The sequence below is a fragment of the Cupressus sempervirens genome, chromosome 3, assembly GCF_028749045.1.
Source record: "Cupressus sempervirens isolate cs-2001-9-10 chromosome 3, ASM2874904v1, whole genome shotgun sequence".
Classification (NCBI taxonomy): Eukaryota; Viridiplantae; Streptophyta; class Pinopsida; order Cupressales; family Cupressaceae; genus Cupressus; species Cupressus sempervirens.
In genome coordinates, this window is record NC_143120.1 from 368,706,464 (window position 1) to 368,778,552 (window position 72,089).

Below are 72,089 nucleotides of genomic sequence, written 5' to 3' on the forward strand. Positions count from 1 at the left end.
AGTTGAACTTGCTCGACTTCAACTAGGAATCTATTCGGCACTAACTAGCTTGCTCAGCTCCCTCTCTAATAGACTTAGTTAGGCTTCACAAATGACTTAGCTAAAATCTTACATCTTTGATATGTTTCAGTGTGCCCATTCTCTGTGTCTTAGAGTATGTCATCAATACACTTTTTCATCAATGGCTTAGCTAATCCTTGTACTTCATTACAACAACATAACTTCAACCTTTCTCTAAGTGTTCTAGTTACATTTTATTGATTGCCTCCTCCTTGTCAATCAACTAATTGATAGTATTTGGATCACTAAAGCAATTGTCATTCCTGCAAGTAGCAAATTTGACATCAATGAAAAAACAATGATTGAGAACATTCTTTACTATTTCCATTACTTTTTATGTATGATCTTTTCAATCATTTCCAACACATGCTTAACTTCATAGTCATTTAGCATGTCAATAAATTTTCTCAAATATTCTTCACTGGTGACATCATTATTACCTAAGAATTTGATGACTTAACTCTAAGGTCAAATGATATTGGATGTGGGAAACTAGGAATACCTAAGAATGAAATTTGTTTATACTTTTACATGTATATAGGTTTCTTTTGAAAACCAACAACATTTGATGTGCATGATGCTGCCTAATTTTGGGTAGGGATCTAAAGCTATTGGGTTTTTTGTACAACAACGATCTAATTACTAGTAGTAGAAGATGATGTAAGATCTAACTAAGATATATTTTGGCTTGGAATTGTTGGTCCACAAGTGGGAATAGAGGTTGTAACTAGAGTGGGCATATTTGGCCATGAAGTCAAAATAGAATTAGATTTTGTGAACTGAATTTTCCTTCTAGTTTTAGCTAGTTGTGCTTCATTTTCCACTTTCTCAAGTTCTTTGGTTAGATCTTCCTTCTCCTTCCTAGCCTATTCTAATTTGAGATCAAGTTTTGACTTGGATATGGAAATATTTGGAGGCTTGTTAAGGAAAGCTTGAGGCTCACTGATCTGGATTACCACAACCTTTTGTTTACTCTTATCAACTAGTTTAACAGTCAGATCTATGATTTTTGGATAAATAGGCTTGTAGGATTTAATCTAAGCTTTTATAGGTTTCTCCCTCTCCTTTAGAAGGTTTTCTTGCTCCTGAACTTTAGACCTTAAAGTTTCAACATCTCCAAATACATCTACATGTATTTTGAAAGATCATTCTTCTAATCTTTTATTTTTTTCTTCAAGAACAACCATTCTTCAAATCAAATGATCTCTTTCAATAAGAGTGTTCATTGTTATCTACTCTTTCTCCTTTTCTAGACATATGTAACTGGCTTCTTCCTCAGCAACTCTCCTTCTAAAGACCTCAACCTCAGAAAGTAAATCATCATGATCTATTGTAGTTGCTTCAGATTCAACAAGGTCATCCAAATCTATTAGGTTTCTTTCTATATAAGGAACTGTCTCAAGATTTGGTCTATTTGACTACATACTAGATTGGGTATGAGATGTTGGTTCATCTCTCCTATAACCTTGGTTCTAAAAATAGTATCTCCTACAAATGACACCATTTTATCCTAATAAAACCCAGCTTCATCATAAGGTATTGTGAAAAAAGTACCTAAAAGTCTGGTGGTTTCTGGTTCAAAACTATGAGATGAAACTTGTTTCTCAACTAGGAAGTGGTATGATGGAAAATCTCTGGATTTACAAGTATGACTAGACTCCCCTTTCTTCTTAAGCCAATTTTTTCTACCACCCTTTGGTAGCTCAGTTTACAAGGGAATGTTTGGGTTCTCTTTCACATAAGCTCTTGAATTCTTCCTATTTTCAGCCATCTTTCACTTTTTCAAATATAAGCACTAGTACTAAAACCTAAGACCGAGTTGCCACTCACTAAGGGGAAAAATATTTGTTTATCTAAAAGACAAGGAAATTTTTAGGAGGGAAAATTTTCCTTGGAAAAGATGAGACACAAGAGGACCCAACCCTAATTCTCCATATTGTACACTATTTAGAAAACTACTCTATGCAACTAATAAAGCACTTTACAAACTCACTTTATGTCACAACTCCCATGATTTTGGCTACTGCATTAAATTCTCAAGGTTTTTTGCTCAATAGTAGCTAATATCCAAACATATATGGGATTTGAACATAGGTCATAGAACTTCAAATTTCTTTACTTAAATGGACTCCCCATTAGAGTTGCCATTTTTTTGGTGTTTTTAGACTACAATGTAGAAAAGGCTTGATACTAGTATTCAGAAGATTTTTCTTAGTCTAAGGACTTAGCTACTTCCTATTTTTAACTAAGAAAACTTCAGATCTAGTACCAACTTCAACAAAATTACCAAGATTCTCTACTCTTCAAGCTCTACAAAGCTTAGGTGGATGCACCTTAGGGATACAACAGTTATATAATTAATTATTTGGAAATTCTAATACAATTCATTCAAATAATACTTATCTTTTCTAGATCTATCCCTTTAAAGTAGACAATGGTCATATATCTTCTATATTATGAAATTAGTCCTTGAGAGTAGTAGCTAACAATGTCACTCAAGAGATTACTACAGATAAGTATTGACCAACGGTTTAATTATTCATACAGTAAAGTAAAATTAATTTGATTTTATGTTTTATGCCTAATACAACCCTATGACTTCTTCAACATGTAATTAAATGTATGATCAATGACCTATCCATTTGGACTCAGATTCTACCTAGCAAAACATTTTGAACTAATTAAATGCATTACAATTAATCTTATCACAATTGTCCCTGAACCCATTCTTATAAATATCCTTGCTATAAAACTGGAAACCCTATCAATTTATTTGAGCATTTAATTAATTCCTTGCATTAAAAGTAATAGAAAATTGACATACAACCTATCCTAGTTGCATTAAACTACATAAAACTTTCTTACATAATCCCAAGATAACCAATACACAATAATGGAGATAGAATTCAAAGACAAAAATATGGTAGAAGTTCCTCTTTTGCATTGATTTTCACTGAAAATTGCAAAAATGCTAGTAAAACTACAAAGACCTTCCAAATAAAATAGTAGAGCCTTCCAATATTCACTTATATTCTCAAACTTATAGGAAAATACATCATAAAGTTTACGAGAGACTCAATAGACTGACAACAATAGCATAATTCTCAAAATTACAAGAAGATCATACCTCTAGTCCACATCTTAGGAATCCTTTGGATTGCAACAAGCTTCAAATGGGAGGACACTTGTCAAAATATTAATAAAAACAAATACAAAGGCATTCCTATTCTATTACAAGAAAAATATTCTTTGTATTTGACATCAAAATAATGATGCAGTTGCAAAACTAGCAGGTGGCACTTCTAAGAAAATATCTCCTTAGTAAATTCAATTTGTCTTTAGCTCATGTCACCCTTCATGCCTTTTCTTTTCCTTTTCTATTTCTAAACTATATCCCAATTGCATCTAATCACTATCACTATTTGATAATTCCTTGATATCTACAATTAGCTCCCATATGGTGATACCTGTATCAATATCAATCCAAGTGACATCTCTAATTCTATCTAGCTCTTCTAGGAATTTGGTCCACTTGGCATCAGTTATAGCTTTGACCTCAATAGTCACTTTAGACATCTCTTCTTGCAACCTATATAGCATATCCACCATATCATAAACAACATTGGAACTTACTTCATTGTTACAAAAAGCTAAGAACCTAGGATGATCAAGAATACTTTTCAAAGATGATGACCATTCAACCTAGTCTTTTATTTTTCTCTCACTATCCAAAATTGTAGGCACAAAATTTGGTGTCCAAGTAGCAATTATTTTCATCTTATTTTGGAGTAGCTACATCTTCCCCCAAAAGAAACCATTCAAATCTCTCACTTTATGAATTTCTTTCCTCGTGCTCACAATGATTGCCTTTGGTAGATCCTTTTTCTTGAGAAGTACAATAATTATATTGTCAAAGAATTGAATGTAAGGGCCCCATGTGTTGAATAGTGAGGATAACAGAGCAATTTCTTCTGCACATTTGTATTCCACCCCTTCTCATGCTATGTAACTACTATACACATTCTAAGAAATGGTTTTTAATGCATTAATCTTCTAAATGAACAAATTCTTCATAGCTCTGATCCTTGCATCTTTGTTAGCTTCTAGATTTTCTTAATCAATTTCCATATCATGGCCTGATGTTTCCCATAGTTCAAAAGTTTGACCCTCTATTCGAACACCTTTTTCATTAACTTCTGTAATAGTTTTGACATTTTTCCTTAATGATTCTATTTCTATTTCAAGTTTGATGGTTCTCTATTCCAGAACATATGTCTTTTTCATTTCCTCCCCATGGCTCCTTTTGGTTCTCAAATATTTCTCATATGTCTATTCCAATTGAGCTTGGAGGGCGTCCATCTTGTTTTTACTCATCATGACCCAACTGAAGTATGCAATCCAAAAATTTGATCACTAGAGGTGGATTGAACACACGCAAAAAACATTTCCTCTAGGGGATTCCTTGATTTCCATAAAAGTAGGCTTATCATGCTCAAGAGCTAGACTCCAAATTGCCATTGTTTGATCATCTATGTTATATCCTGACCCTCTCAATTCTCCATATCACTTCTCATCTTCAAAAGAGTTGGTTCTTTCTTGTCTTCTCATCCGATCCAATAAAAAGGAAGAATTGTGATCCCATCCCAGAAAGATAATCATACCATTTCTTCTAACTAGGTCTCTTGCTTCCTCAACTGTGATACTTTCACTTGCAGGGTCATATTCTTGTAACTTATTTACCATTCTAGCAACTACTTCAGTAGAATCCCTTGGTTTTGTTTGTAAGGAAAGCTCATTTTTTTAAATTTTAAATAGAAAATTCTTGAACTCATTAGATTTTATGAAATTGTCATCTTTCATGAATTCTTGAGCCTCTATAATTCTATCATCTATAATTTGGGCTTCCAATTGTAGCTTCTTTTCCCTTTATTCATCTTCGGAGGCCTGAGATATTAAATATCTCTTCCTCATGTCATCAGAATATTTGCTACCTCTTGGTAGGATCTAAAGGGCTTTCTATTTGGATTTCTCAATTAATTCAACCATTTTTTGTCTTTCATTTCTTTGTTCCGCCCAATTAGAACTTTCAAGAACATCTTCTTCAACTTCTTCTTTATCATATTGATCTTCCTCATCAAAGACTTCAACAAAAATCTTGTCATATGAATACTCAAGGACAATCCTTTTCTTGATTGCCTCTAGAACTTGGGCTACTAGTTCATCAAAAATTTTTACACACTTTTCCAATCTTAACTAGTAATCCTCATTTGGATAAAAACCTTTGAAACTAGAGTCTTCCTTCCTCATCTCATATACAAAGCTAACAATATCTCTATATTTATTCATTCTCTCTCTACATTCATTTTCATTTAGCCTATTAGTAATCACATCTTCTTCCCACGTGGGTTTCACAAGAGGCAAGGTATATCCTCTCATGTTTTTCAAGGCATGTCTAATTACATTGAAAGGTTCAAAGGTCCTAGCTGGTCTAGTTGGCAATTTATACTTTCTCAAGAATTCATTTGTTCCTTTAATGGCATTCTTGCCAATCTCAAAATCTCCCACTTTTGTATATCTACAAAGGAAGGTTCCTTTCTTAACATCTTTACCTAAGTACTCTCTATTTAAAGAAATTAGCTGCCAAAACACCTCCACAAGCCCTAATCTTTTAGATACATGTTTGGGTAAAACATGTGGTGGCTAAGGGCATCCAAAAACCTTAATAATAGTATACTCTTCAAATTAAAAGACACTACCCAAATCATGAGTTAATTGTTTTCCCGATTCAAAATACATATGAGTTTTAACAATATTTTTAATGATCCTAGGGATTCTTTCAACTATCAACCCTATCATTTTTTATCACAGGATAAAAAAAAATCATTATAAAAAGAAATAACATTTCAATATGGGTAGGACATTTTCCATACCCTTGTCCATCTTTGCACTAGAAATTCCTCTCCCCATTCATGTGTAGACTCAAAGAAAATCTAATCAAATATGTCTAAATTCTTGAACAATATCAGGTGCATGAGTAGAGTAATGGTGGAATGTGAAATTTGTTGTCTCCTTGTTGAGTAGTAGTGATCTCCTTTTGGATAACCTCAATGATGTGATCCACACAATCATAATCTATATTATGGTTTGGGTCTTGAATTATTTAAGGTCATAATTTAATGTCCACCTAACGCTTCCATAGCTCCATCTGACTGTAGAACTTTTTTTATCCCAAACACAGTGTTTTGAAAATATCTTTGGAAGTATTTTAATGGCATGCATTCATCCAAATTCTTCTCTTTGGAATTTCTCCCACATTCTTCTTTGAAGGTGGAATATGTCTTGTCATATTTCATCCCATGTAGAAATTTTTATGTCTCTTTAAATTCTCGACTAATTTCTCAACTTTTATGGGCATTGGCATAGGTCCTCCTAACTCAAAACCTTCTATACATGTCTCTTTATCTAGGCATAAGAAAACACTTATATCCTTTCTATGGAATGTCTTATTAATAGGATTATAACATTTGATTAAGGCTTTTACTAGGTCTACATCCACATAAAATTTGGCATAATCAACTTGCCCAAATTTCTCACCCAAGGGTTACATACTAGAACTTATGGAGCTCTATTCTTATAGAAGAACCAAAACAATTCATACTCATTTCTATCAAGAACCTCTACATTGTATATAAGGGTCTTTCAATGCCAAATCATCTTCTTTCTATGTGTTAGTTGAACCAAGCAAAATATGAATCCATTCCTCTACAAATCTACTTGGAACCTTTTGTGGGGAATCTAGTTGTTCAATTACTACTTGTGTGATTAACTCTCCTTCTCTCTGAGCCATTTTCTACAAGTATTTCACTGATTCTATCTCCTATTTTGATAAAAATCACTCAAAGATCACTTTTGCACTTAAAATCACTCAGAAAACTCAGACAATTGAGAAAAGAATAATAACAACCCATTTCTTTCTAGGCTTTATAAAAAAATTTGATGGGAGCATAGTTTTAATTGGAATTTAAGGGTGGCACACTTGAAAACCTATCAATCTTTGAAAATTTGGTCAAAATCTATGCTTTTTTAGATTTTTGTACATCCAACTCATCTCATCTTTATCAAGTTCAGATATTGTCATTGAAAAGCCATTTTATGCTTTAGAACTTATAGGTGCAACATTGTGAACAACATCATTTTGCCACTTCACACCAAAATCTTTCTTTGCTACAACATGGCTTGCAATGTTGCGAACCCTTTGTTTCTCATTCAATCACGGCTTTGCAGTACATTTAATCATACCTTTGTGATCAGTGTAACCTTGTGACAAGCCTTTAACTTCTAACACTTTGCAACCTCACCACGGTCTAGCCTCAAAACATTTTATTCTTGTGACCATGCAATACTTTAGATTCCACTTTATCGCTCCTTCACAACTCCAAAACTAGGCTTTCAAATTAACTGTGTGACAATGCACTTAGTTGGCTAACTTAACATTTTTTTTACCTTGCAACTTTGCAACTTAGTTTTCTAGCTATTTAGGAATGCTTGTGAACATGTTCTTCATTATCAATCATGGCTTCGCATCTTAAAACATTAACATCATTCGAAATCATGTAAGGCTATGACATCAACTTTAACTACCACACATATTTTATTCACATGCTCATGATTCAACTTGTTTCTTTCTGATTCTGACATGGGAAGGCACAATCAATGCTTTGTTTGACTTTCATCTTACTTTTGCAACTTTGCATCTTAACTTATGATGTTACTTCAACTACATGCGAGCATGCGATAGCCTTCAATTTAACTGCCCTCGTCACTTCACAAGCTAAAAACCTCAATTACAATTAAACCCTCTGAAAATGTGATTAAAAGCACTCACAACTTCACTGCTCTAACCCATGGTTCATTTATACTTCTTGCAATGATGTGCTTAACAAAAACTTTTAACTCAACGCTAACTCCTTGCACCTATGTAGGTTATCTTTAACTGTCTAACTGAACCTTTGCAATGTTGTGCCAACAGTTTATGCTAACTTTTTTGCTTTATCTAAAAAAATCATAGCTATTAATGCCTTAAGCTAAAATAAGCATGTGAACATGTGCTCTTCTTTGCTTCACACAATTGCAACTTAGCACATTTGAAACTTTCATGAAATATAATAGCATAAATATTTCAAAACTTAGGATAAGAATGCATGCATGGAAAAAAATACATACATCCTTTTAAAGGTAAAAAAATATATTGCATGAGATTTAAAAAATTAGAAAAGAACTTGCGTAGGGTTTTTCTTAAGGGTTGACAAAATTTCACAAACCTAGCTTATTTTCAAAATATTTTTTCCTAATTTTTTTAGAATCTTGCACAAATTGGGTGAATGAAAAATAAGGACATCATGTTGCATGAGAGGAGCTCTCACTCCTAACACAATGGGGGGAGAGGATTTCTTTTAAATAGATCCAATTTAATATCTATTCAAGGTAGATATTTTGATGCAATAATATATGCTATTGGCAATCTCATTTTGAGTATAGTAAATCTTTCTAGAGTGTGTTATTTTTGTGAATATGTGTTCATGAATAATAATGGAGCTAATGGTTTTATTGTGTTTTTATAATTGTGTGATCTTTTTGTTTTGGCTTTTTACTTGTGTTAGCGGACTACTCTATTGTGATGAATTGGAGAAAGAATCACTAGTATTCTTTCATAGTATTTTGTCTTGTGTGATCGTACTTTCTATGGTGTCACAATTTGATGAAACATGAAACATCTTTTAGTTATTATTTCCCATCGATGAGTACACAAATGGAGTTGAGGAAGAGCTCCTCCTAATTACATTGGTTTCCTACAAGATCAATTTGATAATTTAATTCGTAGATGTGTTGTTACTATGGCTTATGTATATTAGGAATTTCCTTTTCATTAATTTTCTTTATTCTCTTGTTACTCTATCTTTGTTATTTTCTTTTCAAACACTTGGTTAAAATAGGAATTCATATAGTTGAATTGACTCTAAATTTCATTCATCGTAAAAATTTAAAATACTAAAATATATCTTCCTTTATGGTTACATTTTAGTAGAGTTGTGTAGATTGGTGAGTACCAACAAAAGCCTCCTTGTGAATATACACATTTATATTCAATTAAGCTACAAAACAGATTGACAAATAGCCATTCAGAACCTTGTAGTTGGTCATTGATCATCTTTTCAAGAGAGAGATTTGAAAGGATTTCTATCATTAAAAATCATGCAAAACAATCACTTAATAGAAGTGGTGCTAGAAGAAGGGCCCAAAACCATTCTGCCCAAAAACCCAAGTTGATGTTTGAAATTTTTCTAGTTTTGGGAAGTTTTTAAATTTTTGAAGTTTGTCACTATCAGAAGGTGTTCTTTTTGAAGATGCATTTTTCAAAGGTTTTCTTTTTCAAGGTGCACTTTTTGAAGGTGTTCTTTTCAAAGGTGTTCTTTTTAGAGTTGTGCTTTTTGAAGGTGCATTTTTCAAAGGTGCACTTTTTTAGAATAAACAAAAGCTAGAAGATCTTGATCTATAGTCTCCTTTGAAATGAGATTTAAGGTATACACCTAGTGGACATGAGTTCCTAGAACTTAGTCACATTTACAAGCCTCATATTGATAAGGGGATACCAAGAATTCTAACACTCCCATTTTAAATTTCATCATCTGCACCAAAGTGAGTTTCCCCTAGTCATGTTCATTACAAAGTATGAAGGAGAGTTCCATAAGGGAGAACAAGAATGTTTTTCTCAGGTTGACCATAGCCCAGTGCTAGAGAGCTTCATTGTTTTCAACATTGGGAGGGATGGAGGGAGACATTCCATGTACCAATATGTTTATTATACTTTCTTACCTTTTTAGTTGCCCATGTGCAAGAAAAAAGAAATCAGTTGGTGAGGAAGGGCAACTACTTTAACAAGCCAGTAAATGGTTTTTTTAACCTTTCATCTCTATAAATTCCTATATATAGTAGGTTAGGTGTTTTCTTTCTTTTCAAGAAGTGCATGAGCATGTAGTGCCTGCCCCTAGTCTACATTTTCTAGTTACATTCCTGATATCATTGCCAAACTCTTTTAGGCCAATTTATGTTTGATGATTAGTATTATTATTTTAGAGATTATCAGATGTTGTTTTACACTTAGTTTTTTATATGATGAGATTACTTGGTACTCTATATTTCATGCATGTATGATGATTATTCAATGTTTTCAGTTATCGATGACGATTAGTTAGATGGTTTATTATCACATGTGCCTTCTTATGGATACTTACTCCATACTGCATGTGTATGGTGTGCGTGTTTTTTTTATTTATGTATGGTGTTTCTGATGTGGTTAAGGAAGGGAGTCGTAGTCACCTGCTAGTCGGGATCTACACGATGCACCACTTCCTGCCATTGTTTGTTTAGCTTAGAATATTGTGTTTGTACATGCGTGGATTTTATGCAGGTTGCAGGTACCGGGTATCGACTTCCCTAAATTGCCAGGATGAGCGTACCCTATCGCATTGTCTCAATGGTAAGAGAGGAGAGATAAACTCTTAAGTCCAAATCCTAAACCCTTTAGCCAATTGTCCTAATTGATAATTAGGACAAGTATCTGAGTTAAGTACCCTCTGAATGCATCAAATGATGTAATTTCGTGATTATAACCCTTTTTGTTTTGATTTAGTATGTGTTTTTCTATGATGGGTTTTCGTATGTTGTTATATGAGTCCTTGATGTGTTTTCTATTAATTAAGTCTAATTAAAAAGATTAATTAATGATTTAATTTAATGGAGAATTAATATGATGTCTTTAATATTTAATTAATTGAGAAATTAATTAAATAAAAGAATTAAATTTAGAGGTTAAAGTTCAAAGATAAATTTAGAACAGGATAATATTAATTTAATTTAATAATAATATATTTGGAGTTCATTTTTAAATAAATGCCAAATATTATTGTTATTTAAATTAATTAAATATGTTATCAATTAAGTTTCTAAAATAAATTAAAAGTTGAAAGATATAAAATTATTAAAGGATTTTAGATCGCATGATCTAAGCATGAGTTTAAATTTGAGTAATAAATTAAAAGATTAAATTATAGAAATTAATAATGTTATTTTAATTTCATAAAGTGCATATGAGATTAAAGTAATAAATTAATTTAAAATAGAAGTCAAGTAGAATATTAAATAAAGTTATTTAATAAATCAACTTAATGTGCATAAAAGATGAATGCAAATTAAAATAAAAGATAAGAAAGGTTAATTTGAGTTAACTCAGTTGTGCAAAGAGTCTTCTCGGGTGAACACACAATTAGTGCCCTGGTTTGAGGACAAAATTTGCTTATCACAACGTTGGGGGTTCATTCTTTGGGGGACACGAATTGGGACACGTTTTTGGACGAGAATTTTTGGGAGACTACTTTTGGAAGCGAATTTCAGAAGGCTGATACCAAGAAAGTTTTCCAGAAGAAGGTTACTGAGAGGAACGAATTCTTTTACAATTCCTGGAGATTGCATAATTACATCAGGATCAGGTAGGGTCTTGTGTTTTTGATTATCGATTAAATACGTAATTTTTCTTTACTGTCTTCTTCATGTCTAGGGTTTGTAAATCTGAATTCTTTGTGATGAATGTTTAAACATTACAATATTGAAATTTATCAGATGCTTGTCAATAAACTTCCGTATACATAAGATTTAAATGGGAAGGGTTGAATCTAATACTGAAATTCTAAATTAGAAGTTCGGATGGTTGGCTTATATTTTCTATATCAATATAAGGAAGAAAACAAGTTTTCAATATATTTATATATATTAAAAAGAATTATTTTATATATATATTTAATAGATTGAATATCAATAAATTTTATTATAATGATTATATTTTTTTGAGATAAAAAAATATATACATATATGTAAATTTTAATTAACAAATCTTTTTTTTTATATACAAGTTCTGATATAAATAAAATAGTTTTTTTTTTTTTTTTTTTTTTTATTTTAAATTAATAATCAAGTATTGGGGAGGGGCGGCTTAACCACCCCCTGCCCCCTTATTATATGTAGCAGGCGACTGCTGTACGCAATCATACCTGCTGACGCAGGACGACTGTGACAGCAGTCTTGTCCTGTGTATAAGGCAGGAAGCGATTGTTAATCGCTTATGTTTTTTTTATATATATAACCACTAGTTTGCCATTTCGAATTTCTGGTTTGGTTATGATAATTTTTAATATTATAAATTATAATTAATATTAATAATTTTTAAATTAAATTAAATTTATGATATTATTTAATATTAATTTCATTATTAAATTTCAATAATATTTTATAATTTGTTATATTAATAACAATTGTAATATATATTTAAATAAAATATTGATTAATATTAATTAATATGATTTAATATTTAATTAAGAATAGAAGTTATTATTATCGAGTATTTAATTATTGATTTTAATAAAATTGTAATTATTTTATTCAAATCATTAATGGATATTATTTGATAAAATCGTATAATTAGACTATTGACTCAATGAAAGTTATTAATGTGGGTTTAAATAAAGATGATTTTTTTTAATAAAGTCATAATTGTTTTATTTAAATCATTAAGGATCATTTTTATAACTTAATAAATAAAAGATTATCCTTAGAATATTTATAGGGCAATTGTACAATCATGTAAATATAGAAATGGGTTAATTGTAAGGGCTAATTGTGAAAACTTAGTTACTTGAGATAGACATTAAACTGGAACATAAACCCTATCTTAACTCAATAATATACTTTCAAATCCAATCTGTGAGACTTTGATGTTTTCTATGTGTTCTCTGTATTTTGGGGTTGTTCTAGTATTGACCAGTTTAGGTTGTTACCAGAGGGTCGGGATTGTGAATGTGATGTCATGATGATTTGGTCTCGATCTTTCTTAACCCGACCATGGTGATGTGATGAAGTGCTCTATGACATGATTGTGTTTACTATTTGTTATTGCTTTCCAGTTTCCTTGTGTGAAGCTGAGATGTATGTATTTGAGATACCTGACTTAACCATTTTCGAGTCTCGATCAATTATATTTGATAACCATTTTTGAGTCTCGATCAATTATACTTGGATTGCTTTTTGGTCACTTGAGAGGACTGAAGTGTTTGTTATGTTCTTGATGATGTCATGTTTTGACTTGACCATTTTGGAGTCTTCGATCAGTATTGTAATTTACTATTGGGATACTTTCTGGTTGCTCATTGGAGGACCATTGGATTTTGTGATTTATCATTGATGCCTTCAGTTGCTGATAGAGAACTGTCATGATCATATGATTATTATTTGATGCTTATCTGTTGCTCATGAAGAATTGATGTAATTTTGTGGCTTATCTTTTATGATGTTTTTCAGTTGCTTGTATAGGACTGAGGTGATTTTATTATGATTCTTTGATTTGTGAGTTCATGAGCCTAGGGTAGGTTATCTATGTGTAGTGTCGGGAAGTGGCTTGCAATGGGGATCGGGGCCCTAAGAGGCTGCCTGGAGTAACCCATTGTAAGTTGTTTTAATAAGTGAAAACATTTACACTAAATGAGAGAAAATGAACCTAACAAGATAATTGTATGTTCTCTCCCATGCCTTGAGTGCTAGTACAGACTAGGATGGGGTAGAGAGAATGCTTGGTTATGACCTTGCATTCCATAGTATGCCTCGTCAGTACGAGAGGATACTCGTGGCCGCAGGGATCAGTAGGGACCCGAGATTCCTAAGGGATTTCTCAGGTAACTTCTACGTGACTTTTGTGATGACACTTTTCCGCTTGCATATTAGGTTTCCTACGTGTCTTTGTGGTGTCTCTGGGTCTAGATGTCTATCTATGTTGGAACCCTTGAGTTAGTATACTTTTAGGATTTCCCAGACTTAGAGAGTACTTGTGTTTTGTGTTTTGATACCTTGTTTGGGACTTGAGACTATCTCCTCAACACGGTGGGAGTGGACCATTTAGGTTCCACGTGGTCGGGTGGTAGTGCTTTTTACTCTTACCATTGAGATCCGTTCTGTGGTCACCATGGCTAGAGTTTTCGTGATTGGCATTTACCTTCACTATGTTCTTGGATTATTATGATGGATAGTTAGATTTTATGATAGACATTTTATCATTATGGATGTATGGATGTATCATGTATAGTGAATAGTTTCATATATTTTTACTGTACTTTGTATCATGGATTCATGGAGGTTGATGCATTTCTATTTTTACATATGTATATTCTTTTAAGCCTTTCATACCCTGTGACTTGTACAGTGGATGATTGAGCATTCCGAATTAATTTGCCAAGAGGCATTCGGATCAAATTTATATTATGGACATGGGACCTTCTGATTATTCTTTCATATGTATGTGGTAATTGTTAGACTTAGGATTAATTAAATTTAAACGTGACTCAACATCTTGGGATCCTTAAGAAATGTAACTTGCAAAGTATGGTTATCGATGATTACATGTTATTGCTTCCGCTACTATGTGTTTGATGTGTATGTTATACATTCTTACTTTAAAAAAAAAAAAATGTTTAGCAAACTTAGTGAAACTTTAGGTTAATTCTTTTGGATCCCTTGGCGAGGCGTTATAGAGCACAAGTTGTTTCTTTGTGAGATAGCAAAGTTTTGAATTTTTGTAGTTGCAAAGGTTGACGTTTTTTGGTTAATTGCAAAATAGATCTCATTTTCTTTTACTCTATAGACCAATGGATTGGTAAGGCCACTAGTCCATTCTTAGTAGGCAAGCATCCTCCCTGAGTCGCCAAAAATGTTAACTATTTTTTCCCCCAATCCTAAATTTCAAATACTCAGGGTGACAACCATGTTTATGTCCATTAATTGCCATGCAAGCCTAATAGGGGTACAAATAAACCTTGTTCACTCTTTTATATCCCTAAGGCCCTTTGATTTCTTTGTATCATATGAAGAAATCTAAGTTGCAATGATATGATCATTCCTTTTTGTCTTGTCACTCTAGTTTGGGCTATAATTGTCAGATGGGCTACAAGCACTGAAAATAGTCAAATTCAATATCAGCGTAGCTTCACAATAGTTCATGCTAGCATCCAGTTCTGGGTTGCGATGAAGTGATTAAACATGAGTCACATGATCATGAGAAATTTCACCTTTCAGAGAGTCCAACTTGCAACCACGGGAAAGCTAACACAATAGTTTAGATTTATATGTTTTTGCAATATCGCAAGAGGTTTAAAGAAAACCAAGATTAAGGTTGTGAGGCAACAAACACTTTGAGCGCATCATCAAGGGTCAATGGTTAATTTTTTTTTTAAATTAAGTTGTGATGGTGGTCAATGTAATGGTTTTTGCATAGTCGTAGGTGTTTGAGAAATAATCAAGTTTTAAGTCATGACAGTGTGAATGGTGATTCTGACAGTTAAGTTCATGGGGCTCAAAAAAACACACACATTTAATGTTAACCAGAGATTAATCATGATGTTTCAAAATGGTAATGATGGTTAGCCTAACCATGTTCATAACATCGCAAGGACAAGGAATGTTAGATCTATAACTGCAATTATGGTGCGTACAGGTCAATTTCATGTTGATCACATGGTCACAATAGTTAAGGGTTTAAAGTGGTAAAAGGTTGTGATGCAGTGATATGGTATAAAATGGGGACATCACAATTTTGCATGGTTAAATAGCTAAAGAGAAAAGTCAGTTGTGAAGCCACAAAATAGTGAGAATGTGCAAGTCAACATAAAGAAGAAAGTTGGCTGAGGTGGTGAATTACTCCAAGGACATAGGGCCATGTGGCAAAGCTTGACAATTGGTTTTGGTTGACTTGATTACATGGTTGGCTTGGCATATCGAGAACAGAGAGAAGAACCTTTTTAATGGTGAATAGGTCCTTCATCTCTTGCAACTACTATTTTAAGTGTTCTCCATGTTTGATGAATGCAGATTTTATGCATCTATGAGCCAGAGCAGTAATAGTTGTTGCTTCTATATATTCAGAGCCAGATTTTCATGTAAACATTAGATTTCATGTATGAGGATGTGCATCTGGTCATGATTTCCTTTGTTCAGTATTTATTTCTTTCCTCTACAATCCAACTCCACTTGGTTAGATTTTGAACTCAATGTAATATTAGAGTTATGCCTGAACTTTATAAAAAGTAGTTGTAAATATGTTTTGAGGGTTCCCCTATGTTCTATTATGTCTACTTGTAGTATCCTTGTGCTCTAGAACTATATTCCTTGCTTTACATTAATGTAATAGTTCTATTTTTACCCCTTCTTTTCATTCATGATTTGTGCATGTATTTTTCCTTATATTGAATGTTTCTTTCCTAGTTCTAAAGGTTGTGTGTTGTGTTTGATCTGTTGATAATTATTTTATTGTGAAGATGCCTTTCCATTCAGCATTTGATTAGTTCAAAACCTACATGTAATCCTTTGGGAGTAGAATAGAGTTAGGATTTGTGTATTTGGGATTTTCATTGTTGTGTTGTGCATATAAGACTAGAGTTGCAACCATTTCAATTAGGTGCATCACCCCCTTTAGATTAGATTAGGTAGTTTTCTTTCCTGCATCTCCTTCTCCCTTTTCCTTTCAAGAGTAGTTAGTTGCATCCTGATTGTAAAGAATTTGGCCTTCTCCAGAGATTCAACATCAAAGCATAAATCCCACACTTGGAGGTCATTTCCATGTTACACAAGGTTGCTTGAGGGTCATACCTCAAGAAAGGGTGTAGACTTTTGTGTCAATAGTAACCTTAAATGCACCTTTGTCTGTTCCCTTCCTCTATTCAACAGGTTTAATTTCATCTTTAGTACTCTGTTTATTCTTCTTAGATTGTTCCTTCTTCACTTTTCCTAAGGAATTACCTTGATGTCTTATCTTCAAATTCTCTTCTACCCTCAGTGAATGCTAATAAGCATCCTTAATCGAAGCAATATTCAGCATATCAATCTCATCATGAATTTTAAATCTCAAGCCATTAATATATCTAGCCACCTTTTCCTTGGATAATTCTCTATACCCAGACTAAATTGTCAACTTATAGAACTACTTGGTATAATCTTTCACAGTCATATCCTTCTACTTCAAATTATGTAATTGCTTAAAAGATTCAAGTTCATAATCAATAGGTATGAACTTAGCTTTAAATTTAGTCACCATTAATCTCCATCTAATGATCTTCATTTTACCTTTTTCTTCTTCTCTATCTCTTTGCAATTCTTTCCACCATAAAGCAACATATCCTTTCAATTTAGTCTATGCCAACCTCACTCTAAGTGGATCACCAATATCCTCTAGCTCAAATTAGTTTTCCAATTGACCAATCTAATGAATGAGGTCTCCATAATTCAAAGTATCTGATAAATTAGAAACATCCATCTTATACTTTAGCTTCAACTAAGATCCATATTTACCCAACTAACCATCCCTATCTCCTAAAGGTTTCTCCATGCGATCAGTTATGTCTTCACCACTAGATCCAACAACTTCAAAGTCTTTAGGAACTTCTTTATAACCATCTTCAATACCCACATTCCCAGGTACACCAGCAATAGCTCTCATGAACTCATTCTTCATCAATTCTAGCTTAGATCTAAAATTTAATCTAACCTTCTCTGAAATCCCGGTCTCCATAGCATCATAGAGATCATCAATTTCCCTAGGGTCCAATCTTCTCAAAGGAATCATCTAAGATCTACGAAAACACAAAGCAACAAATTTCCACTAGATCAACCCTTTTCTCTGATAAGATCAACCAACCAAATCAAACTTGGCTCTAATACCACTTGATGCAATGCAAGGTAAGAGAATTCCCAAAGGAGATGTCCTAGCCCCCAACAAATAACCACACAATGGAAAATACCAAATAACAAAAATATTTTGATCCATAATAATGCAAATTCTCATATAATATTTCTACCCAACATGCTCGACTATAATGCCTTCTAGGTTACAACCAAATCTATAAGAAATTACAATAGTTATTCTATAAGATCTTGCAAGATCCAAACCCTAGCTAGTCCAGATCGACAATCTAGTAGAGAACTCCAATAAGAATCTAAACTCATTCTCACAAGCCACCAAAAAACCTTCTTGTTTCCCAAGCCCACAGTTAACTACTAGCTCTACTCAAACTTTGCTCCTATCAGCTACTCTGTGTTGAACATGATTATAATTCTAGAATTCACAAGACCCTCAACTTATACTAAACCAAGCCATAAGTCTACCTAGCATAAAAGACATTAAATAAATACTCTCATTAAATACACCCTTAAGCTACAAGTCAGATTGACTGTAAACATTAAATACATGAAATAATTAAATACTTAGGATAGGCCCCAAGTTTATAATGCATAACTAACTCAAAATACCACATAAGAACTAGCACATGTAGACATAGGTCCACATGCATCCAACAATCCAAATCCAAGAGCACATACACCAACTCCCTCAGATTGAAGGTCACAAATACAATCTCAAAAGTCTACTAGAAAATTAGGATATGCAACTAGCAATCACCAAAATGGGTCTAACTCCAAGATGATAACTCCAAAATCTATGCGTAATTAGGACAAGGTTTCCCAATATGTCTTAAACACATACCCAACTATACAAACTATAACTTCACAATTCAAGCCCAAATCCCATAGAAAAATTGTTGACTTCCCTAGGATGCTCCTACATCAATCTTCCTTTTCCAACTATCATAGTTAGTTCCATCAAACTTAGGAGTTTCTTTTTTGAAATGACCTTCCATTGATCTCTTTAAGTTGTTAAAATTTTCCTGAAGGACCTAATGCTCTAATACCAATTGTTAGAAAGTAAATTCCACCAAGATAACTGAGAAGGGGAGGGGTGAATCAATTATATGATCAACACAAATTTTATTAACCTTACTAGTTCTCAAACATGTGATCAACATAAACACTGACCATAAGAAGATAACCATACATAGTAACACCATAAATGTTAACTAGGGAAACCCTTGATCAGAGGGAAAACCTCAGTGGGGATGGTACCCACAAAATGATGTAGTAATATATAATTTATTTGTAAGAGGATGGACTCTGTTAGGAGAAAATGAAACAAATTTAGTACATATCACTCCCTATTAGGAGACTTTGAATCCTTGTGAGGAGATTCCAACCTTGTTAGGATTTGTGGAAGGCAGAAGGACCCATTGTCCAATAATTTTTAGGGGCAAGACCACCAAACTCCCTATTCAACTTGCCCCTGTATTATTCCTTTCAGAACAATAGCAATTGATCAACTTTCCACTAGCACTCTCTACCAAATATAATAATTGTGCTCATTCATTGTGCATCTACTGCACCAAATACTTCTTAGATCTCAATTCCAGATCCACAAACTCGTATCACAATAATCCATGTGATCACTTACTTGAATGTAACTCATACTTGTAATTCACTTTCTATTTCAAAAGAATCTCATACTTAATTCCACACATCATCACAAGGAAAACAAATTTCCTTTATACGAAGTCCTCAAAATAATTCATTGACTTGGCCTTGAGGCTTTCCCATATTACATCAGGACCTCATTAAGATAAAAAAATGCATGCAACATTACATCTTTTCATAATTATACAATATTGTTGCTCACAGTCTTTACAAGTCTTTCACATATGCAACCTTAGACTTTGCATACTCAATGACATCATCATCAAGACATCTTTTATCTCTTTCTAACTACACTCAACCATATTCTATCCTTGTTAGGAGATATAATTACCAGAAACCACTTCTAAGGAACTCTGTCTATAAATCTCAAAAAACCATCACCTTTTTTTTACTTTCTACATGCATTCTTAGCCACATCATCAGATTACTCTATAGGACATGCCCTCAACTTTTCTTGATCTCATCTTCAACCCTCACATTGTATGGTCTCTATCTCTACTTGTTGCTTTTTTAGTCTTTATAGAATCATTAATATGTTGAAATCAATGACAAACATAGTCATGAATGCAACACACAGTCATGGTAACAATCTCCCCAATGCTCCAACGATGCTAGGATACTCCCTCATAGGAATATCATCAACATTCATGCCAAAAACTATTTTCCTCTTATCTACATTAGCCATTTCCTTATTATCTACATTAGTCATTGCCTTGTCATCATCATCTTTTCTCTTTTGTTCCATGACTTCACATAGTCTAACTAAGTGCATTTCATGTTCTCTCTTTAGTTCTCTTACTTCTTCATTCAGATTGTTGTTCTTTTCCAATAGATATGCTATTGTTGCATCATATTCACTAGATTTGCTTTCATCACACAAGTCTTCAATGATTTCTTCCTGGTCTTGTGTGTCATTTTTCTAAATTTCCATCTCCTTCCTTCTTTTCAAGGATTTCTTTAGTTTCTCTTTTGCAACCTTATCATGTTCTAATACAATATGCAAATCAAGCTTATGATCTTCAATCACTTTTCCTAGTTTGTATGCTTATTTCTCCAAGACCTCAACTCTCAAGTGGTTAGACTTCTTACTTAGAGATCTGGGCTCTGATACTGATTGTTGGAATCCCAATGGGAAAGTGAGATGCTAAGAGGGGGGGGTTGAATCAGAATCTCCAAAACTTTTACCACTTCAAACATTAACCATACAAAACATAATTCACTATACAACTCATTAAACTTAACCTTGTACGTAATTGATCATGCAATATCATGTAATAACAAATCTAACATCTAGTAGCATGATCAAAATACATAAGCAAGTAAACAACAATTACACACAATTTGGTAACGTATAAACCTTCCAATGTGAAGATAAAATTGTGATGTGGATGACATCCACAAAATCTTCACTACTGCAGTAACAAAGTGCATGTTAGGGCTACAATTTGATCACTTTTGATGATCTACCCTAGGAGGGGTTTGCTCTTCCAAAAGAATATAAGAATATTAAGTATACCTTGACAAAAGATTTAAACTTCACAACTAAGTAAATACTATGTTAGGAGATTTAAAATAGGCCTATTAGGACCACCTTGTTAAGAGATTCACCTAATGCACTGGTTAGAATGTAATAGTACCATGATCCTTAGGTCTACACTAATATGCTAATAATGGATCTTCTCTTTCCAATATCTTATAATCACCTCAATGTGACTAGTCTAAAATATCTCCTCAATCGCTTTTAGTCCTTCAACGATTTATAGTCATTGATTCTCCTTCAGCTTCACAACCATGCATTCCTCCAACTCCCAACAACATATTAAACCTTGAAACCTTACTTTTTTAGTCATCTTAGGAATCTTCTAGAATGAAATCAATGATATTCATTCATCTATTTTGTCACTTAAGCTTTCCTATTTTCTAATTGGGTCTTTATTCTATATAGGGATTAGTGATATAGAATTATAGGTATAATCACCTACTTGATCTTCACCTTGATTGTAGAAACACATTTTATGATCTACAAAATGGTTTACATCAGATTTTGTGCCATTCCAAACTCATATACAAAAAATGTGTAACTCGACACATATAACCTTTGATGCTCGGTCATCCCTAATTCTTCCTGTTGATCCTCAACTAAAACCATCCTCGACTTGAATTGTTTCCTCTTTGAATTACTCAACTCGTGTGGCACTCAACTTATATCATGTATTTCCTTCTAGGTAGCTTGACGACAACTAAATTCTTGATGACTATTATGTTCCTAACACATATTGAACTTGTATACTTCTCTAATTTGAAGCTTGATCTTTGGTATGGCTCAATCGTATTGTTGAGTGACCAACTCTGCCTTATAAATGACTAAGTGTTTTGTACTAATAGACAATACAAGATTGTCTTTAGGGTCAACAATACCTCACAAGATTTTAAAAAAACTAAAAATAGGTTGTCACATGACCTCTAAAAGTGTTGAATCTCACGTTCTAGACTAAAATATAGAAAGACCTACAAGACATAGAAATTGTTTGGCTCTTTGGAAGAGTCAACTATCCTTAGAAGGGACAAGTTTTCCCTATGTAGAGAAGAAATACGACCCTGATCAACACTACCTGAACTAGAATCCAATTTTGCACTTCCAAAGTTCTATGAAATGGGTATCCAAATTTGCAACCTTTTCATCTTTCCAAGATATGCAACCTATAAAATAAAGGGCTTTTGGTTTGTTTTTGTTGTTGTGGGTGCAGGGCGGGGAGGTGGGGGGGTGGTGTGAGGGGTTGCGTCAGTCCAATCCCAGTTTAGGAATCAACCTTGAATTGAGATAGAAAGTAGATCATGCTAGCAAGAAGTATAAATAGCTTTAACATGAAGAAATGCAAATATATGAATATGCTCTTGAATTTAGAATCTAATCAATTATGTAGATGCAATAGCCTTGGCTCAACTTCAAAAACCCTGGGAAAGGAAATCAAAGTGAAACCAAAACCTTCATGAATGAATGTGCTTGAAATTTTCCTTAGTAATGAGTATAGATCTTGGAGAGATGCATGTAGAAGATGCAACAAAGGAATCCAAATGTATGAAGGGAGATCTAGAATGTTGAAAATGTAGATCTTGCATAAACTCCTTCAATTTCTTGAATGCTTGAATCCTTGATCCTCAATGGATAGATTTCTTGAATGCCTTGAATGCTTGAAGATTGTGTGAGTACTTGAGAACTTGAGATCTTGGTAGTGGATGATATAATGTGTGCAGATTGTGAATGAAAAATGGAGCCAATAGATGATTTTATAAAGGTATCTGATTTAACTTTCTCCTGTAGGTCAACTTACCTAGAAATTAACTTTGGGATTAATCCAGACATGGGATCTAAAAAGAAGATCCAAAATAGGGCCCAAGAAGGGGCACATTGTATCCCTAATTTTCCCATTAGGGACACACTACATCATTGATTTGGAAGGGATGCACTACATCCCTACCAACCAAGGCACAAAACTTGGAAGATACCCTTGGGGACCTGAAATAGGTCCCAAAACTTAGAAATTAAGTATATATTTTGAGATATGATGGTTACAATGTGGAAAATAGATTTTGAGTGATGAGATGAAGGAAAGGAGGACTTAGGTTGTTGGATCATACCTCAAGCTTTACACCATAAAAATAGGAGCACTAAAAAGGATTTGTTACCTGTCCTACCTTGATTTTACCTAGAAGAAAGGAGAAGAAAAGGGGAGGAAATGCTAATGAATGATGAAATCACATTAAATGGGTGCTAAAGCATCATTAAATTGAGGTAATTCCAATTTAAGATGGTACAGGTACAAGAAAGATAATGCATGAGCCAGGAAGACATTATAAAATCCCTACCATTCAATTGCAATAGTTTGAGTTACTCCCTTATTGAATCTACAATTATTTTGACCCAATCCAAATGTTGTTTTCCCCAAAGAACAATCTGAATATAGAAATACATCCATTCACTAAATAAATGGGTTTTGGATTTACCCTTAATTCTATACAACAGTACCATTAAATCATGGACATATGGTTTCATGTGGTCCTTGTTGAGAGATTTTGGAAAACGAGAACCCCCTTTTCTAGAATTTTATCAAGCAATACCTTGCAAGAAAACTTTGATATTTAGTAGGGTCTACATTGAATTTAATGATTGATTGGATTGGGGTAAACTCATAAGAGGGCCATTTAGGTTGCTTGAGCACATAGATAATGGTTTCTCTATCAACCAGGAACAAGATTTCTCCATCATTTTTCATTGTACATTGGGTTCTTACATAATACTAGTTTATGCACTCTTGAATTAACTTTGGACATAAAACAACTCAGAGAAAGGCAACAACCTCTATTGAACCACTTTCTAAAGTTCTTCCAACTAATTTTTCAATCTATCCTTAAATCCCTCTACATCAAATCCCTTCAAATATGTGTTACTTATCACATGCCCTGGTCACAAGCTAAACTAGTAACATTCTTAAAGAAATGAAAATCATATTTCATGATGTTTTGGCTTCTAGTCTAAATAAATTGAATCCTCTAAAATATTTCAACAAAACCTCAAAATAAAGATGGATAGAGATCACTTTCAAAATATAGACACTCTAAAGTATTCATTGCAGACTATCATTCTTACCTTTGACACTTCACTTCAAGAAAGATAATGTTAATAATTTTTTAACATTAACCTTTTAAAAAAAGGGCAAAATGAAATCTCATACCTTAATTACTATATTTTCAATATGTGGCGAGGGATTTTAATTTGATATTTTCATGAAAAGTTTTATCCATATCTATCACATCATTCCTTTTGCCTTACTAAGTCATGATTGTGGTAATCTTTCTAGCTCATGTTTCTTGCGTCATCTCGAGAAATATGAAGCTTTTTTGGAGTCATCAACATTTAATGATTATCATGCATCCATCTTTTGACACATCGAGGAACCATTTTGAATGATCTTGAACCTACATGAACTTTAGTTTGGGCAGGTTCATAAAGGTTCATCAATTCACACCTTTCACCTTGCTTATCAAATCACGTGCTTGCACATTTTGCATATGAGGGAATATGCTTAGTAGGTCGACCACAAAATATTCTAGAACCATAGCGAACTTGAAAGAACTCACTTGAACCTTACAGAACTTGGTTCAAAGTGGTTCTCTAAGGTATGAGGTACTCTATCCTTTCTCTTCTCTCAACTCAAATAATGTATCATCGTGGCTTCAATGTAACTCCTCCGGTGTAGTTTTCTTTTATCAATCTGAGAACTTCCTTGAACCTCACTGAACTCTTTCAAACCTTTCTAAACTTAGTTTAAAGTAGTTCAAAGTAGTTCATAATGGTTCATAGGTACAAGGCAACTTAGCTATTTTGAAGATGCAAATAGCTAAGTATGCGACAAAAAGATACAAAGACACATGACAAGGACTGACTCAATGATCTTGGACATAATTTGGGAAATTAAAGAGTCATTCATGGAAAGCGGTCATGCATATTCCACTCGAGAACTCAAAACACGAGCTTTCATAATCTGGCCAAAATTTTCCAAAATAGAAACAAGACGACTCTAAAAACAAGGACTAACAATTTGTGAGTATGAAAGTAAACTAGTATATTAATCTATGTCTTTGCAGAGTGCTTGACACAATCAATTTCACTAAAATGTGGGAACAACCTGATAAAGCCATTTGGAGGCCTAGATAGGTGAGATGCATTAAGTTTTCTTTGACAACTAAAAAACACAATAAATTGAATCTATGGATCAATTTAGCTTTCTTCTCAAAGTGTGAAAGCAAATCAATAAGTCAACAACAAGCTTATAAAGGTGAGCCACAAAGCTTTCTTTAAAGGCCAAAATAAACCCAACAAACCGAATCTATAGATCTATTTAGCTTTCTTCTCAAAATGTGAAAGCAAATCAACATGTCAACAATGAGCTTTCAAAAGTGAGATGCACAAAATTTTCTTCAAAGAAATAAACCCAACAAAACAAATGTATGGATAACTTTAGCTTTCTTCTCAAAATATCAACGGTAAAAACAAATCAATACGTCAACAAAAAGCTTAAAAACTGACACAACAAAATTACCCTTGATATCTCACAAATTGTAAAATAAAATTATAAATCAACATAAAACTTCTAAATCAACAAGTGAAAATTGTACAATAAATCTATACAAACTAAGAAACAATACAATACAATTACATTTCAGTCAACACCATACAAATTATAAATAAAATTCCTAAATCAATTTAAAAACTTAAACAAAGCAACAAATACATTTGTATAACCATTGAACACCACACAAACCTCCCCGGGGGGTTTTGTGACTTAGAAGTCAAAGACAAGGACATTCCTTTTGTATGTATAGGGAAATACACCAATGAAACTTTCTAGACAAAGATAAGCATGTGATACTGACCCATTATGTTTTACCACGTCAGCAAAAGGGGCCACTAAGGTAAGGTGAATAAGCACAAACCGTAAAAGCTGGGAAAATCATTTACCTACTCTAGGCTTTCAAAACAAAAATAGTTATCAATCTACATCAATGTCAGAATTTCAAAGTTGTCATTAAAACGACAACTTAAGACCCCACCAATAACTCATGAACCACAACCTTTATTAAATTAAAAAATACAATTTATGAAAAATCAATTAAAAATGTATATTTTTTAAATGAAAAGCACAAATTTCCTCGAACCCTTTCGTAGCAAAACATTTCAAAAAAATAATAATAAAAAACTAAGATGACTGATTTCATAATAAACCTTTTCCTTCCAAATGAAAACGTATCTCACTTCCCAATTACAATTTATTTTGCTCTAACCTTCGTATTTACGCGTAATGGGTATCGTGACGTTTACGCGTGGTACTCGAATCTTCTGGAGAGTAAACAGAAGCCGTAGATTCGTCCACTTTGTAAGGCTGACCGTCGGATATCGTCAAAGAAGGGAGTTTGATAAGGTAACAAATGACACGCGATACTCGAGAGAGGGGCGGAATGACACCACAACAGTCATATTGATAATGCAGGTGCATCTTTGGTCAAAAAGGATGAGAAAATCAGGCGCTAGAAGCTGATTATGATTTCTGAATTGCGCCATTGAAGTTGCAGATCTCCTTGGTGAAGCTCAAATAAACAACAATGTCGGATCCCAAATACGCTTATCCATACCCTGCACAAGGTATGTTTGTAACCTGTTATAGCCTGGGCTTTTGTCAGTGTTTTCTTCCTTGAAACCCTCGATTCTTTTGTTTTTTTGAGTGACTAGGGTTTTGATTTTGGGAAATTTGTTGTGTTGCAGGTTACCCGCAGGGATATTACCAGCAACCGCCACCCGTGGTAGCGCCACCGCAGTACGCACAGTCGGCACCTCAGCGACAGACAGGGTTTTTGGAAGGATGGTGTGTAGTTTCTCTGACCTAAAGTTGTAGCTTTCTTGTTTTTCGATCTTCGGGTTTTGTTCAAATATTTAGCTTTTCTGCGGATAGGTAGATGATGTAATTAAAAGTTTAATTTTACCGTAGTTCAAAAAAATCGAGTGAATTAGGATTTTATTTCAACATATTAGACTAAAATATTATAATTGTGGTCAAAATTCGATACAGAGAAAGTTATAGAACCAGTTAACTGGAGGAGATGAAGGAACAGGATCAGAGGGTTTCCTTCAAAGGTTTCCTCCGGTTATAGGGAAGATTTAGGCTGTGAAAGAGTGACTCACTTAATGATATTTTTATGTTATTTTATTATGAAGAAACTTCTAGATTATAATATATATAATTTGATTGACGATAACCATTCGATTTTTTAGAGGTGTTTAAGAGGAATTTGCTGCTGAGGATATCAAAATCTCACAGTTCATAATAGATTTGGTATATTCGTGGATTTAATTATGAAAATTTATCCCTTCCTAATCTGCTGTTAAGATGAGGAATTATAAAAGAGAGTCTACAAGAGAACAGAAAGATAAATAATGGATCAGGTCGGAGAGATTTGCGATAAGATCCTAGAAATAAAAGAAGAAAAAGGAAAGAAAGATTCAATAAATTTGGAAATTAGTTAAAATAATAAAGAAGAAGAGATAACAGGAGTGATAAAATAATAGATCTAATTACTATAATCCAACAAGAAAACAGCTAACAAAATTGGGTATGAGAAACACGGAAATAAATAAAGATTGAAATACCTAAATAAGAAGACGGATATTGACATACCTTCTATTAAAAATTGAGCAGTCAGTGTATGACAGAGAGAAGACCATGAAAAAGCAGGGATATAATGAGGAGAACTGAGTAAGAGTATACCAGTAAAGGTGGGAATTTTACGAAACAAATATGCCAATTAGAGTAACTGGGCATAAATTGATAAAAATATCTGCTATTTGCTCCTTTGACTTGACATATTCAAGCCTCAATTTTTTCTCTTGTAGTTTCTCTCTCAAATGCATGAATGAATGGATCTATATATGTGTAAAAAGTTATTTGAAGGATTTTGAATTTTAAGTTGCTGTTTGTGATACTTCGGAAACGGACAACGATTTTTTTTGTGTTTAAATGTTTTTACAGGCTCTTTTTAATGATCCGCCTTTTAAATTCTAAGTTAGTACTTGTTTTTGCAATGTTTCTAGGAATGGTTCGTAAATGGTCCAAATGATTTCCTTGGTTTCACTGTTTCTATGGGCTTTATAATGTTTGTTCTGTAAGTGGCTTACAGGGGTTTCACTATAAGATAGTAGAAGTTCTATCTAATGGTGATTTTAGTTATTGCCTGTCAATCATTTCGTAAGGTGTATTTTTATGCGAAACAGCATAGCTTTTTTGGGATTTTCAATGGTAATTTGTTTAATTATTATCATGTTATTTTGTTTGCTCTGCAGTTTGGCTGCTTTGTGTTGCTGCTGTCTGCTGGACGAGTGCTGCTGTGATCCCTCTATAATATTTGTCTCATGAAGATCGAGATTGTTTGGTGATTGCAGTTGCAATCTAAGACCTGATCATGTAAAGAAAATAGTACTGAAGGAACATCAAGATTGTCTGGTCAATGCATTTGTGCTCAATGAGGGTATATTCCGTAAGATAGGACTGAAATTGTTGCTTAGATTTATGTGCTTTCAACTAAATTAATTGAACTTGGCAGTTTGTGTTATTCCATAAATAAAATATTGTAGAGTTGAAAGATAATAATTTCAAAGTGGTGTGTAGTGGTATTATTAGCCAGAAACCTTTTTCATGGTTTTTTTTGTCTTTGACTTGTTTGCCAATGAATTTCAAACGTTGTATTTGTATTTGTATTATAATGTAGCCTGTTGAAAATTACATCCAATAGAAAAGTTTAGTAGTCTTGATTTGTTTTAATAGTGTTTTTTTTTGGAGCTGTTCCTCAATAAATTTCAACCATTCTATTGTAATAGACCTCTTCAATTAAATCCATACACGATTGTTTTCAATACTAAATATATAAGTAAAATATTTATGACAAATTAGGATGGAGCTTTTGGAAGGGTAGTTGGGCTTCCATTTTTAGTTTTGCTTTCTAGAGCAGTTTTATTTTTAATACTAAATATGTAAGTAGAATATTTATGTCATTGAATCAATGGGCCTTTGGTCTATTATTGAAGTTGAATGGCTCATAAATAAACCACCAGGGATCAAGTCTTGCTGAATGCAAGGCTCTAACATCATAAGGGATGAGGTCGGGATCGTGACGGTGTAGATGACTCTCAATCCTTGGCTCTAAAAAATATAAAATTAGATGGAACTTTTGGAAGGTAGTTGGAACAACTGTTTTCAATACTAAAGTAAAATATTTATGTCAAATTAAGATGGAACTTTTGGAGGGTAGTTGGGCTTCCATTTTTAGTTTTACTCTCTAGAGCATTCTTATAGAAATGTAATTACTAGATTTAATTATTATATAAAACTAAAATAAGAATATTACACTATTTTTAAAATGAGTTGTTTTTAAAATAAAAAGCAACCAAAAACCAAGGGGTTGGCCCTTAAAACCAAAAGGCTGGTAACCAATACATTACTAGCAAAAACCAGTAGAGAACATTACTGAAACAAAAATAAACTAAGAAGCAACTAAACCACTATATTTCTACCCAAACTACTAACCAACATATTGTTATGAACAAAATCATCTAATCTATAGTAGAAGTCTATAATGTTAACCATACCATTGTAATTCATAATATAAAATTGTTGTCACAACTAGGCCAACCCAAGTCTTAGTAACAGTTGGATACGAGCAACTCAAGTAACAACAAGATAACATAAAACAACTAGGATCGAATGATCCCTTAAAACTACTAACTTGTTTTTTAATTTCTTTTTTTTCCCCTTCCCCACTAGTATAACCTGAGCTCAATCATCAACAAGAAGCTTATAGATGAGCTTATGATCCTCCATGTCCATCCCTATTTCTTCTTTCTCCTATGCCAAAAATTGGAGGGTGATAGCTGCAACATGAGTGACCTTTAGGGTAAATTTAGAGATGTAGTACCTTTCCTCTAAGGTTTTAACCCTTTGATCTAATTGGGCAATCACCTCCTTTTGCTCCTCAACCTTTTCCTTATTTTTAGTTTTCGCCTTTTTATTTTCCTCTTTAGTTTTTTCTGCTTGGTTATCATCCCGCAAAACCTTCGGGTTAGTAAAAACCTTGGATTTTTCATTGACTAGGGAGGAAATGATAGTGGGGGGAGGAATCCACTTTGTTACCATCTTCACAGAAAGTAATGGGTTGTAGGGTAAAGCTGGCCGAAACATGGGTAGTCTCCGTAGTGATGGCATTTCTAGTAGACACCTAGGTATTTCCAGCAGACAGCTAGGCATTATCAATAGAATTCTTGCTCTTTTCTATCTCCTATTTCCCTTTTTCTCTCTTGGAATCAAAGTTACTCTCCTCCTCCCTCTCTCTGTCATTATTCTTAAGGCTCCCCTCCTCCACCTCTTCAACCCTAAATCTATTAGAACTTTGCTTATACCTTGCCTGGGTGTAAAATAATTTGTTATTAGGATGGAGTGGAAACCATTTTGTTTACTAATATAGAGCAGGGAGGATTCAATGGTTGTACTATAATGAACAATATTTTTCTTCTTATAATTAGGAGTTCCATTATTTTTTAATTTTAAAAAAAATTAATTATATTATTTCTTAAGCATAGTCACTACACTAATTAAATAAGGTTAAATTATAAGGGCTCAACATTTTAAGAAATAATTTGTGGAGAAGGGTAGTGGAGGCATATGCTATTTATTTTTAATAATAGGAGATATAAATGAAAGGGAAAATATTTTGTGGAGCCATATATTTTTTCTTAAAGCAAAATTTTTGGGAGCAATGCAATTTCCAAATGAATATCTATTGAAGATAAATTCGGAAGAAAAAATTTAGGCAATAGAAAAAATTATGATGAAGACATCTGTTGTCTTTTCAATAAGTAGTTGATGCTCTCCTAACTAGTTGCTTAATTTAAGCAGAAATTACCTATAAACAGCCCCATGGGAACATGGGGTTATTTTTAAATTTTAAACCATGTTTGCTCCACAAAAGTACTTTAATTTAAATAAATTGAATAGTCTAAATTAATTAATATATTATTGTCAAAATAGAAAACCAAAAAATATAAGAAATAAATTTATAAATATAACATTAAAAACTAAATCTATATAAAAATATATTTGTATTGTCAATATTGTAAATTTATCTTTAAATAAATAAATCTACCTTAAAAAAAATACATAATTAAAATTATAAATTTATTTTTAAAATAAATTACCATAAAAAATAGATAATAGTATTATAAATCTAATTTTAAAAAACAAAAAAAACATACATAATCAGTATTCTACAGAAATATATTGTCCAATGTCTCATACTTATACTTATTATTCTTAAACTATTAATTTTAATATCTTATTTACTCTCAATAATGCACCAGTCATACATATATGCTTGACATGTGTTACTTGTATATATTTGTGTGTGTGTATGTGTTACTCAATCATTGTAGCCGACGCTAGTCTTTTTCTCCATTTTTCCTTTAGAAATTGGTGGGAGTCGAAATTAAGAAGTTAACATGCTACAAATGAATTTAAAAATATTATGCGGAAACCTTAGTTTTCAAATTTATATTTCATATCATTTTTCCAATTCATGGGATAACTTTATGCCTATTTCATGGGACGATTTTATGACTAATCTTTTAAAATTTCTAATTTCTGCCTCTCTAAAAACCTGTAATGGCTAGCATAAAAGGCTAACACAATTTTTCCTTTTCCGAATCATGGGATAATAGTCAAAATGGTTTTAAAATTTGCTAGGGTTTGGCAAAATGTGTTTTTGCTAGGGTTTGCATGGTTTTGATCTAAATCCTCACCAGCTTGCTGCCTATTATACCACATTTACTACAGGCTTATTTTTGTTTATAATGGCCTCGGCCTTCTCCGACCCAATAATTGGTGTTGGTGCAAGAGTTGTTGCTTTTGGAGAGAATGGTTTCACTGAACAAATGCTTCACGGGGTAATTCCTCTCCTGATATTATTTTGAATGCCAAGGCATTTGATAGTGCATGCACTTGGATAGAACAACAAACCTTGATTGGGTATTTTGTGAGTCACATTCTTTTTGAAAACATGTTGCAGGAATCGGTTTCCAAGGTTTCTACACCTCAGGGTGTCCGCCTTGAAGGGCCTTGAAGGCGTTCAAAGCTTTACCAAAGGCTTTTTTCTTTTTCGTTTTGGCACTCTTGGCCAAGTTGAGCATGTTTTTATCCGAGGTCTCTGAACTGCCAGGTCCTCTCTTTTGATTTTTCACCATTGGTCACGCGATTTTGCTACTTTTGATGACCGCAAGCTTAAGGTGTTTGTATGGGTGGAGTTCCCTAGGCTTCCTATCCCATATTGGTCTTTCTTGCAAGCCATTGCCCAAACTGTCAGCAAGGTAGTTTGCCTTGACTCAGACAAGTTTTTCAATGCTTGGTCCCAACATAGGGCATCTGTTGAGGTTGACCTCTCCAAGGACCTGAAAGAATCAGTGGAAATACAAATAGGTGGTACGACCTTCACTTAGAAGATGTTTTACCTAAACCTCCCGAATACCTACTATCGATGTCAGTTCGCAAAACACAAGGTTAGGGATTGTCCACTGTTGGAATCCAATTGTCCACCAGTCTCAGAAGTGAGGTCGGCTCTGATTGCCAAAAAAATGAATGGACTATTTTTGTGAAAAAGGGGAAGGGCTCCACTGTGGCTAAGGAAGGCCTCGGATAATGGTCAACCTAGTTCAAGCTTGGTGTTATCAGAGCCTTCAGCCCCCTTGCTCCCACCACCGCCTGTTTCAAACCCTGGTGTTTAGGGGACAACGAGCATTCACACTGTCAACCCTTGCCCTTATTGGTTCGAGCACCACAAGCAGCGTTGATAATTTCATCACAGACCCTCTATCATCCTCACAGCCCAGAAGGTCGTGATAAGGTTCATGATAATGGGGAGAAGAGACAACAGGTCATCTCTCTTAGAGACCCTTCGTTTGATGCTCCCACATTTTTGCACAACTTCTCATCTCTTGGGGACGAGGAAGACATGCAAGTTGGGTTACCATGAATTGTCTCTCATGGAATGTGCGGGGGCTAACAGAGCTCCCAAGAAAATATTTTGTTTGTGATACTAGGCATCAACTTGGTCATCTTGATGTTCTTTGTCTTGAAGAAGTTAAAGTTGTTGGCTTTCTTCTCACCTCAATCTCTCAAGTTATTTGGCTAGATAGTGTCTTATTTTCTTCCTAGCATGAGGTTGGATGAGGTGGTGTTGTTACTCTTCTCTCTCCTTGTTTACTTTCATCTATTATTTCACATGGCTCTGACCCATACAGAGGATTCTTTGAATTTTGTTGTCTTTTCATAATCATTTTTTTTGTATTGTTAACATTTATGCCTGTAGTGATGTTGTTGAATCTTCACACCTATGGCATTGGTTGGCAGATCACTTGCCACTTGCGGCATGGGTTTTTTGTGGGGATTTAAATATGGTTGAGCAAGCTACTAACAAGGAAGGGCTTCTTCCTTTTTGATGGGCAGCTAGCGAGAGAGAGACCTGGTTTTACATGCCAAACAAGCTAGCTCTTTTTGATCCCAATGCTATCTGCCGCCGGTCTGATGGGGTTTGGCATACTTGGTCCAACTTTCGAGTTGGGTCAAACAAAGTATTAAAGAGACTTGATAGGGCTATGCTTTTAGCTTAGTCCTTTTTTTCTTCTCATACAAGCATTCTTTACCTATCACCCCTCTGCTAGATGTGACCTTGTTAGATCATTACCCCATCCTCTTTTCTATCACCTAGCACACATCTCAACATCGTCCTTGCAAAATCTAGTTTTATCTCAATACCTCCTTGTTGTCCCATTTGCTGACTGTTGCCCACATTCTTCAAGTCTAGAATCTCGAGCCTTGACCCCACACCTAGGTTGGGTGGATTTAATGGTGGAATGATGCCATTATCTGTACTACACGATTTCTTCACATTTATGGTAGACAATTGGCCATATACCGTAGAAGATCTTATGAAGCCACTACTGAAGATTTGTGTATGACCTTAGAAGCCCTCACCATGCATCTATTTGATACAGATCTTTAGGTTCATTTTCCAATCTTCAACACTAGAAACAAGTTGTAGACATCTATGTTAACAAGGGAGCTCAAATCAAATCCTGTCTTCATTGGCTGGAGGTTGGCGATCAAGCTTCCAAATAATTTTTTAATGCTGTGCGGGCTCGCCATTTTGCAATGGGCATCAAATGCATAAGGGAAGACCAACAGGTTCTTTTTTACTTGCCCAACATCCTTTAGACTTTTGTGCGTCATCTATGCAAAGGTATTCACCACTTATCACCAAGCCTACCTTGTTGCTACTCCAAATAGGTTTTCTCTTGAGAAAAAGCTCATGCTTGCTAACCTTAAGAAAGTTGTCATCTCCATGGTGGATGATAGGCCCTTGGTTGTGATAGTTTCTCATGTGCATTTTACAAAATCCTATGGGATGATATTGGCCTTGATCTACATCAGGTGTATCAAGAAGCTTACAACTCGCATTCCCTTGGCAACATTATTAATAAGAGTAATATCAAATTCATACCTAAAGTCAGTGATCTCGAGGAAATCTACAATTGGAGGCCCATCATTTTGTTGAATGTCTCTTACGAGATTAATGTCAAGGCTCTCTCCTTTAAAATCGAACATCTACTCCCTTAGATTGTTCATCCTAAACAAACTGGTTTCATTAGGTCCAAATACATTCTGGACAATATTATTGTTGTTTGGGAAGGTATGGAGTGGACTCGACAGTCCAAACAATAGACCTTATTTCCCAAGATTGATTTTGCAAAATCTTATAATTGAATTGAATGGACTTTCATTTTAGCCATGCTCCAAGTGCTAGGGTTTGGCCCAGTCTTCCTGCAATTGGTTCAGATGCTCTTTGGCGATGCCTCTACTTGTATTACCATAAATGGTCAGCAATCTAAAGCTTTTGGGCTCTACAGATCTATTTGTCAAGGTTGCCCTTTAGCACCTTCTCTTTATGTGTTGGTTGTTGAGGGATTTGACTATCTTCTTGCTAACGCTATCTCTCGGGGTTTGGTATGTGGCATTGCTCTTCTAGATTCCACTACACATCTTGTGAATGGTCATTTTGTTGATGGATCTTTTCTTACCCTCTTGGAGAATGAAGACAATATTGTCAAAGCCTTACTATGCTTGGATGCTTTTTTCCTTGGCTCTAGGTCTGCTATTTAATGGGACAAGACCCTTTATTATAGACAATCCTTCTTGCTAGGCACTCAATGGTTGCAATGCTATGGGTGGAAATGGGTTCAACATGGTGAAATCTTTAAGTTTTTGGGCATTCCATTTTCTTTTCAAGCTTCTCACGTGGAGCTATGGAATGTTGTCATGGCATGGATTGAGAAGGAATTGGACTATTGGATCACCAAGCCTCTCTCCCTGGCAAGAAAATTTCAAATTTGTTCTAAAGTGTTGGCTACTATGCATGTCTACTCCTCATGTTGGGCCTCTTCCAAAGCTTCATGCCTCAAGCCTGAATGCCTCCTAAAGGATTTCCTCTAGGCCTCTAATGTTGTGCATCATGACTTTCACATAGTTTCCTGGGATTTTTTTTATTTTTCCAAAGACTGGTGGTCTTGGATTACTTTCCCCTCGCAAATAGGGGGTTTCCCTCTGTGAGAAGTGGGTCATTCAGGCTCTCACTAGCGATGAGGCCTAGAAAATCTTATTGCGATATTGCATATCTTCAGGCTTCTCAATTAATCGACCTTCCTAGAATGAGATTGGCTTTCAAACACTTCTCATGACCATTGAACTTGTAAAGATTCAGGGTACTGTGTTGCTAAAATCATTTGGAAAGCCTGGGAAACCATCAAGTCATGGCTTCGTTGGATTAACAGTGGGTTCAAAGATGGGCTCTCTATGAATCAACAAAACTTGTGGTGGTTTTCCTTGTTTACTGTTCAAGGTGTTCTGTTGGCTAAAATTCAAGGAGCTAGTGTGCTGTGCTTATTTTGAAGGGGAATCAAGACACCCAAAGATTTGTTTTCTAGGGTTACTATAAGCCTTCATTCATGGGAGGACCTGCAGGTGTAGTTCAAGCTTATCCATCTAGATTGAGAGATAGTTGATCTTATAGTTTTTGTGGTGCCTCTGCATCTATTACACAAGCTTGGAATCCACTCATCTCGCCCATGGTGGAAAGATTGGAAATGGTATCATGTCACTCCTATGACTAATTACAAACCTACACTACTACATTTGGTCATGAAACCCAAGTGATAGTACCATGAATTGGCTCCCATCGGACAAGTGTTGAAGTTTTGCTGCCACAAATTGTGATGGCAAGGGTGTCCATCACAATTGTGATAGATAAAGTTGTCGTAACTTGGAAGAAGGAAAGGGCAAGAGTTCATCTTCATGCCATTACAATTGTGACAGTAAACCATTGCAAATATAATGGCTTAAGCTTTCATTCTGTTGTCCCAATTATGAAGGTTGTTGAAAAATGATGTTGTGGGACTTATGGTTGTCTGTTGGAACAATCCATCACAATTACAACGGGTATGTAACCACAATTTTGTAGGAGTAACTACTATCCATCGGAACAATCTGTCATCATTGCAATGACATGCTGAATTATTTTTAAAAAATTGATGGCAAACATTGAATAAGTATTCCTAGATTCCCCATGAGGATATCATAAAGAGGCTCAAAGTCATCTATGATGCTCTAGGGAATCAAGAGAAGGAGATGTTCTTGGATGAAACATGTTTGTTCAATGAAGAAAGAAGAAGTGTGACCATTGCAACATGGGACATTGAGTTTTATGGAACACTTGGTTAGGGAACTCTTTTCAACAGATGTCTTGTTGAGGAGGACAAAGATGGTTGGATATAAATGCACAATCACTTAAGGGACATGGGGAGGGACATTGCAAAGGGACAACTGCCATATTGCCTTTGGTCTCCAAAGCAGGTTATTGAGGTGAAGTGAATGCCTTCTTATGTGGATTTATTAGTCATGGCATGGTTTTGAATTTGGTCTCAAGATATTCATCCTCAATGGGTGAAGTCAATGCCTTCTTTTTATGGCTTTAAATATCATGGATAGGGCACCCAACTTCTCTAGTTATAATGAGCTCTAAAATATTCCTTATGTTTACTTTGATAATTTGAGAAGAAATACGAGTTTGGAGAATAACAATAGATCACACAGAAAAGAACACAAGGCACCAAGATTTAACATGGTTCACCTTGATAGCTCCTTTTTCACTAATTTTCATTGATGAGAAACTTTTTGCATTTTGCGTTGAAAATCTTGAATCAATTCGTTAGGGTTAAGATTATATTTTTCCCATTTACAGTTAACCTAATGAATTGCATAATCTCCTTATTTTCCCTAACCCTAGGCCATATAAATGAGAGCGAGTTTTCATTTTCCTAAAGTACATTGTTTTATGCAATGTTACAATGAAGGGTTAGCGGAATATTGTAGGCAAGCGTGAAGGCCTTATACGATCTCATGATTAACTTTTGTTGTGTTATCGTAGGTAGGGTTTTGATCATACAATGTCCTTTGTGTCGTAAGATCATATGGCATTATATTTTGTTCATGAGATGGTTTTTTTCGATGTTATGATAAAAGGTTCATTGTGGCATCGGGAGCAGAGAGTAAGGGTGGTTACGACCCTACGATAAAGTATTTATCGTCAGATCGTAAAGTGAAGGAGGGAGATCTACGGTCCCACAGTGCTTGTCGCATGATCGAAGGGTTGGGTCTTAAGATGCTATGACAAAGGGTTTTCATGTGATCTTATAAAAGATAAAGGCATTGTTGTGATGGTACGACATTCTGTCATCTTATGATCGTAAGGATTATAAAGACAAATAGGTCATGATTTGTTAGGAAAGATGTCAATTTTTTGATTGGGCGAAGCTAGCGTACGTATGCCAGATATGTTTATTGTTAGCATTTGTGGGGCCAAAAGGTTAAGTTGAACGATGGCTTGCAGTATCCGATCTTACAATAGGTCTTTCATCATGAGATCTTAGGGTTTTGAAATGGTTGTTTTGATGTTACAACTAGGGTTTATTGTAAGATCACATAGAGGGAATTATAAATCGCCAACGTTACAATCTAATGGTTTCAAGATGACCGTAACATCGTAAAAGAAAACATGTTTTGTTACGATGTTGTGAAGGGGAAAGCTTAACTACAATCGTATGATCACAGGGCAAGAGAAAGTGATGATGCTCTGAAACCGTTTGTCATAAGATCGTAGAATAGGATGGGGTCAACTATCGATGCTGTGACAACAAAGGGTGTCATAAGATCGTAAAGGGTCTTGCCACTTTTTTTGATTGGCTGATATGAACTTAAAGGGATGTCATAAGATCGAAGAACCATTAATACATTGTTGTGATGTTACGGAAAGTATCTTCAGTCACCTTGTTGTAATATCGTAGAATCTAATCTTGACAAGAAACATAATGACAAGAAAAAAAAATGGGCTTCTCAACCAATCAGACTTGAGTGCAGTACAAAAAGTGCATAGTTGGAAATTAATGGTGACACTCCATAAAGTTTACAGAAAGGATTGAGATCATTTTTCAAGCATGTTGAAATCAATGCAACATAGATGTTAATTTGAGCATATCAACTTATAAGATCTTCTTTTCTCATTATCATAGTTCACCATTTGCAAAGAGAAAAAAATTGAGTTTATCCTATGTTTTCTATGTGTTCTAAATTGTTGTTTCCAAAGCTTGTAAGTTTCCAATTTTGGGTAATTTAGTTGCAAATTCACAAAATATAAGACCAAGAAGTGGAAGAAATCTAAGCCTCAGAAATGGCAGTCTCAGAGACCTCAACCTCGAAGGGAGTTAAAACTAGACAGAAGAAGCCTAGACGATTCTTGGAAGAGTGGATAAAGTTGTTTCTAGGATCTAAAAATGCAAACTATGCTGATGATCATGCTTTCTTTGATCCATATGCTAGGTGTAGAGATGCTAGGTGCCTTGATGTTACTAGTTCTGAGCTCTTTTACTTCTTCTATTGCAATAGGGAGAAGAAGGTCCCTAGTTGTAATCCATGGAAGAAGAACCTTGCCAAGATAATTTTCCCAAAGGTTTTCGTGGACGTGGACTTGATGAAGGCCATGTTCTAGTGTTACAATCTTGCCACTAAGTCTTTTCACAGAAAGGATGGAACTGTTCTATGTACCTGGGACTGAGAATCTTTCATTGAAGCTTTTGGATTAACTAGAGGAATGGGTCAACCTGTAGATTTGAAGGACTTACAGAAGAGATTTGAGGCAAATTCCAATGCTTTCATAGGAGCCTCATTGTTGCAACATATTCCCAGTGATTTGAAGAAGGTGGGTGATTACCCAAAGATGATACAAAAGAAGATGCCCTTGGACAAATTCAAAAGTTATTTTGTCAAGACCATAGATGGTGTCCACAAGGTTGTGGCAAAGGATGGGTCTGATGAGGTCTAGGGGGTAGAGTACATAATTGCTAGGGATGTACAAGATGCCTACCATGCTTGTGAATATGACTATGTTAGTCATATATTAGATATAATGAGGGAGAACATTGCCAGAGCAAGGACTGGAGATATGAGAGAATTGACTTTCCCTTACTACTCTTTTCTGATGCAGTTGATCCTCTACAAGAACATGTGATATATTAGCTCTAATTTTATTAATCATTTCTGATTTAAATGGAGATTTTCTAGTGTAGCTGTGGACATGGGTATGGGATAACACTTATCAATTTTTTGATTTTGTGTCCTTTATCAATAATTTTAGTGTTGTTATAATGAAAATGTTAGACCCAGGGTACTTTAGGGCCCCTAAATTTTTGAAAGGTCTTCTAAGAACATCCCTACTGCCGGAAGGAAAAAGATTAGATCATAATTGGGGAGATATTTTCTTGTTTCCTACCTTTTCTTTGATGAGAGTCTATGGCTGTCCCTAGCTACCCCATATTTTACCAAAGTTTATTCCTCCTAGATTAGGAATAATTGAATTTATTTGACAATTGTTCATGGTTAATAGAGAGTATCTAGGCCCTAAGGTGCATAGGGGAACATTTTTGTGTAGATGTTTTAAAATTGGTGATTTTACCATTGGCAAAAAGGCCCTAGATTCTATTCATTCTTTCTTGCACCACTATAATTTATGCACAAGTCCATATAGAATGTATGACTCTGAGGAATGGATGAGGGAAACATTGAAAGAAATGAGAAACTATGTATTGCCCAATTCCAAGGAACTACCCCATGAAGACATCATCCCAAACATAGTAGCAGAAGGTGAGGCAGCTGACAAGCTTGCAAAGCTTGATGATGTTCTGAGGGTAGAAAAGGAATTGAAGAGAATTGATCCCGAATTCCTAGGTTTTTATATGGATATCTCTTACCCTCAGAGAATCATAAAGATGTTCATGGACCATGCAGAGATAATGGCCAAGATGCCAGAAGGTCTAATGGAGGATGAGGAAAGAGTGTGCCCTGATAGCTTGGAACCTGATGTGGCCCTTGAGGTGGAGGAGGAGGATGCACCCTAGGCATCTTGGATGGAAAAAGGGCACAAAAGGTAGAAAATTGTGCAAATCCCTCCCTAAGTCAGGCAAAGAACTTTGCAAATTTTGCCAAGGAGTAGTCAGTATTTTGTTGACATGAGATAGAATTACCTCTAGACTAGGTTTGATGCAACAAAGAACACTTTGACAGACCTAGAGTTGGCAGTAGCAAGATTGGATGATAGGATAATCCAAGCTTAGCAATTCTTGGAGGATGATGAATTCATCAAATCCAATGAATTCAAGAGTTTTTTATATAAAATTAAACAGAGTGAGCTTGTCCTCAAGATGAAACTTGATGAATCAGATGAACAGAGGATGGAGTTGATTGAAAAATTGTAGGCCTATGATCTTGAAAGCGAAGTAATGACTTTAGAGGAGTCCAGGGATCTAGTCTAAAGAAGTGGTATGTTGCTAGTGTCTGGTTGGGACTTGGAGCAAGCTTTCATGCTTGATCAAATCAGAAGACAAGAAAATGCCATCTCCTATGAGGCAATTGGTGCTGAGGTATTGAAGAGAGGGACTGGTTTCAACATTGATACCAAGTCCTTGGTAGTCTAGAGCATGGCCCCTACTTCTAACAAACCTAAATTGATGGATGTGTAGAGCATAGAGCAGGGCAACATGATAATATGGACTTTCCAGGGCACCTTTGGCACAGAGATCTCCAACGCATTAAAATATTTTTCATTTATGAATGAAGCCAAGGTAGAGGAAATGGGGACAAGGTTGGCTCAATCCATACATGACTACATTAATGTCAGGAAGCTCTAGGAAAATGAGCTCAATAGCAGTCATGTAGACAAGGAAAGAATTGCCGAGCTTGAAGCTAAGGTCTAGGAACTTGAGGATGAAATTGCATCCCTCAGAGAGCAGCTAGCATAGGCAGAATAGAGAATGGCTCCAATTCAGGGAGAAGAGGGACAAAGGACTTCAGTGCCAGTTAGGGATGCTGCTGAGGCTTTGGTTCAGATTGAAGATAAAAAGGAGAATGAGCATTGACACTCAATCATTCCAGCAGGGAGGAGATGTAAGGATAGAGATCCTTAGAAGTATGATAAGCCACAGGGTTGATGTCTTGAACAACCTATCACAATAGGCCTATAATTCTTTTGTTACTTTACAAAGTGCTGACCAGTTTTGCAATGAGGCACTCTCATGGTCATCACCCACCTTTGGTCTATGGGGGGCCTACATTCAATTTTTGGATAGATTAATTGTGTTGATGGCTAAAAAGCCAGATTTGCCAAATAAAATTATCACTGTAAAGGAGAGCTTGGAAATAGTAAGAGAATTAAGTGGCTTCTTTATTGGTAAATTACAAGTTATACAAGGTAAATTGAAAATTCTAACTAATAGAGTAGAACCTGGTATACCATCAATACTTAGTGCTACTAATGTAGTAAGGGACAACAAGAGTGGTCAACTTCTTTTGATGACATTTTTACTCGGGAAATTATAGTAGCAATTTTTGAGGAAACCTCTGATTCCCCTTTTCATACTCTAACTGATTCTCTTTTTTAGGGTAGAGATGAATAAATTTATTGTTGAATCCAAAGCAATTATGGATGCAAAGTGGACCAAGGCCACTCAAGATTTACAAGAGGTAAAGAATGCTGACTGGCCCACCAAAAGAGAGATTTACATATGGGAAGTAGTAGGTGAAATAAAGGCTTTACCAGCAAGAGATAGCTGAGATTTTGCATGCAAGGTAGAAAAAATACAAGGAGAAGAAAAGATAAAAAATTCAACATTAATGTTTTTCTGCTTCCTCAGCCACTTATCTTTTTGATCGATATTTTGGGAGAATGATCTATGTATTTATTATGTACATCTTCCAAAATTTTTTTTGTTTCTATTAAAAATTGACATGTGTCCTCCTCTCATCTGTAGCTTGTTGCAATCCTATTTATGGATTCCCAAGATGAGAAGTAGAGGTCGGTTGTTTGTAGAATTATCATACATGTCATATTATTATTTTTCAGTCTATCCATAGTGTTATGTAGTTCTATTATATGCATATTTGAATACAAAAGGAAAACATTTTGGAAAAGTGGTTTTATCTGTGTATTATATTTTGAGTTTTATCATCAATATTCAAATTAAATAGGAGAATTTATCCGTAATTATCATTATCTTTGAAGTTTTGTATCTTTTTCACATATCTTTAGCTTTGAGACTGAATAGATAAGTTTTTCTCTTCAGTTTAATGCAATCTAAATGGTTGTATATCTCTTATTGATTGCTACTGATTTAAAGAATTAGGTAATAGCTTTCTATAATTGATAAGGTTTAGGGTTTATGAAAATGATGAGAATCAGAATGAGACTAAAAGTTTAATGTTGACTCTCTTAATCACAAGTTGATTAAAAAGGTCTAAATTGCTAATCATTTACTCTATAGCCCAATGGATAAGGCACTAGCCCATCCCAAAGTTTGAAGGCATACTGAAACATTCATATAACTACAAGACATTTACAAAACAAACAATATCAATTCCCCATTTTATGTGTTAAAGAGCTAGAAGTGTCGATTATGGCTTATTTGTTGTTACTTTCTTTGGTTGTAATTAGCTATTGCAATTAGGAAGTTTGTTAGCAAATTATAGAAGAATATTTGACCTTTTCTGCAATAGGAGATAGACTTGCATAGAAGAGTATCAAGTTAATAAGATAGATCCCTTAGGTTTTCCCACCTTGGTTTAGCAGAGCCTAAAGAGAAGTGAGTCCTAATAACTATTAATTGGCCCAAAACCAAGATTTAGCCCTGCTGAATATAGTATTTAGCTCATCCTTAGGCTTGTCCCTGTCTTTGTTTCCTAGTATTAGGTTCAAATCCACCTGATATGTTCTCTACAAGAAAGAAATCCAACACACCCAGTCCTTGGGCTACATCCACGAAACAACAAGTTTGATATTATTACGATCCAATGATTACAACTTGATTACAATCCATAATCCCTTACAACTCAATACCACCGCAAGAATCAATTTTTGCATCATCACTATGAAACAATCCCTAACCCTAAGCTCTTTTATACAAATATTTTTACCGCTTTAGGGTTATAATTAATAATTACATATCGGCCCAAAATCTCGATAAAATAGGGCTAAAAAAATTATGGAGTATGTACAGTACTTCCCTAATCAGTCACCACAATCTAACAATCTCCCACTTGGGGACTGATCAGGCTCTACACTAAACAACAATCTCCTACTTGGAGACTGATCCTGTAGCTATATCGTTATTCCATGAGGCTCCCACTGGATCAAACCACCTTGAACGTTTTTGTTCTTTTATTCATTTTCAGTCTAGAAGACCAACTAAAGCTGAAGATGAGTTTAGCTTCTCCCTTGTTACTACCTTTATAAACATATTTTCTAGATTGTCATCTGTATGTATCTTGTCTAGCTTTAACTATCCATCCTCCAAAACTGACTGAATGAAATGACACCACAACTATATGTGTTTGGTCTTTGAATGTAGAGTTGAATTCTTTGCAAGATGAATGACACTCTAACTATCTATAAACAAATAATTATCCTTCTGAGGGTGTCTCAATTCTTTCAAGAAGAACTAAAGTCATATCATCTCCTTGGCTACTTCTATAGTAGCAACATACTCTGCCTCTGTAGTGGATAAAACATTAACCTTTAGTAGCCTAAAAATCTAGCTCATGACTATCCCACCAATAGTAAAGACATAACCTATAGTACTCCACCTAGTATCAATATCCCCTGCCAAATCTGAGTCAACATAGCCCTATAAAATAGTAGTAGAGCCCCCAAAGTGTAAACACTTATTGGATGTTCCTATCAAATATCTGAGAATCCATTTGATTGCATGTGCAATATCGGGCATGGTACATTCCATAGCATACATCAAGCTTCCTACAGCTGAGGCATAAGGTACCTTGGACATCTTATCCTCCTTTTATTGTGTCTTGGGACACATCTCCTTAGTTAACTTCAAATGACCAAATAAAGGTGTGCTGATAGCTTTAACATTCTCTATAGAGAAACGTTACAACACCTTCTCAACATAATCAGCCTGAGATAGATCAATTTTTTGTGCTTCCTATCTTTACAAATCATCATTCCAAATATTTTTTTTGCTACCCCCAAATCCTTCATAGCAAATGCATGTGCTAACTAGTGTTTCAACCCCTTAATATGATCCATGTTAGACCTGGCTACAAGCATAGCATCAACATATAAACATAATATAATGTAGCTGTCATCATCCAACCTCTTAAAATAAACACAATAATCTAAATGACACCTACTATATCCATACTCATGCATAAAACTATAAAATTTCAGATACCATTGCCGAGGTGCTTGCTTCAAGCCATATAAACTTTTCTTCAATTTGCACACTAAGTCCTCCTTACGTTTGACTAAAAATCCTTGTGGTTGAGCCATATATATCTCTTCATCCAAATAAATATGAAGGAAGGTTGTTTTAACATCAAGTTGCTCTAAATGCAAATCTTCAGTGGCCAGAATAATTAAAACAATACGGATAGAAGTCATCTTAACAACATGAGAAAATATTTTATCAAAATCAATGCCCTATTTTGATTTTTTGGCTAGGTCATGGTTCATCATCTCCTCCTTGGCCGAGAGCTCCAGTTGGTTCTTATTATGTTCATATGTATAAGGTAAATAGTTCATAAGTATCAATAGTTCCAATTCGACTAGCCCTTAGTAGGGATTTTGCTTTAGTTGTATATGTTATGTATTCCTATATGGTAATGTATCTAGAGGATGGTTAGATTAATTGTTTTTTGACACGAAGATGCCTTTGCATATATGTAATTAATTATACTCATTATATATAAGTTGATATTAATGGAAAATTGTTTATACTTTCAACTTGTATGCCATGACATACAATTTATATTCTTTTAGAAATGTTTATCATGGTCTCCATTAGGATTTTGTTTCTTTATGAGCACAATGTTTATCTTTGATCGATGGGAGTTGCAATGATAAATGAAGAAGTAGCATTCTGATTCTTAGATAAGTAGACTAATTATTTATTTCTAAGATTTTAAACAACCATTTTTAATTACAGCAAGGTTAAATTTATGTGCTTAGAAGAGTACTTTAACATTAAAAATCCTAAATTGGATGGTTTGTTATGATTTATTCCTTCTTCATTTCAATTCAACTATATGCTAACTTACCTCCTTGAACTTAGATTATTGAGTCTTTAAAATCTCATGATATAGTAACCTAGGTAATCAATTTAAGTATACAACTTAAGTTTTCACATTCAGATTAATTTTATCTCAGCTTGCTCTATTTGGCTTTCTTGAACATTTAATTCTTTGTCTATAGCTTGAGGTTTAAGTTATGTCTGTTTGGTAGCTTTGTAGGTAGAGATCAATATAGTGTGCTCTTCAGAGTATTGTTGGGGTTTTTATTGCGTCTTTGGATAGCAATGGAATCTAAGTGTAGTAATAGGATAATGTAGGAACTTCTCGGTATACTATGAAAGGTTATTTAAGCAAGTATTGAACTCATTAATAGCTTTTAAGTATTGGATTAGTCAATCAAGGGTAATTATTTTTTGCAAGGTATTTCCTATTAATAATTTGATAGTGATCTTTATGGACTCTTTAAATGGAGAATGGTAACTTATTTAATACTTAATGAGGTGGTTGGCTTTGTTTAAAATGGCAAGTTGAAGTAACTAATAATAGAACAGGTTCACTTTTTTTACCCCTGCCAGGCTATCTTATTTTTATATCTGACCAGGAAGTTAATTTATATGCTATTACTAACCACTTTGATTGTTAAGTTAGTAAGACATTGGCGAGTTTAGCTTTTAGCAATGGATGGGCACATAAAGCACTTACTGGTATGTTCCTTTGGTAACAGGTTTCTGATTAGTATAAGAGTCAACAGATTACTTGTATTCAATGGACTACAATCCACTATATTGTAACAATAACAAATTTTTAGTAATTCAATTGAGGTATGCCCCTTTTATGTTGTAATAATAAAAGACTATGGTCTCAGGCTAGACTGGAGGTTTTCTTCTCTATTTTTTCCTATCAGTGCCCATTTGAATAGAGGTACTTTGATGTATGATAGTTTTAATTAATATAATCAAGGCTTAGGCTGTCTACTGATAATAATAATAATAAAGATATTTTAATTTAAATTGCATAATGTTGTTGCATGAAAATTGCATATAAAAAATTAAATATTTAATTATATTTAATTAATTGAAAAATTAATTAAATAAAAGAATTAAATTTAAAAGATTAAATTAAATTTTTAATTTTAGCATATTTATATTTACTGAATTTAATAATTATTATTTAAGAGTTTTATTTTAATAATAAACTCTAAATAATATTATTAGTTGAGCAATAAATATTATTTGATTAAAAAAAAATATTAAAATATGTGAATATTTGATTAATTAAAAAATAATTAAATTTATGCTTTAAATAAAAATTTTAAATTAGAGGTCTAAATTTAGAAATTTGGTTAAAGAAAGATTAGAATATGATGTTATTTAATTAATTAAAAATTAATTAAATATATACTTCAGTTTAAAATATTTATTTTAAAAGTCTAATTTAGAAGTTGGATAAAAATAGAGTTAAAATATTAAAAGATTAAAGATGTAATATTATTTTATTATGGTTATTTAATTAATAATTATTAAATTAGAGTTGCATTTAAATAATGAGTTTTAATTATTCTCATTAATTTAAATAATAAACTATGTTTTAAATATTGCTCACACTAATTAATAAGTGGAGGAAAAGAAAAAATAAAAGAATATTTTAATTAAAAAGTTCAATTTGCATGAAAGAATTAAATTTAAAAGATTTAATTAAAGTTCTAATTTAGGTGTATTTATGTTTATTTAATTTAACAATAATTTATTTAGGAGTTTTATTTTTAACAAACTCTAAGTAATATTGTTAGTTAAATTAATAAATATTATATTAAAAACATTACATGATTTAATAAGGGCGAGAAAGCTTTAATCTAATAAAGTTTATTTTAATTAAAACAAATAAAGTGTGTGCATGAAAATTAAAATATAGTAATTAAAGACAAAGGGTTTTCGCATGATTGCATGATCAAAGCCTTGATTTGGGGGAAACACTCTTTATTAAGGAAATTAGAGCTCATTTCTAGATACACAAGTTTGGAGGAGCCAATTTTTGAAAAGAGGGTTTTCAAAGGAAAATGAAGATTCTTGAGTGTTTGTGGGTTCATTGTTTTAGCATAAGATCCAAGTAGGATTCTTGTGAGTTTGTGCAGTAGTTGCTCGTTTTTTGAATCCTTGTCTTCTTTGTGTTTGTTGTGTTTCTATTTTCATAAGTTCTTTTGGGTTCCCTGGCAGGGCATTACACACACACACACACACACACACACACACACACACACACACACACACACATGCATATGTATATATGTGTTGGAAATGATTGAAATGATCATAAGAAAAGTTGAAACTGGTAAAGAATGTCCTCAATCATTTTTTTGTCATTGATGTCAAACTTGCTACTTGCTGGAATGACAATTTCTTTAGTGATCCAAATACTATCAATTAGTTGATTGTCAAGGTGGAGGCAATCAATAAGATGTAACTAGATCACCTAGAGAAAGGTTGAAGTTATGATGTTGTAATGAAGTACAAGGATCAGCTAAGCCATTGATGAAAAAGTGTATTTGATGGAATACTATAAGAAACAAAGAATGGGCACACTGAAACATATCAAAGATTTAAGGTTTTAGCTAAGTCTTTTGTAAAGCTCAAACTAACATCATTAGAGAGGAGTCGAGAAAGCTAGTAAGAGCCGAGAAAATTCCTAGTTAACGCCGAGTAAACTTCAGATGCCGAGCAGAACCAAGTGCCGACTAGAATCAAGTGCTGAGCAGAACCAAGTGCCAAGTAGAACCAAGTGCCGAGCAGGTATAGGTGCCGAGTAACACAGAGGTGCCGAGAACCAGTAACTCAATAATGCCGAGTTGCTACATTATTTTGGAAATCAAAGATTCACCAGATCTAAGCCGACAAGGTTGTTATCTAAAAATTTGTGAATTAAAAGGAAGATAAGAATGATGAGCTGGTGGCACAGAACACCATGTAGAAAATTTTTTCTTTTAAGATATAATTGGTGAAGTTTCTAGAAGAAAATAAGATATGGGGTAGATACATTGTATCCTACCTAATCCATCTTGAAACCCTAAAATTGGAAAGGAAGAATTGAGCGGCAAAGGCAAATCAGACTTCTATTTAAGAAGACATAAGTTAATGAAAAGAGAGAGAGAGAGAGAGAGAGAGAGAGAGAGAGAGAGAGAGAGAGAGGTGGTCAAGCATAAAAAGTATGAAGTGATGTAGAATGTGCTAAGGAGAAGAAACCACAGGAACTCTGTTTGGATAGAGGACCACAAGGATGACTGCATTGGCAGAATGAGTAAGAAGACTCAAGGAGACGAAGCTTGAGAGGGAGACAAGCAGTCAGAGTTGAAGTGATTGAAGCCAAGCATAAGGATTGAATTGAAAGTGTGATCTGAAATCTGCAAAGTATGTTGTAAGTTATATCAGATCAAAAGACCATTATCATTACTTTCTAGCAATTGTAATAGTAAGTTTAAATCCTATGGACTTAGGTTGGTTTAATAGCCATAAGATAAATTCTTTAACAGGGTGACATTCCAAGTGAATGTTCTAAAGACCTTTTACTAGGCCCATTCCTAACAGTTTGGTGAAATCCTCTAACAAGGTCACATTTAATAGTGTGTTGTAAGCCTTTAACAGCGCAGGCTTTTAACAGGGCATCACTTCAGAAGAGTGAAAATCAAGTAGCATGTTACTGGTGGTTTTTTCCCAAATTGAGTTTCCACGTAAATCATTGTGTCATGTGTTGATTTTGGATGTTTTGTCATTGCATATTGATTTATTGTAACTTGCTTATATAATTGATTTAAGTATTATATATGGATTCATTAAAAGTAGTAAAAAGGTATTAATAGAGAATTTTGGACCTTGAATAACTAATTCACCCCCCTCTCAGTTATTCTAAAGAATTCTAACAATATGTATATATACATACATACATATACATGTATGTATGTATGTATATATATACATAGAGATCTTTTCTAAGGTGTTTACTACATCTTAACACAATAGAAAAATTGATCCAACTACATACATATTCTAGAATCCAAATAATAAAACAATAAAACTCACTCAATTCGTGCTAAGTGACTTACCTCAAAATCTTGTACACAAATAATACAAAGTTAGTGGAAAATATGTATATATATATATATATATATATTTATATATATATATATATATATATATAATGTATGTATGTAGGGGAAATATAATGCCTATTAACAATGACATTAACTTTGACTATTTTTCCTGGTCTGTATATATATGTACACACACACACACACACACACACATAGATCTGCATCATTTGCATGGTTTAGAGGTAATGTCATTGTGGCAGAGGCTTCTACAAGGGAACGAGCCTTGTGATTATGACATTTACACAAAAGAAGAACTTGCTTCTTCAACTCCTTACACTCAACTCTTCATTGAAGTTATTCTTCTAGCAATGAGAATAGTTCTTATGAATTCCTGCAAGCTAAGGGACCATGAACCTATGCTACATTTTTTGGAAACATGTGAGAAGTTACTACTAGCTTGAGTATTTCATAACAATTTGGATCATATAGTGATGCCCAAATTTACAATAAGATTAGATACTTGGGATCCTCGCATGGAAAGTGTGCCAATACATGCATGGTTACATCCTTCACTTCCATTATTGGGCTAGCGTATGGAGCCTTTATATCCAAACATTTGCTATAAATTAGGGAATGCACTTTATGCTTGGAATGCAAGTGATGCATTTGCATATGCAATTTTACCACTTTGGAAAATTGTATTTGATCTTGTTCTATCATCCTAAAATAGAAGTAGTTCAATGTTAAGAGTGTTTAGCCCTCTAAGTAAGTGGTCTAGGGTCATATTAGGCACCTTGAATAGGTCTTTTCATGGATCTAGTTGATTTCCCCCTATTCTGCTTCTCTCTCTTTATTTCCAGCCTATTTTTGACAACTTTCTCTATGAAACTAAAGACTTTGACTTTTTGGGTCAAGGTTGACCTCGACCTTGACCCTAACCTAGGCCAAGGTCAACCTTGTCCTTGATCCCAGGTCCATTTTCAAGTTTTGGAGGTTTTGGGACATCAGACTTCAGAAAGTTTCATTTTCTCGCTTTTGGGTCGATTATTTTGGATTTTCAAATGGTAGATTCTTAAATTACATTTACTCTAGGTCCATTTCTAGGGGTTAAGGTTAAATGGGATCTAAAGTTCCCATGTTGGCCTTCTCTAGGAGTTTGTTCCCTAGATCTCTATATAACAAAGCCTTCTTCCCTCATGTTGACATCTACAATCTATCCATGATTCATAAGCACATCTAGGATCTATTTATTGTCTACTTTCTATGGGAAAAGTTATTATCTACTTTTTGTGAAGAGCATCTACAATCCATTATCAAGCATTCTATCATTCAAGCATTCAAGTTTTTCATTGAAGATCAAGGATTGAAGTATTCAAGCCTTTGAAAGGATTTGGTTCAAGCATTTAAGATTCATCATTCAAATCCTAGATCTAGCCATCATGGTAGTGTGATCTTCCTTCAAGATCCTTTGTTCATCTTCAAGATCTATTCATTCTTCTATCAAGGTGGATTCTAAGCATAGAATAATGGAGGTTTTGATTTACATTTGTTAATGTTATGTTCAAGCTTTCATATCAGTATACATGTTTACATTTCAAATACAATTGCACATCTATTGAATATCATAGCTTCATTGTTAGATTACTTCTACTACTTTCTAGCATTCTTTTTTTCAATTCATTATTAAGGTTGATTCCAAACTAGGGTTTGACCAAGGAAAACCCCTCATCCAAATATAAAAATCATTTTTCTTGTAGATACAAGTGTGGGACAATGAATTAAAGTGTAGAATTGAATACCTTTTCATCATACTTGCAAGATCTACGAACATAAATTTTGTCAAAGCAGTGTAGGTTAAGGTCAACTTTTTGGGGTACAATTGTGCCCACTATCAGGGTCAAGGTCAACCTCCCTTCAAAAGGACTTTTTTTTTGGGGTTTTCTTTGTCTCAACATTTTTAGCCTGCAACAGGTTGCAAAGATCTCCAAAATTGTACACAAACACTAGAAATCAACATTTTCCAGATTTATCCTACTTCAAGGTTAGTATTTTTCTTTTATCTATTTCAATATTTAAGCACATACTTCTCAAGTAGGAAGACCATAGGACCTCCTTTCTCCTTATTCTCCATTGCATGATCCATTTGTGCATTAATCAATTTCTTGTTCTTAATCAATTTGGATCATTTCTATTAAAAATTCGAGTTGAGGAAAGACTATTTTCTTTTCTATTCATTTTGGTGAACCCGACATGCTTACCCTCTTTTATTTTGTGGAAATAGATGTCCTATTGAGTTTTGTGGTGTTAAATTTCATTTCATATTTGTTTGGTCTTTTCTTGCATTAAGATTAGGTTTAGTTTATGCTCTTGCATTTTAAAATTCAAAAATACAAAAAAATCTATATATTCAATAAAAACACCAAAAATATTTCTTGCATTTCATTTGCTATGAAGACTACTAAGATGCTTTGGTCTATGGTTATATTCTTTATTACCCTTTTTTTAACATCTCTTTACCATAATTATGAGGTTTATGAGAGTATCATTCATTTTACTATTGTCATAATCTTTCATTTTATTCTCACTTATGCTTTTGTGAATTTAACCGATACTAGTCTTCCTACTTTAAAAAATTTCCTTAAAGATTCATGTGGTAGACTTATTATTCTTTTGGATTATGTGAAAGATTTGGTAGATGATATACCATCTCTTAATATTCCTAATCGAAATCTTATTATTCCTAATCCAATGCCTAGATCTCCATCTATTAATCCTTGTTCTTCTTATGATAATATTCAAGCTATAGTTTAGGATGTGGATGTACAAGACTTCTTTGATTTACCTATTGGATAAAATTGTCTAATTGTGTGTTGTCTTTGATGTTACACAAATATCATATCAATTGGTAGATAGTGCTTACTAAGCTCAGTTGGTTAGCAAAGCAATTCTCTATATCTACCAAGCATTCCTGAAAATTATTCTGTGTAGACAGTGTTTACCAAGCTTGCTCGAGCATCGAAGGAAATTGTGCCAAAAAGTAGTGTTAATCAAGCTCACATGGTTAATGAAGGAAAGTTAATATTTTTCAAGTTCACTCAGTTGCTACAAGATTTTTGTAGGTTTGTAGTGTTAACTGAGCTTTTGTTGGTTAACACAAGAAATCTTTTTAGGAACAGTGTTTATCGAGCAGGGTCGGCTAATGAGGGATTTTGTTAATTTGAAAAATAAAGTTTAATTATTTCATGTAATGATTCTAGCTGACTAAAGTAATCATTATTGGTAATTGTAAGTTGTAAATGAATTGAATTGACAATTTGTAAGGTATATATGAAAGGTGAAGTTGAGAATTCTAAATGTATGAGCGAGTATGCAAGTGTATTGATTCTTTGAGAAGGAAAGTGTGAGCGAACTTTCAAGGATGGTTAGATATCATTGAGGAGAAGAAAAGTTTTATTTGATCATGAATGATTTAGTGAAGCAGAATAAAGATTTGTAATCAGCAATTTAGTTGCATGTCATTCAGGTGATTTCATTGTTACTTTCTTATCATTGTAGCAGTGATTCCAAAATCTCTTAGCAGAGTTGGTCTAATAGCCATTTGTAAATCCTCTAACAAGGTGATAGCTCCATTGAATTACTTTAAATACCTTTTGCAAGGCCACTCCTAACAAGGTGATTAAATCCTCTAATAAGGTCACACCTAATAGTGTGTTTTGTAACCTTTAACCAGGTTGGCTCCTAACATGGCTCACTTTAGAAGAGTGAAAATTAGTAGTTAGTTACTTGGTGATTTTTTCCATATTCGGTTTCCACATTAAATTTTGTGTCTCATGTGTTCATCTTATTTCTTTTATACTTACATGTTAATCACTGTGAATATTTAAGATCAGTTAAAGTTAACATACATTACATTTACCGAGTTACAACAAATTCTATATGTTTATTGGGTGACAACAATAACTAGTTTTATCAGATATCTAAGGGATTTGTGAATTTTTTTTTTTTGTGGTAACTAATTCACACCCCTCTCAGTTACTCCACCTATATTTCCAACAATTGGTATAAGAGCTTTTGGTGCTTTCAAGAAAGGTTTCAAGGACCTAAGCTAAAGATCAAGATGTCTTACAAGAGAAAAATTTCAAGGCTTAATAGGGATAACTTTTCAGCATTGCAGGGTCCCATGAGAGTTCATCTAGCTTCCATTGGAGACACATGATTGAAATACCTTGATGAAGAATATACAACTCCTTTTGGTACATTATCTATTAATGACATTGCTGCAAAGAAGACTCATAACACCATGATGATAGACATTGCATCTACTCTAAGTTATGAAGAATTTGACAATATCAAGAACTGCAAAAATGCCTTTGCTATGTGGAACAAGTTGAAGGATATCTACGAAGGTGATGAAAATGTGAGGAGAGTCAAAATAGAAAGCCTTAGAGGATAATTTGATCAGATGAGAATGAGAGATGATGAAAACATTGCCAAATATGTTGAAAGGATCAAAGAAAGTGTCAGTGCAATCAAAGCTTCTAGAGGAGATATCAAGGAAGAAATAGTTGTAAGTAAAGTTCTTAGAACATTGCTTCCCATTTATGCAATTAGAGTATCAGTAATTCAAGAAAGAAGATGTGAGGCAAATCATAAGATAACTTTGGATGCCATAGTAGGAAGATTGGCAACCTTTGAGCTAGATAACTATGACAATTATGTTTCAGCTTCTAAGAATATTGAATCAACATTTGAGGCCAAGCTTTCACTTAAGGAAAAAGGCCAGAAAATAAAGGACCCTCAGTCAGAAATTGAAGAAGAATTAGAGGAAAGTTTTGGCAATGATCTTGAGGTTGTTGAAGCTCTACTTGCAAAGAAATATTCTAAAGGTAAAGGAAAATACAAATGTAAAGTTCCCCTAATCTATTTTTCTTATGAAGAAATTGGTCATATCATAGCCAGGTGCCCAAACAAGCAAAACAAGGATGAGAAGAAAGGTCAAAAGTGCAATGGCAAGAAAGATTTCAAATCATTCAAGGATAAAGGTAAGAAAACATGTTTTATGGCTAAGTACTCTAAAGATTCTAATAATAGTGAAGATGAAATTGTTTACATTGTTCTGAAAGATGAATCTAATAATGATGAAGAAGATAAGATGGCACTTATCTCTCATGTGAGAAAAAATGATACATGGATCATAGATAGTGGTTGTTCACATCATATGATTGGTGACAAAACAAAATTTGAACATTTGGAAGACAATGATGGTGGTAGTGTAAGGTTTGGAAATAATGAACCTTGTTGCATAAAAGAAAGAGGTCAAATCTCATTAATCAAAGAACTTGTATGTGATAATGCCTATTGCGTTGAAGGACTAAAAAATAATCTATTGAGTGTGGCACAACTAATCAATATTGGATTGAAAGGTGGAATTTATGCATGGGAAGGCAAGGTTGCTAGATGACAAAGGAAAGTTGATTGGATGAGGCAAACAAACAAAAGGTAATTTTATTTTGATCTTAGTGAGTGCTCATGTTTTATTGCTCAAGTTGAAGAAATTTGGTTATGATACAGAAGGTTACATCATGTAAATTTTGATAACTTGGTGAAAATAAGAAAAGTCAAAAAAGTAAGAGGCATTCCTAGTTTGAAGAAACCTGATGTTGGTCTATGCAAGAATTGTCAGATTGGTAAGATGAGAAAGACTAGTTTTAAAAGTAAAAACTATTAGTTTGAATATATTTTAGAAATTGTGCATACTGATTTGTGTGGACCTATTAGAATTGAGAGCTATATTGGATAAAAGTTCTTTAATCTTTTTGTTGATGACTATTCTAGAATGATGATTGTTATGTATCTAAGAGAGAAATCAAAAGCATTAAAGAAGTTCAAATGGTATTTGGCCAGAGTAGAGAAGAAAATAGGGAAAAGATTGAAATACTTAAGATTAGATAGAGGTGGTGAATTCATCTTCAATGAATTCAATAACTTTTGCATTGAAAGAGGAATCAAAAGATAGGTATTAGCCCATAGAACTCTTGAGTAGAATGGAATAGCTGAAAAGAGGAACAAATCTATCATGGATTGTGCAAGGACTCTAATGATTGAAAAGAATATTGCTATCAAATACTGGAAGGAAGCTATCAACACTGTAGTTCATACCTTGAACCAAGTACAGTTGAAGGACTCATTCAAAACCCCCTATGAGTTATGGTATGGCTATAAACTTAATGTAAATTATCTAAAAGTATTTGGAAGTAAATGTTACATCTTGAAAGAATCTAGAAAAGGAAAATTTGATGTAAAAGGTGATGAAGGTATATTTTTGGGATATTCTTGCAAGAGTAAGGCATACATATGTTTGAATTTGTCTACTCACAAAATCATATAAAGTGCACATGTGAAAGTTGATGAGTTTGTAGAAAGGACTGAAGAAGAAAGCAAAAAGGAACTAGAAGATTACATGATATTTATTTTCATTGAACTTGATACATTTTTAGACACATTTGTCAATAAGGAAACTACTACTCCCAAGTCTTCATTAGTCACCAAGTTGCAAGAAGTTCAATTTGAGTCACAAGGACCCAAGTCACATTCTGAAGCTACCAAGCCAATACCTATTGAGTCTGAGTAGCTAGAACTTGAAGTTGAAGTTCAAGAGGATGACAATGCAACTCATTCAAGAGGAAAGGAACCTGTATTATCCAAGTATGTTAGAAGGTATCATGCACAAATCAAATTATTGGAGACAAATCGTAAGATACTATGACAAGAATAAGCTAAAAGGTACTTGTTTACTTGTTGATTTTGAACATAGAAATGTCAAAGATGCATTGAAAAATGAAAGTTGGATTGAGGCTATGAATGAAAAGATAGAGAAAATAGAAAAGGAAAAAACTTGGAGTCTTCTACCTACGCCCAAAGACAAAAATGTGATTGGAACAAAGTGGGTATTTAGGAATAAGTTGAATAAAGATAGTAAAGTATCAAGAAACAAAGCTAGATTGGTGTGTAAAGACTATTCTCAAGAGGAAGGAATTGATTATGGTGATAATTTTTCTCCTGTTGCAAGATTGGAAGGTGTCAGGACCTTACTTGCATATGCAGCACATAAAGAATTTAAGGTATCTCAGATGGTTGTTAAATCAACATTTCTCAATGGTATTCTTGATGAAAAAGTCTACATTGAATAACCAGAAGGTTTTGTTGATCCAAACAAAAGGGACATGGTTTGCAAATTACACAAAGCATTGTATAGTTTGAAACAATCCCCTAGAGTATGGTATACGAGGTTGCATAACTACCTTATTCATATTGGTTTTCAAAGAACTAATGATAACAATATTTTGTACATCAAGGAAGGACTAGATAACAAGATTGTCTTGGAAAAAATATTTGTGGATGATACTTTGTTTACAGGGAATGATGATCTATGTAAAGAATTTTCAAAGAAAATGAACAAAGAGTTTCAAATGTCTATGTTTGGTGAGATTAAGTTCTTTATTGGTCTTGAAATTTAGCAGAGCAAGAATGGTATCTACATCACTCAGTCTTAGTATATCAAGGAGATACTTAAGAAGTTTGGTATGAAAGATTCAAAAATCAGTTGGAACTCCCATGTGTACTAGACTAAATCTTACCAAAGGTGATGATTCAAAAGAGGTAGATCAAACCTTATATAGATCAATAATTGAAAAATTGTAGTATGTAGTTCATACAAGGCCTGATATTGCTCTTGTAGTTGGTATAGTGGCAAGATTCTTGGCAAAACCTAGAGAAAATGACATGATGGAAATCAAAAGAATCTTGAGATAATTGAAAGGCACTAAAGATTATGGCCTATGGTGTAAACTTGGAGGAAATTTGGACTTAAAAGTGTTTGCTGATGCTAATTAGGTAGGAAATATTGATGAAAAAAGAGTATAAGTGGTGGAGAATTCTTTCTTGGCAAAAGGTTGGTATCTTGGACAATCAAAAAGAAAAATTGCACATCCCAATCTATAGCAGAACTAAAGTATGTTGTAGTAGCAATGAATTGTTCTAATATTGTTTGGTTTAAATAGTTGTTGGAAGGCATGAAGGTTGAGATCAAAGAACCAATTGTTATGTTTTGTGATAATATAAGTGCAATTAACATATGAAAGAAACCAATGATGCATTCCAAAACCAAGCACATTGCTATAAAATACCACTTTGTCAAAGTATTGGTGCAAAACAAAGAAATTAGATTGGAATATGTCCATACAAAAGAACAAATTGCAAACATATTCACCAAGCTATTACCTAAGGATGCATTCTTGTATCTAAGAGGTAAGCTAAGAGTCATTCCCCTATCTAAAGCTCACTAAAATAAAGTTTTAGTGATGCATCAACAGGAACCAAGTTGAAGATCTATTAGTTGATGCAACATAGTCAATGAAACATTGCATATGAATCAATTCTCAAGCTACATTGTTACTCATTTGGTATGTGTTGTCTTTGGAATGTATTGTTAAAGAGGGAGAGTTTACTATCATATCTTTCTAAAATTTGAATTTTTCTGAGGAAGAGTTTGTTGTTTGAAGAAGAAGCTATGTAATTCCTTCACAGAGGGAGATTACTGCATTAGAGAAGTTTGTGGCATAAAGTCTAAGAGGGAGCAAATTTTTATAAGAGAAAGACTTGTTTTCAAATTTCATTGTATTATGACATGTTGTGTTGTCATCAATGCCAAAGAAGGAGATTGTTGGATACAATTGTCGAATTGTGTGTTGTGTTTGATGTTACACAAATGTCTTATTAGTTGGAAGAAACTGCTTACCAAGCTCAATTGGTCAGCAAAGTAATTCTTTGTGTTTACTGAGCATTCTTGGAAATTACTCTACGTAGACAGTGTCTACCGAGTTCACTTAGGCATTGAAGGAAATTGTGGCAGAAAGTAGTGTCAACTGAGCTCACATGGTTAATGAAAGAAAGTATTTTCTAAGTTCACTCGGTTACAAAAAGATTTTTGCAAGTTTGCAGTGTTAACCAAGCTTCTATTGGTTAACATAGGAAATCTTTTTAGGAACAATGTTTACCAATTAGGGTTGGCTAATGAAGGATTTTGTTAATTTGAGAAATAAAGTTTAATTATTTCATGTAATGATTCTAGTGGACTGAGGTAATGATTATTGGTAATTTTAAGTTGTAAATGAGTGGACTTGACAATTTGTAAGGTATATATGAAAAGTCAAGTTGAGAATTCTAAATGTATGAGTGAGTATGCAAGTGTATTGATTCTTTGAGAAAGAAAGTGTGAGAAAACTTTGAAGGATGGTCAGATATCCTTGAGGAGTAGCAAAGTTTTATTTGATTAGAAAGGATCTAGTGAAGAAAAATAGAGATTTGTAATTAGTAATTCAGTTGCATCTCATTCAGGTCATTTCATTGTTACTTTCTTATCATTGTAGCAGTGATTCCAAAATCTCTTAGTAGAGTTGGTCTACCAACCATTTTTAAATCCTCTAACAAGGTAATAGTTTCATTGAATTGTTCTAAAGACCTTTTGCAAGGCCACTCCTAACAGGGTGATTAAATCCACTAACAAGGCTACACCTAATAGTGTGTTTTGTAACCTTTAACTAAGTTTTCTCCTAAAAAGGCTCACTTCAGAAGAATGAAAATCAGTAGCTAGTTACTTGGTGGTTTTTTCCATATTAGATTTCCACATTAAATCTAATGTCTCATCTGTTCATGTTATTTCTTTTATGCTTACATGTTAATCACTGTGAATGTTTAAGATCAATTAAAGTTAACATACACTGCATTTACTGAGTTACAAAAAATTCTAATGTTTACCGTATGATAGTAGTAACTAGTTTTATCAAACATCTAAAGGATCTGTGGATTTTTTTTTTGTGGTAACTAATTCAGCCCCCCTCTCAATTACTCCATCTATATTTCCAACATTACCTTCTCCTTTGATTCATGATGATATTAAAGGAAAGGGTAAAGACACTTCTTCAAAACTTATTATTCCACCTTATACAACCTTTACTTACGAACATGATAAACAATTTCCTCCTATACAAGATTTACATGATATGTTCACTACATGATATAGCATGATAAATAAACAAGGTTATAAAGGTTTAGGGCTTGGAGTTAACGAATACTGTATTAGGTATCCAATTCATATACCCTCTAAATTGGATTTTCATGGTGTTGGTTGTTTGAAATCTCAAGTTAAGGAAGGTGATGTTAATCATCATCCTCCTCTTCATAAACTTCTTTCTACACCTACTTTGGATAACCTTGATATTCATCAAGAGGTGGCTAAATAGGTCTATGTTGAATTAATGAATTCCAGAAAAGAAATCTTTAAACTTACACTGAAAGATCCCTTATCCAAGTACAAATGTCCTTTTCATTATCGTAATACACACTTACTTGCTAATTGTAGACATTTCAAATTGTATGTTTGTTAATGAGAAACTTTAGGAATTATATTTCACTCTTGTGTAGTTTTGCAATTCCTTCATAATTTTGATATAGGGGATTCCCTTCCTTCTGATATAATATAGATCTCTTCTCCTCTTGTCTCTGGACTAGGGGGTAAAAGGTGTATTTTCATCCAATTTCCTAGGATCCATTAGGCCTTTTATTTGGCTTAGTTGGTATTCTTTCTTCCTATTTTCTATCATGCTATGTTCAAGATATCTCTTTCAAGACATTTGTTTTGAAAAGGTGTTCCTTGTCTTCTTCCCTAGGGGGGAAGGTTCTTTATTCTTTCTCTTTGTCTAGGGAATTTCTTTCCTTAGCTTAGTGGTACTTATTTATATTGCAATATTATTTTTTCATATTGATAGATGTTTTGACTATAGATAATCTTTTTATAAGAGGTTGTTCTCCTAGGTCATCACCTCTTCTCTATGTTGTAAATTATTAATCTTTATAAAGTCTTACCCTTGCTTTAATGTTAGAGTTGTGATGTAGGAGCGTCCTGGGTGTAAGAGCAATCTTGCATCACAATTTTTTTTTTTTTTTAGTCTTTTCTATTTTAATAAGGACTAGTAGACAGGGGGGTTTCTATTTTTGGGAACTTTCTATTTTTAGTAAGTTTTTCATACGAGCTCAGAATGTTCTCATTTTTTACATGTTTATTTTAGAGTTATAAGCCTACCATAAATATCTCATTGCTCTAGCTTAAGTATTAGAGAAGTTATTATAGATTTTCGACAGAAAAATTTGTAGAAAAATCTTCAGACTCATCGTTGGAGGCCTTAGAGTGCTTGGCTAAGGTTCAAAAGCTTCATGGAAGGATGCTAGCACCATTCCACATTTATAGATCTGGAGTTGACATTTCTAAAAAGTGGTTATAATAGCCAATCAGAGCAACAATTCAAGAGTTACGGCCTTTCAAATTTGAGCTATCCAAAATTTCTAAAATAATTGCCAAAGCTATATTTGGCTGGCTCTATATGTATTGTTAGGGTCTATCGGCCCTAGGTATTAAGTTTCAATGTCTAGAACCTTCCTAGGTAGCATGAAATTGCCTATTTAAGAAAGATCCGAATATTGTCTAAAGCAACTCTAGGTGGTAGTTCAAAAATTAGTCTTGCATATTACTGTAATGAAGGCACCCATGTGGGTTAGCATATTGTACTTGTGAATTATGTAATTCTACATTTGTGGGGCAAATAAGAAGTCCATATTTTGTTCTTGCATTTGTTGTTTTTTCTTTGTTTCTATTATTGTTTATGGTATAAAGGGGAGGACCCTTCATCAAGTTGTTTTCCTCAATCCAAATATTTCTCTTCCTCTTCTTTATAAGGGGCTTGATGATTGAATCTTTGTTCCCTTTTTAAGATGATATTTTATATAAAAGCACTCCTCTATGGTGGGGATCTTGTTGATAAGAATTTTTTCTTTAAGGATCCTTTTTCCATGAGTGACATATCCTTTTCATGATTATCTATACTCTTGGATGTAGGGGTCAACATCCCTTATTAAGAATATGGTCTACATTATTTTTAAACAAGATATCTCCTATGTTGTGAAGTAGGAATCATCTTCCTCTTCCTCCTCCTTATCATGTCTTATAAATAGACATGATAAGGAGGGGGCCATATATAGGGTCTCCCTTGTACTATATATATATTTATTTATATGCTAAATCCTCTGAAGGTAACACACATAAGTTGTGAAATCTTGAAGAGACATGTATTTTTCAAATTTTTAAATGCTAAATCCACTTAAGGTAACACACACAAGTTGCTAAATCTTGAAGGGACACACATTGCTAAATCCTCTGAAGGTAACACAAATAAGTTTCTAAGTCCTGAAGAGATACATATTTTTTAAAATTTCAATATGCTAAATCTTTCAAAGGTAATGCACATAAGTTGCTAAATCCTAAGAAGACACACATCTTATATTCATAGTGATACCAAAAGGTGGATCTATGGATATACTAGAAGTTGTTAGAAGATGCATTACAATTACAAACACAGTTTTTGGGTGAGCTATCAAGTTTGGTTACTTGTTGGGCCCTCCCTCTCACTCGGTGATTCATGGTAAGGTGGGCATCTTGCTAGGCAAGGTAATAACTTTTTCTTTTCTTTATCATGCTAGTAGGACTGGATCATGAAGCTATGTTATTTATAGTGTTGCTCTTTTCTTTCTTATGTAATCATTTATGTTTTTATGACAGATTTCCAAATATGATATTAGTATGAGAAATATTTCTTAGGAAGGTTTCTTGTGCAAGTTGATTTAGGTTTGTTTGGTACTAAACCTTTCTTTTGTGTTGTCTCAGTTTTCTTTTTGTTTTGACACCCTTGTGTGTGTATGTTGAGCTAGAATCCTAAGCCTCGGGGCTTGTGTCCTTAGATAGGTACTATTTTAGCTCATGGTGAATCCACTTGGATTTCTTCTTTCATTTCCTTTAGCAAGAGTTTGCATTGAGTCCATACTCTTGCAAAAGTGGGGGCTAAATGCATTGTCTTAAAATAGAAGCACTTCCATGTTGAGAGTGTTTATTACTCTAAGTCAGTGGTTTGGGGTCTCGTTAAGTTCCTTGAATAGGTCTTTGCATGGATATGGTTGTTTTCCCCCTATTCTTCTTCTCTCTTTATTTCTAGCCTATTTCTAACAACTTTCTTTGTGAAACTAAGGACTTTGACTTTCTAAGTCAAGAAGAACCTTTTAGGTCAAGGTCAACCTCGACCCTAACCTAGGTCAAGGATGGCCTTGACGTTGACCTAGGGTAGGGTCAACCTTGTACTTGAACCTAGGTCCACTTTTCCATTTCTAGAGGTTTCAAGACATTGGACTTTGGAAAGTTTTATTTTCCTACTTCCAAGTCAATTGTTTCAGGTTTCAAAATTCTAGATTCTTAAATTAAATTTAATCTAGGTCTATTTGTAGGGGTTAAGGTTAAATGAGATTTAATGTTCCCATGTCGGCCTTCTCTAGGAGTTTGTACCCTAGATCTCTAAAAAAGGAAGCCTTCTTCCCTCATTTTGACATCTACAATCTATCCATGACTCATAAGCGCATCCAGGATTTATTTATTATCTACTTTCTATGGGTGACGTTATTATCTACTTTTTATGAAGAGTGTTTATGATCCATTATAGAGCATTCTATTATTCGAACATTCAAGTTTTCCATTGAAGATCAAGGATTGAAGCATTCAAGCCTTTGAAGGGATTTGGTTCAAGCATTCAGGATTCATCATTCAAACCCTTGATCTAGCCATTATGGGGGTGTGATCTTCCTTCAAGATCCTTTTTTCATCTTCAAGATCTATTCATTCTTCTATCGAGGTGGATCTTCTAAGCATACAATCATGGAGGTTTTGATTTACAATTGTTAATGCTATCTTCAAAATTTTATATCAATATACTTGGTTACATTTCAAATACAATTGCATATCTATTGAATATCATAACTTCATTGTTAGATTTACTTCTACTACTTGTTAGCATTCTTTATTTCAATTCCATTATTAAGGTTGATTCCAAATTGAGATTTGACCAAGGAAAACCACTCACCCAAACAACAAAATCATGTTTCTTGCAGATACATGTGTGGAATAATGAATTAAATTGCAAATTTGGATACCCTTTTTGTCAAATTTGCAAGATTTGTGAGTATAAATTTCATCAAAGTAGTGTAGGTCAAGGTCAACTTTTCGGGGTACAATTGTGCCTCGAGGTAAGATTGTGCCCTGCTCACAAGGTTTAGGTTGACCTCCCTTCAAAAGAACAAAAGTTTTTTGATTTTTCTTTGTCTTGGCATTTCCAGTCTAGAATAGATTGCAAAGATCCCCGAAATTGTACATAGGCACTAGAAATCAACATTTTCTAGATTTATCCTACTTCAAGGTTAATATTTGTCTTTTATCTATTTCAAGATTTAAGCACATACTTCTCAAATAGGAAGACCATAGGATATCCTTTCTCCTTATTCTCCATTGCATGATCTATTTGTGCATTGATCACTTTCTTGTGCTTAATTAATTTGGATAATTCCTATTAGAAATTTGAGTTGAGGAAAGGCCCTATTTTCTTTCTATTTACCTGCTAGATGGAAACAACTAATTTTTTATTTTATTGAACCTAATCTAATGACAATTCTACAGGAATTTGTAATCAACCCAGCTAATTAGAAACTAGACCAATTTAACTTGGTTATGGCTTATTTCTTTCTAAAAATATCTACAATGATATGTTTTTGTAAAGTTTCTTGCCAACTCTGCCCATTTTTTCTAGTCTACATTAATTTTGTGTAGGACTACCCATATCACATGTAGGTACATTCAACTTGGATTAAGGGAAGCAAGTTGTTGTTGTAAGGAAGAAAAAAATTGAGCAATACTAATGATAGTGGAATCAATAAAGGAAATAAGTAGTAATGAAGCATTCAACACACTAGAAAGAGTGTAAAAATTATCTAGAATAGGTGCTATAGGTGGGACATTAGGAAGCATAGTAGGAGGATTAGGATAAGTGTAAGGAATGTCATTGTATGAATTTTGTGAGATAGGAAATGAAGTAGGTGGAACACTCACAGGTAGAGGAGAAATAGTAAGACTACTAATAGGAGGATTATATGGTTGAATATAAGTAGTCACAATAGGATCAATATAAGAAGGAATTCTAGAGATAGGTTTGGAAAGAGACAAGGTAGGTTCAACACTAGTGATCCATGAAGCCATTCCCATTTCAAATGTGACTTGAATTGAAGGCTTAACATGAGTGTGGATAAGGTGAGTAAGACCACATAAAAGATCCATGTCCATCAATATAGATCACTTTCTTAAGAGCATAAAAAAAGGCCATAGTATAGGTATTGTGATTCTCTTGAAGAAGTCAATCATGCATTTTATCAATCGTAGTAGCAATCTTATGAAGTTGTTTAGGAGGAACCCTTAAAGTCTTATCATCATGTCATGAGATGAATGAGAAGAGTCATGCTCCATAGAAGTATTAGGGTCATGAGAATGAATAAGATCACTAAGGTTCCTAAAGAGAGGAGAAAAGGAATCTTGATCAAAGTGACCCATGAGTCTATGACTTCTCCTAAGAGGATAGTATAAGTAGGGAGCTAAGGTAATATAGCCCAAGGATGCACGTACATTAGACACCCAAGGTTTCAAAAAAAAGATGTCCCATAAGGACTTATTAACATCTGAAGAAATTCAAAACCTAAATCCCATGCACATTCTTAATCCACATATCCTCTTCATCAATCATCCTAGAAGTTTTTCCAAACTTACTGCAACAACCAACTATATCATCAGAAATATCAACTCTTCTCTTGCTACTACAACTACCAGGACCAAATGAATCATACTTTTTGCAAGGCTTCATCTAATTAGAAATTTTATTTCTTCTTCCTCTGCTCTTAATCACAAGATTAGATAGTTTCCTTTCAATAGTGGGAACCTCAGCCATAGGTTTTTCTATCTTCAGTCTGAAATTCTTATAAACACTTAACACTACAACATTTTGGATCAAATTGTGATGACAAGGTAACTTGTGGATTTTCATGTTTTTTTTGCAATTATCCCCGATGTCATCGTAATGCCAACATTTGTGTCACAATTGTAACACCTACATAAGTATAAACAAAAATAATAATAAAACATGACATTAATCATTCCACATTTATTTTGCTCGATTGTGGAGAGTTGCATATGAAAGAGGGTAGAGAGCTCTAAATTTTGGTGGAGAGCATGGAGCATGGAACATTGGTGGAGATTTCATTGTCATGCCCTTATGATTTCTACATTTTGTTGTTTTTCCCTTGCTAGAGATAAATGGACATCTAGATTTCATCTTCGTGCCCATGTGATCATTGCATTTCATTGTTGTGCCCTTGTGATCTCTGCATTTTGTTGTTGTGCCCTTATGATCTTTGTGCCCTTGCTCTATGATTTCTTTGTCATGTCATTCCCTTGTGATCTCTGTGTCCTTTCTCTATGATTTTCTTGAAGGGGACAAGAGGAGCCTATGTAAATGTTCTTTTCTTATCCTTTTAAACACGTATCTCTTTATATTTCCCCCAACATGTGATTAAAGAAGCTTCTCTTTATGTATATGTATGTGTATATATACACACACACATGTGTGTGTATGTATATACATATGCATACATACATACATACATAAAAATCATAAGGGCACTGCAACAAGATGTAAAGATCACAAGGGCACAAGAGTGAAATGCAACAATCACAAGAGAATGGCAACGAAATCCTAGAGCTCCATTGATCTTCACAATCCATAAGATCTCTCTGTATATATACATACATACATACATACATAGACACACATATATGTGTGTGTATGTTTGTATATATACACACACATATATGCATATACATATGTGTTATGTACATACATACATGCATACATACATACATACATACATACATACATACATACATATACATACATAAATATATACATACATATATACATACATATATATACACATACATATATACATATATACATACATACATACATTTGCATATGCAATTTTATCACCTTGGAAAATTGTATTTGATCTTGCTAGCTAGGAAAAACTAATTGTTCATTTTAATTATACCTAATCTAATAAAAATTCTACAAGAATTTTTAATCAACCCAGCTAACCAACAACTAGGCCCATTTAACCAGGTTATGGTTTGTTTCTTTCTAAAAATATCTGCTATGATATGGTTTTGTAAAATTTCTTGCAAACTTTGCCCATTTTTTCATGGTCTTCATTATTTTTGTGCAAGATTTTGAGGTAAGTCACTTAACATGGGTTGAGTGAGATTTATTGTTTTATTATTTTTTCGAGTGAGATTTATTATTTTATATGTGTGTATGTATGTATATAAAAACATACATATACATAAAGAGAAGCTTCTCTATTCACCTATTGAGGGAAATGTAAAGAGAGGTTGAAGGTGATTAGATTTCTTACAGATTCGACTATGAATGTCTTTCCTATTTTCAGAACATAATTATTAGTAATATCTAGTTTATACATTTTAATTTACTGAACACGAAAGGGCAAGGCATTTATTGATTTTTATACCTCTCTTCATTTCTTAGTTGGGTATAAGTATTGTTTCAAAAGACACAAAGACAAAAAGCATGTCACTAGAGGACATGTCTCATGTCCACTTGATGTAGAGTGCACAACAAGAAAGGTGTAAATGGGCTTTCCCACTTTAACACCAAATCAACAAGTTACCAAATCCTCAACCTTCTCACAAGGTCATAACCATTTAAAATCCTCCAAATACTGAAGAAAAAAAGACTACCAACTTCTTCAAGCACCCATGGTCTAAGGATAAAATTCATCCAAATTGTGGCTTTAGGACCTAATTGCCACATCTAGGCGAACACGAAGACAACACAAAAATGGTTTGCTCTAATGGTTACAAGGCATGAAATGGACTTAGGGTATCCACATAGCACAAAATACATCACTAGTTTGATCCCCCCCACACTTCCATAATGTATCAAACCCAAATTCACGTAGTAGCCCTATTAGGCCTCCTTAAGAGGTTTTTGATGTCTAAATTCTAAAAGTCTTAAGAAAACCTTAAAAAAAATTATGGTTCCAGATACCCTTTTCAGAGTTATATCTAATCCCAAAGCACGAGGACTCAGTTCCATTGGAGCACTCCCTTTCCTTCACTAAGAAACATAGTCCTAATTAGCCCAATTAGGATTGGTTTACAAAGAAACTATGGGAAAATGGGGTCATGGAAACACACCCAACACTCAAGAATGTCTATTTACCTTCCTCCAACTTCCTTCGAAACACTCATCTCTCCAACAGGTCTTCTTCTCCTGTTATACTCCAAACAACACACTCACAAGGTCAAATCCTAATAGGCACTTGACTTAGGGTTGGTTAGGAAAAATAGGAAAACACATTGCCCTGTCTTGAAACCATGCAATCACTAAGAGGACCCATATAAATTTCATTCCCCAAGAGGTTAGTAAAAGCAAACTATGGGAGTCACAACTATGGGCTCATCTTTGAAGCTTGCATAAAATTGTTGTCCTACAAACCCTTATGTACAAAAAGTGGAATAACCTGAATAAAACTCTACACAAAATGATAAAACTAAAAGAAATGGAAAGGTAAGACATAAATATTCTTCAAATAATCATCTGATCATGCCTACTAATCCATACAGTATGGACAAAGTACAAGAAACTAGTAAAATTGCTTGAAAACTAAAAAATCTCTCCCAATCCGTAAAATCTTCTCTTTATGACCTCAGAAATGAGGTATATATCCTTCCTACATCCATCTAGACCAAAATATACTATTGTTTGAATAGTTACAACTCCTTTTCAACTAAGTTGCATTTTGTAGCAACTTTTACAATTTTGCAAATTAGCAAATTTGCATAAAAAGTGTAACTTTTACAATTTTCACAAATTTTCAGTTCTAAGACTTGGAAAAGGTTCCAACTTATTCAAAAACAAATAAAAACACCTAATCCTAGGCTATCTTAACCAAAAACTCAAAAATAGCTAATTTTTCCCAACTAGCAACTTTGGCTTATAACTTGCCCAAACTGACCTAGGCATACATGAAGGTGTCTTTTCATTACAACCATGGTTTTTTCATCCAAGACTTATTTATCCTAGCCTAATTAAGTGAGAAACCAAAAAATAAAATGAAAATCCATAGTATTGCCTTGGTGCTTTGCACCACCACTCATGACATGACTATTGATATAAAAAATTCTTAACCTTATACTAATTTGTTTAGTTATCACTTAACCAAACATGATTTCTATTAAGTTGTTGATTTGTATAAACATAAATCTATCATCTTCTTGATCCTATTATGACTTAATATGAATCCATTTGATTATTACCTGGATGATATTATACACGAGATCTTTACTCAATCACCAAGAGATAATACAATTTGTAAGTACAAATTTCTACATACTTAGTTTGGTATGAATAGTTTCAATTGAATGCAAGGATAATTTTTTGTGTCATTTCAAGACATGAATGATTCATTTAATTTAGCACAAGTAATATGCAAGTGTGTATGTATGAATATAAAGAAGTTCACATAGTGAACTAATATACATGCATACATGCACATATGCATACAATCATCATAATCAGTTATCCTTGAATTTGACCAAAGCTATTATATATCAACAACAGATACATGTTTTGGAAGGAAAAAAATAACATTTACATAGGTATCTCTTCTCCCTTTGAAGAAAATTGCAAAGCAAGGGCACATAGATCACAAGGGCATGACATGGCAACAAAATGCAGTGATCACAAGGGAATAACAACAAAATCTTAGATCTCCACTACTCTTCACTCTTGTTTGAGGCTCTCGACCCTCTTTCACATGCAACTCTCCACAATCGATCAAAAAAAATGGGGAATGATTGATGTCATGTTATTATTATTATTTTTGTTTATAATCCATAATCTATAATCAACAACTATAGTTTTCAATTTTTAGTTGCAACTATAGCTATAACTAATTCATGATAGGACCAGGAATGATAAATGTCATGTTTTTTTGTTTATAATCCAAAATCCTCGACATCTCTCTCTATATATATACATGCATACATAGACACATAGATATGTGTGTGCATGTATGTATATATACACATATATACATATACATATGTATACATACATATATATATATACACATACATATATCCATACATACATATATGCGTATATACATGAAAACAAAAATGCACTTTTTAAGAGTTCATGATTGTTCAACAAAATTAATGTTTTATAAGAAATGCACTGAAAGAATTGTTAGCTTAGAAGCAAGAACATGGTGTTGCAATAGTATAGAAAGTGCTTGACATGAGAGGTCCATGAGTGAGGGTGTTGACCAATCTTGAAAACTTGAATGCTGAAATGAAAGCTATCGATGATCAAACACCTATGCCAGAGTTACAACACAATGTGAAGTTTATTTTAGATATGGTAGAGGTAGAAATTCAGAAGTTTGATAATTAAAACTTAAGGCATGAGAGAGAAGGAGAAGGAGCAGCTTTAGAAAGAGGCTGCATGGCAGAAACAACAACTAGATAATGTAAAGTATATTATGGGAGCCACTGGATAGAATCAAGGAAAGTATTGTTTTAGGTACTATGACATTGGAATCGCTTTCAATTGTCTTTGAGAATTTATAGTCCAAATATCAAGAGGACTACAAGTTTTGCAATTTGTCATGTATTGCATCTGCATTTTCTTATAAGAGTTTTTCAAGTATTGGCACAGTCTCCCTGTGATAATCCCAAGTATCAAATGCTTATAAGAGTGTTTCAAGGTTGGGAACCACTTCAACATACTTTGCATGGTTTAGAGTTAATTTCATTGTCACAGACACTTCTACAAGAGAATGAGCCTTGTGATTATGGTATTTACACAAAAGCAAAACTTGTTTCTTCAACTCTTTACACTCAACTCTTTACTAAAGTTATTCTTATAGTAGTTAGAATAGTTGCTACAAATTTTTAGGAGCTAAGGGACCCTGAACCTATGCTACATTTGTTGGAGACATGGGATAAGTTACTACTAGCTTTGGTACTTCATAACATTCTAGATCATATAGTGATGACCAAATTAACAATAGCAGTAGATACTTGGTATCCTCGTAGGGAGTGTGTCCCAATACATGCATGGTTACATCCTTGTTTTCCATTTTTGGGCTAGCATATGGAGCCTTTATATCCAACCATTCTTTATAAATCTGGTAATGTGCTTCATGCATGGCATGCAAGTGATGCATCTGCATATGCAATTTTATCACCTTGGAAAACTATATTTGATCCTGAACAATTGATTATTTGTATTATTGTACCTAATCTGATGATAGTTCTACATGAATGTGTAATCAACCCAACTAATAAAAAACTAGACCCATTTAATTGGGTTATGGCTAGTTTCTTTCTAAAAATATCTTCTATGATACGTTTTTGTAAAATTTCTTGCAAACTATACTCATTTTTTGTGGTCTATATTATTTTTGTGTAGGATCTTGAGGTAAGTCACTTAGCATGGGTTGAGTGAATTTTATTGTTTTATTATTTGGATTCTGGAATATGTATGTAGCTAGATCAATTTTTCTATTGTGCTAAGATGTAATAAGCACCTTAACAAAGGTCTCTAAGATATACATGTTGTTACAATGCCTACCCCTAGTTAACTTTTCTAATCGTATTTCGGAACTCTTTTAGGCTAGCTTTATGATTATGTTTGATGTTTAGTGGTATTTGATTTTTAGATTGTTGGATATTGTTTCATACTTAGTTGATTATATGACAAGAGTACTTTGGTACTAGTTATTTTCATGTATGCATGATTATGCTTTGATGATGATTGTATATAGTGATTCTAGTTATTTCATGATGATAGTTAGATGAATACTTACCCCATACTTTCATGTGTTCAGTGTACCTATATGTTTTATTTTATGTATGATGTTTTTGATATGGTTGAGGGAGGGAGTCATAGTCACTTGCTAGTCAGGATCTACATGATGTACCACTCCTTGCCATTGCCTGTATAAGTAGGGAGATAAATCTTGAGTCCAAATCTTAACCTAAGCCAATTGTTCTAGAAAGTAGGACAAGTATTTGAGTTGTTTACCCATCTCAATTTGTCAAGTGACATAAATTC

At 33.7% G+C, this 72,089-nt stretch overlaps 1 protein-coding gene across 1 annotated transcript; it reads left to right on the forward strand.

Moving 5' to 3' along the window:
• Positions 1-26,509: 26,509 nt before the first annotated feature.
• Positions 26,510-28,743, forward strand: LOC149566520 (uncharacterized). Its single transcript, XM_089819830.1, has 3 exons — positions 26,510-26,707; positions 26,828-26,927; positions 28,400-28,743. The coding sequence occupies exons 1-3, from the start codon at positions 26,668-26,670 to the stop codon at positions 28,470-28,472; spliced, it is 213 nt and encodes a 70-aa protein (XP_089675956.1). The 5' UTR covers positions 26,510-26,667; the 3' UTR covers positions 28,473-28,743.
• The last annotated feature ends 43,346 nt before the right edge of the window (positions 28,744-72,089 follow it).

What these genes read in the sequence shown, in the direction of transcription:
- LOC149566520 (XM_089819830.1), top strand. Translation starts at nt 26,668, where the DNA reads ATGTCGGATCCCAAATACGCTTATCCATACCCTGCACAAG. An exon ending in TTATCCATACCCTGCACAAG is followed by an intron (nt 26,708 to 26,827) that starts GTATGTTTGTAA and finishes GTTGTGTTGCAG; the next exon opens with GTTACCCGCAGGGATATTAC. An exon ending in ACAGGGTTTTTGGAAGGATG is followed by an intron (nt 26,928 to 28,399) that starts GTGTGTAGTTTC and finishes TTTGCTCTGCAG; the next exon opens with TTTGGCTGCTTTGTGTTGCT.